This window comes from Lolium rigidum, chromosome 3 (assembly GCF_022539505.1).
Source record: "Lolium rigidum isolate FL_2022 chromosome 3, APGP_CSIRO_Lrig_0.1, whole genome shotgun sequence".
Classification (NCBI taxonomy): Eukaryota; Viridiplantae; Streptophyta; class Magnoliopsida; order Poales; family Poaceae; genus Lolium; species Lolium rigidum.
The window spans coordinates 42,067,291-42,130,312 of NC_061510.1; the positions used below are offsets into that span (position 1 = coordinate 42,067,291).

Genomic DNA, 63,022 nt, shown 5'->3' on the forward strand with positions numbered 1-63,022 from the left:
GAATTTAAAAAAAAAAGAATTACGAAAGTATCATGTACAACAACAGTTCAAGGATTAGCCGACGTTGAACCAGGGGCTGACTCGAGAGCGAGCTCGGCTTGTGCTTCAGCCATCAACTTCGAAGCCGGTTAGCGCAAGTTATTGCCGATCTCTTGAAAGGCTCAAGGTCGACTAGATGATTTTCATCGTCAACGAGCGCCGCTTTAGAGAACTCTTCCAATTCCGACCCCATCCCGTGGCCCATAAGCAACTGGAAAGTAAGAACTGCGCCAATTGAGCGGCTGCGACGTTTCAGTACGTCTATAGGTTCAGAGGGATCAACAAGGAAGGCTTCAGCCATCTCATCAAGAGTCTTGTCCAACTTCGCCTTAGGGAAGATCATCGAATATAACTTCGACAGCGCTCCCTTGGACTTCTGCAATAATCTGAGGATCTGGACATTCGACTCAGCAGCAAGTGACAAGGCGTCAGCCGTAGAATCTTCCCGAAGCTGGTGGCGTCGGCTGACAGTTAAGTTGGCGGCCTCTGAAAAAGAGAGTATTAGTAATCAATGGAGAAAGCATCAAGAAAGGGACGGAGCACCGCAAGGATTTCTACCCAATAAATCCTTGATGGATTCACGGAGGACACCCTCCTTCTCATCAATCGCAGCCGCCGCCGCACGCCTGGCATCTTGGTCATCCTTCATTTGACGCTTCAGCCGATTCACTTCTTCCTTCAACAAGGCATTCTCACTTTTGGCATCGGCAGCAAGCCGGTTGGCTTCGACCACCTCGATCAGCCGAAGATTTGACAGCCTTCCGAAGTTGGGAGTTTTCGGCTTCAAGGCGAGTAAATTGTTCCGCAAAGTCCGCTACAAAGCATCGACTCGTAGCATAAATTGGCTGCAACTGGGAAAAAGTCAAGAAGAGTCCGGTGATGGAAATTCAGCAAAGCTTGACAGATTAAAATACTTACGTGATCACGGCCAGCCGGCGGAGTGGGAGCATCATCGGAAGGAATAACTCTCGACACTGGGACCTTCTCTACACCCGTTCGGGATGGAGGTGTCGACTTGGCAGGAGAAGGGTTCGATTCCTTAGCCGATGCTACTCTTTCAGAGGCTAGTTTAGCCCTCTTTGCAAGAGGAACATCGTCATCGTCATCGTCATCGGCAGAGCTGTTCAAGTATGACGAGCAGTTAGTATACAAGGTGGCAAGAAATAAAAGTAACAAAGAGTATAAATGCTCACAGGTCCAGATCATCTTCGTCCACGAAGAAACTTGTTGAACCCTTCTTAGCAGGAGGAGGCGAAGCAGCTTCATCGGCATCATTATCTCCTTCCGAAGAACTTGATTCAGCCGAAGCAATAAGATCATCTTGTACCTGCTTGCGACGTTTGCTCCTGAAGAAGGCGTCATCTTCAGCAGTTTCCTCCTCTCGGACATCGCTGTCCTCAAGGGCATGCTGAGCATCCTCGGTTCCCTCGTAATCGTCATGATCGTCTTCTAATACCACTCCACTCTCGGGTGAGGGAGGATAACAATGGGCGACAGCTGGGACCTGCGGAAGAATAGAAAACATGAAAGGCATAAAAAAAGGAGGTAATGACGATAGAATGAAGAACGATAAGGTTACCTCGGACGGAAGATGCTTGAAATCATAAGGAGGGCGCGCCGATGTCGGGACAATGGTGTCCTTGGTGCCGAGGCATGTCGGGCGACGAACTTCGTTCGGGAGCTCACTTGCCGACAGGTCTGCGCAGAGTTGACCCTTGACTTGTCGTTTTTGCCAGTGAAAAGCCACAGCTGGTGAGGGCGAGACATCAGCGGCTGCACTCGACGTTGTAGGAAAACTGAAACTACTTCAGTACCACACATCGTCATGCCTCCTGAATTCTTCAAAGTGACAATTTGCTTGAAAAGTTCGTCGGCTATCGCCTTTTCTTCGGGAGAAAGGGCGTTGTTCCAAGACTTCTTCTTGTGAGCCACCAAGACATCGTCAAAAGGAGGGAGATTTGAACGCCGCCCAGAAACAACAGTGGTCCCGAAGGTAGAACCATTTGTTGCGCCAGCCCTGGACGGATTCCTTCATCGGATAGTCGAAGTAATCGACCTCCTTCCTGACAACAAAGCCGACGCCACCAACAACGGGGGGGCCATTGCTATCATTGTGACGCTTCACATAGAAAATCTTCCTCCAAAGGCCCCAGTGAGGCTCAATGCCGAGGAAAGCTTCACAAACAGTGACAAAAATGGAAAGGTGGAGGATGGAATTTGGGGTCAGCTGCCAGAGCTGAATCCCATAGAAGAAAAGAAGGGAGCGAAGGAACTCGTGCGTCTGGAAGAGAGAGGCCACGGAACGTAAAAGTGACGAACATGACAAGTGAAGCCCTTTGGGGGACTCGGGCGAGAAACCCGACTCGGGAGACGAACGTCATCCTCGGATGCGGAGATGAAGCCGAGGGCGCGGAGTTTGTTGATGTCACGGTTGGTAATGGCGTAAGCGCTCCGGCTTGCGGCTAACTTTGGCCGCCTCCGGTGTGCTGCCACTCTTCTTTTTGCCCATGGTGAACGAAGCTTTTGATGAGAAGGCGGAAGAGCAGGAGGCTTGAAGGAGAAGATGAGCAGTGAACGGGGTAAAAGGTAAAAAGAAAGGAGGCTCCCTATTTATCTCAAAAGAATTTGAGCACAGACGTGGCCATAACTCCACAAAGCATCGTGGGGAGAGGAGCAGATCTGACTGTACACGTGGCAAGAGTGGAACCGGCGGCCCATTATTCCCACGACGCGCGAAAAATGAGGAGACGCCTCGATCGCCGCGCGTGCACTAGTTAAGACCTAAAAACCGCCCGCGCGAACTAGGGTGGGCCCGTCGGGCCAAGTCCCATCAATTGGCCCACAACAGCTACACGTCAAGTCAAATCCCGTCGGCTGGCCCACAACTATGACGTCATAATTTGGAAGCATTCGAAGGAAAAATGAAAAGTTGTCGGATGAAGGACTTGAGTCTACGCCCGGCTGCAGACATCCGCACCTAGACTCGGGGGCTACTCCCATCGGGAGCGCTGACGCGCACCCGATAAGATGAAGACTCGACAGAATGAACAGTCGAAGGAAGACGGTTTGAGTCTGCATTCAGTTACAAGCACTTGCACCCAGACTCGGGGGCTACTCCCATCGGGAGTGCGGCGTGCACCCGATAGAAGTTTTTTGCACTCCAGGATCATGCCCGGGGACTTGATTCTGTGTAGGGTAACGTTGTTTTGCCATCGGCGATTAACCAAACAACAGCTTGGGCACGTTACTCATTATCCTTTGCATAAACAAAAATATATCGGATGACCTATGAAGACCTGTGGAAAACATCGGCAGAGGAGAATATTCGAGTGGTACAACTTGAGTCTACGCACGGACTGCGAGCATCCGTACCTAGACTCGGGGGCTACTCCCATCGGGAGCGCTGACGCGCACCCGATAAAATGAAAACAGAGCGGATTCAAGATGAACAAGGACAATAAAGGAGAAGAACATCAGGAGAAGACATGCTTTAGTCTCTACCCGAACTATCTTCGGCTAGACACTGGGGGCTACTGACGTGGGCACTACCCTTCGGGTAACCCACATTACCCTATCCTGTATTGACTAATTGGAGGCCCATGAAGACACCTAAAGGCGAGATGGGGCCACCAGGACGGCGCACCAGAAGGTTCCTTGACGGGCAAGACAAGGAAGCGATCGAACAAGGAAAGATCGGATCTAAAACTACTGTAAACCTAGTCGTACTCGGTGAGACCTGATACGTCTCCGACGTATCGATAATTTCTTATGTTCTATGCCATATTATTGATGATACCTACATGTTTTATGCACACTTTATGTCATATTCGTGCATTTTCTGGAACTAACCTATTAACAAGATGCCGAAGTGCCGCTTCTCGTTTTCTGCTGTTTTTGGTTTCGAAATCCTAGTAACGAAATATTCTCGGAATTGGACGAAACGAAAACCCAGGGGCCTATTTTTCCACGGAGCTTCCGGAAGACCGAAGAACACACGAAGTGGGGCCACGAGGTGGCGACACCACAAGGCGGCGCGGCCCGGGGGGCCCGCGCCGCCCTATGGTGTGGCCCCCTCGTCCGGCCCCCGACTCTGCCCTTCCGCCTACTTAAAGCCTCCGTCGCGAAACCCCGATGCGAAAAACCACGATACGGAAAACCTTACCGAGACGCCGCCGCCGCCGATCCCATCTCGGGGGATTCCGGGAGATCTCCTCCGGCACCCCGCCGGAGAGGGGATTCATCTCCCGGAGGACTCTACACCGCCATGGTCGCCTCCGGAGTGATGAGTGAGTAGTTCACCCCCGGACTATGGGTCCATAGAAGTAGCTAGATGGTTGTCTTCTCCTCATTGTGCTTCATTGTTGGATCTTGTGAGCTGCCTAACATGATCAAGATCATCTATCTCGTAATACTCTATGTTGTGTTTGTCGGGATCCGATGGATAGAGAATACCATGTCATGTTAATTATCAAGTTATTACATATGTGTTGTTTATGATCTTGCATGCTCTCCGTTTCTAGTAGAGGCTCGGCCAAGTTTTTACTTTTAACTCCAAGAGGGAGTATTTATGCTCGATAGTGGGTTCATGCCTGCATTGACACCTGGGACAGTGAGAGAAAGTTCTAAGGTTGTGTTGTGCTATTGCCACTAGGGATAAAACATTGGCGCTATGTCCGAGGATGTAGTTGTTGATTACATTACGCACCATACTTAATGCAATTGTCTGTTGCTTTGCAACTTAATACCGGAAGGGGTTCGGACGATAACCCGAAGGTGGACTTTTTAGGCATAGATGCAGTTGGATGGCGGTCTATGTACTTTGTCGTAATGCCCAATTAAATCTCACTATACTTATCATGTCATGTATGTGCATTGTTATGCCCTCTCTATTTGTCAATTGTCCGACCGTAATTTGTTCACCCAACATGCTTTTATCTTATGGGAGAGACACCTCTAGTGAACTGTGGACCCCGGTCCATTCTTTTAATACTGAAATACAAATCTGCTCGCAATACTTGTTTTACTCGTTTTCTCTGCAAACAATCATCTTCCACACAATACGGTTAATCCTTTGTTACAGCAAGCCGGTGAGATTGACAACCTCACTCGTTTCGTTGGGGCAAAGTACTTTGGTTGTGTTGTGCAGGTTCCACGTTGGCGCCGGAATCTCCGGTGTTGCGCCGCACTACATCCCGCCGCCATCAACCTTCAACGTGCTTCTTGACTCCTACCGGTTCGATTAAACCTTGGTTTCTAACCGAGGGAAACTTGCCGCTGTGCGCATCACACCTTCCTCTTGGGGTTCCCAACGGACGTGTCAACTACACGCATCAAGCAAATTTCTGGCGCCGTTGCCGGGGAGATCAAGACACGCTGCAAGGGGAGTCTCCACTTCTCAATCTCTTTACTTTGTTTTTGTCTTGCTTTATTTTATTACTACTTTGTTTGCTGCATTATATCAAAACACAAAAAAATTAGTTGCTAGCTTTACTTTATTTACTGTCTTGTTTGCTATATCAAAAACACAAAAAAATTAGTTTACTTGCATTTACTTTATCTAGTTTGCTTTATTTACTATTGCTAAAATGGCCAACCCTGAAAATACTAAGTTGTGTGACTTCACTAGCACAAATAATAATGATTTCTTATGCACACCTATTGCTCCACCTCGCTACTACAGCAGAATTCTTTGAAATTAAACCCGCTTTACTTAATCTTGTCATGAAAGAGCAATTTTCTGGTGTTAGTTCCGATGATGCTCGCTGCCCATCTCAATAATTTTGTTGAACTATGTGAAATGCAAAAATATAAAGATGTAGATGGTGACATTATAAAATTAAAATTGTTCCCTTTCTCATTAAGAGGAAGAGCTAAAGATTGGTTGCTATCTCTCGCCTAAGAATAGTATTGATTCATGGACTAAATGCAAGGATGCTTTTATTGGTAGATATTATCCCCCTGCTAAAATTATATCTTTGAGGAGTAGCATAATGAATTTTAAACAATTGGATAATGAACATGTTGCTCAAGCTTGGGAAAGAATGAAATCTCTGGTTAAAAATTGCCCAACCCATGGACTCGACTACTTGGATGATCATCCAAACCTTCTATGCAGGACTAAATTTTTCTTCGCGGAACTTATTGGATTCAGCTGCTGGAGGTACCTTTATGTCCATCACTCTTGGTGAAGCAACAAAGCTCCTTGATAATATGATGGTTAATTACTCTGAATGGCACACGGAAAGAGCTCCACAAGGTAAGAAGGTAAATTCCGTTGAAGAATCCTCTTCCTTGAATGATAAGGTTGATGCTATTATGTCTATGCTTGTGAATGATAGGACTAATGTTGATCCTAATAATGTTCCATTAGCTTCATTGGTTGCCCAAGAAGAACATGTTGATGTAAACTTCATTAAAAATAATAATTTCAACAACAATGCTTATCGGAACAATTCTAGTAATAACTATAGGCCATATCCTTATAATAATGGTAACGGTTATGCTAATTCTTATGGGAATTCTTACAACAATAATAGGAATACACCCCCTGGACTTGAAGCCATGCTTAAAGAATTTATTAGTACACAAACTGCCTTTAACAAATCTGTTGAGGAAAAGCTCAATAAAATTGATATTCTTGTTTCTAGAGTTGATAGTCTTGCCTCCGATGTTGATCTTTTGAAATCGAAAGTTATGCCTAATAGGGATATTGAAAATAAAATTGTTACTACAGCAAATGCCATCCAAGTTAGAATTAATGAGAATATAAGATTAATGGCTGAACTGCGTGCTAGGTGGGATAGAGAAGAAAATGAAAAACTAGCTAAAAAGGAAAATGTAGCTAAAGTTTGGACTATTACCACCACTAGCAATGCTAATGATTCATATGTTGCTGCACCTCCTACTATCAATGGTAAAATAATTGGTGTTGGCAATGCTTCTACTCCTAGTGCAAAGCGCGCAAAATTACTTGAAACTGCTAAAACTGCTGAAACTGCTCGTGATAAAACTGCTGAAATTTTTTCCAACCTTGGGGATGATAATCCCATTGCTTTAGATTGTAATGATTTAGATTTTGATGATTGCCACATCTCTGAAGTTATAAAGTTCTTGCAAAAACTTGCTAAAAGTCCCAATGCTAGTGCTATAAACTTGGCTTTCACAAAACATATTACAAATGTTCTCATAAAAGCTAGAGAAGAGAAACTAAAACTTGAAACTTCTATTCCTAGAAAGCTAGAGGATGGTTGGGAGCCCATCATTAAAATGAGAGTCAAAGACTTTGATTGTAATGCTTTATGTGATCTTGGTGCAAGTACTTCTGTTATGCCTAAAAAAGTCTATGATATGCTTGACTTGCCACCATTGAAAAATTGTTATTTGGATGTTAATCTCGCTGATAATGCTAAAAAGAAACCTTTGGGGAAAGTTGATAATGTTCATATTATGGTTAACAATAACCTTGTCCCCGTTGATTTTGTTGTCTTGGATATTGAATGCAATGCATCTTGCCCCATTATATTGGGAAGACCTTTTCTTCGAACCGTTGGTGCTACTATTGATATGAAGGAAGGTAACATTAAATATCAATTTCCTCTCAAGAAAGGTATGGAACACTTCCCTAGAAAGAGAATGAAGGTACCTTATGATTCTATTATTAGAACAAATTATGATGTTGATGCTTCATCTCTTGATGTTACTTGAGTTACACTTTCCGCGCCTAGCTGAAAGGCGTTAAAGAAAAGCGCTTATGGGAGACAACCCATGTTTTTACTCCAGTATTTTTGTTTTATATTTGTGTCTTGGAAGTTGTTTACTACTGTAGCAACCTCTCCTTATCTTAGTTTTGAGTTTTGTTGTGCCAAGTAAAGTCTTTGATAGAAAAGTAAGTACTAGATTTGGATTACTGCACAGTTCCAGATTTCTTTGCTGTCACGAATCTGGGTCTATCTCCCCGTAGGTAGCTCAGAAAATTACGCCAATTTACGAGCATGATCCTCAGATATGTACGCAACTTTCATTCAATTTGAGCATTTTCGTTTGAGCAAGTCTGGTGGCCTAATAAAATCCATCTTTACGGACTGTTCTGTTTTGACAGATTCGGTCTTTTATTTCGCATTGCCTCTTTTGCTATGTTGGATGAATTTCTTTGATCCATTAATGTCCAGTAGCTTTATGCAATGTACAGAAGTGTTAAGAATGATTGTGTCACCTCTGAACATGTGAATTTTTATTATGCACTAACCCTCTAATGAGTTGTTTCGAGTTTGGTGTGGAGGAAGTTTTCAAGGATCAATAGAGGAGTATGATGCAATATGATCAAGGAGAGTGAAAGCTCTAAGCTTGGGGATGCCCCGGTGGTTCACCCCTGCATATTATAAGAAGACTCAAGCGTCTAAGCTTGGGGATGCCCAAGGCATCCCCTTCTTCATCGACAACATTATCGGGTTCCTCCCCTGAAACTATATTTTTATTCCGTCACATCTTATGTACTTTGCTTGGAGCATCGGTTTGTTTTTGTTTTTTGTTTTGTTTGAATAAAATGGATCCTAGCATTCACTTTATGGGAGAGAGACACGCTCCGCTGTTGCATATGGACAAATATGTCCTTAGGCTCTACTCATAGTATTCATGGCGAAGTTTCTTCTTCGTTAAATTGTTATATGGTTGGAATTGGAAAATGATACATGTAGTAACTCTAAAATGTCTTGGATAATTTGATACTTGGCAATTGTTGTGCTCATGTTTAAGCTCTTGCATCATATACTTTGCACCCATTAATGAAGAAATACTTAGAGCTTGCTAATTTGGTTTGCATATTTGGTTTCTCTAGAGTCTAGATAACATCTAGTATTGAGTTTTGAACAACAAGGAAGACGGTATGGAGTCTTATAATGTTTACCATATGTATTTTATGTGAGTTTTGTTGTACCGTTCATCCTTGTGTTTGTTTCAAATAGCCTTGCTAGCCTAAACCTTGTATCGAGAGGGAATACTTCTCATGCATCCAAAATACTTGAGCCAACCACTATGCCATTTGTGTCCACCATACCTACCTACTACATGGTATTTACCCGCTATTCCAAAGTAAATTGCTTGAGTGCTACCTTTAAAATTCCATCATTCACCTTTGCAATATATAGCTCATGGGACAAATAGCTTAAAAACTATTGTGGTATTGAATATGTACTTATGCACTTTATCTCTTATTAAGTTGCTTGTTGAGCGATAACCATGTTTCGGGGACGCCATCAACTATTCTTTGTTGGATATCATGTGAGTTGCTATGCATGTCCGTCTTGTCCGAAGTAAGAGAGATCTACCACCTTCATGGTTGGAGCATGCATATTGTTAGAGAAGAACTTTGGGCCGCTAACTAAAGCCATGATTCATGGTGGAAGTTTCAGTTTGGACATATATCCTCAATCTCATATGAGAATAATAATTGTTGCCACATGCTTATGCATTAAAGAGGAGTCCATTATCTGTTGTCCATGTTGTCCCGGTATGGATGTCTAAGTTGAGAATAATCAAAAGCGAGAAATCCAAAATGCGAGCTTTCTCCTTAGACCTTTGTACAGGCGGCATGGAGGTACCCCATTGTGACACTTGGTCAAAACATGTGCATTGCAAAGATCCGGTAGTCCAAGCTAATTAGGACAAGGTGCGGGCACTATTAGTATACTATGCATGAGACTTGCAACTTGTAAGATATAACTTTCATAACTCATATGCTTTATTACTACCGTTGACAAAATTGTTTCATGTTTCCAAAATAAAAGCTCTAGCACAAATATAGAAATCGATGCTTTCCTCTTTGAAGGACCATTCTCTTTACTTTTATGTTGAGTCAGTTCACCTATCTCTCTCCACCTCAAGAAGCAAACACTTGTGTGAACTGTGCATTGATTCCTACATACTTGCATATTGTACTTGTTATATTACTCTATGTTGACTATTATCCATGAGATATACATGTTACAAGTTGAAAGCAACCGCTGAAACTTAATCTTCCTTTGTGTTGCTTCAATACCTTTACTTTGATTTATTGCTTTATGAGTTAACTCTTATGCAAGACTTATTAATACTTGTCTTGAAGTACTATTCATGAAAAGTCTTTGCTTTATGATTCACTTGTTTTCTCATGTCATTACCATTGTTTTGATCGCTGCATCCACTACATATGTTTACAAATAGTATGATCAAGGTTATGATGGCATATCACTTCAGAAATTATCTTTGTTATCGTTTTACTCGCTCGGGACGAGCAGAACTAAGCTTGGGGATGCTTGATACGTCTCCGACGTATCGATAATTTCTTATGTTCTATGCCATATTATTGATGATACCTACATGTTTTATGCACACTTTATGTCATATTCGTGCATTTTCCGGAACTAACCTATTAACAAGATGCCGAAGTGCCGGCTCCGTTTTCTCGCTGTTTTTGGTTTCGTAAATCCTAGTAACGAAATATTCTCGGAATTGGACGAAACGAAAACCCGGGGGCCTATTTTTCCACGGAGCTTCCGAAGACCGAAGAACACACGAAGTGGGGCCACGAGGTGGCGACACCACAAGGCGGCGCGGCCCGGGGGGCCCGCGCCGCCCTATGGTGTGGCCCCCTCGTCCGGCCCCCGACTCTGCCCTTCCGCCTACTTAAAGCCTCCGTCGCGAAACCCCGATGCGAAAAACCACGATACGGAAAACCCTACCGAGACGCCGCCGCCGCCGATCCCATCTCGGGGGATTCGGAGATCTCCTCCGGCACCCCGCCGGAGAGGGGATTCATCTCCCGGAGGACTCTACACCGCCATGGTCGCCTCCGGAGTGATGAGTGAGTAGTTCACCCCTGGACTATGGGTCCATAGCAGTAGCTAGATGGTTGTCTTCTCCTCATTGTGCTTCATTGTTGGATCTTGTGAGCTGCCTAACATGATCAAGATCATCTATCCGTAATACTCTATGTTGTGTTTGTCGGGATCCGATGGATAGAGAATACCATGTCATGTTAATTATCAAGTTATTACATATGTGTTGTTTATGATCTTGCATGCTCTCCGTTTCTAGTAGAGGCTCGGCCAAGTTTTTACTTTTAACTCCAAGAGGGAGTATTTATGCTCGATAGTGGGTTCATGCCTCGCATTGACACCTGGGACGATGGACAGAAAGTTCTAAGGTTGTGTTGTGATGTTGCCACTAGGGATAAAACATTGGCGCTATGTCCGAGGATGTAGTTGTTGATTACATTACGCACCATACTTAATGCAATTGTCTCGTTGCTTTGCAACTTAATACTGGAAGGGGTTCGGACGATAACCTGAAGGTGGACTTTTTAGGCATAGATGCGGTTGGATGGCGGTCTATGTACTTTGTCGTAATGCCCAATTAAATCTCACTATACTTATCATGTCATGTATGTGCATTGTTATGCCCTCTCTATTTGTCAATTGCCCGACCGTAATTTGTTCACCCAACATGCTTTTATCTTATGGGAGAGACACCTCTAGTGAACCGTGGACCCCGGTCCATTCTTTTAATACCGAAATACAAATCTGCTGCAATACTTGTTTTACTCGTTTTCTCTCGCAAACAATCATCTTCCACACAATACGGTTAATCCTTTGTTACAAAGCAAGCTCGGTGAGATTGACAACCTCACTGTTTCGTTGGGGCAAAGTACTTTGGTTGTGTTGTGCAGGTTCCACGTTGGCGCCGGAATCTCCGGTGTTGCGCCGCACTACATCCCGCCGCCATCAACCTTCAACGTGCTTCTTGACTCCTACTGGTTCGATTAAACCTTGGTTTCTAACTGAGGGAAACTTGCCGCTGTGCGCATCACACCTTCCTCTTGGGGTTCCCAACGGACGTGTCAACTACACGCATCAAGACCTCTTGAGACCTAGCCTCCTATATAAAGGCCAGGAGAGGGGCTGCCGAGGGACAGAATCAATCTTAGTCATCTTAGCCAGAGAAAGCTTAGAGCTAGGGCATCTTAGCAACAGCCATCTCGACGAGATCTCAGCCGAACTATTCGGCACCCCATTGTAACCCATTATCATCATAATCAAGAACAGACAGGCAGGACGTAAGGGTTTTACCTCATCGAGGGCCCCGAACCTGGGTAAATCGCTCTCCCCGCTTGTCTGTGAACCGATGTCTCGTGTCAGCTTACAGGATTCCGTCAACCCTAAGCCCCTATCGGAGGGCATTGGCGAGGAGTACCCTCGACTACTGTGACTGTTTTATTTTAAAGCGCGAAAATTCCCCAGATTTTCTATGCATGAATGCAATGCACACATCTGTTTCCTCTATTTTGGTAACCCCAATACCTGGGATATTACACGAGCTGCTCCAGGACGACGAGATGGAGGCCACCATGCTCCTCCTCTCCGTCAAGGACCTGGAGGACCGCGTGAAGCTGCTGAATCGGAGGCGCGGCTCCGTGTTCGGCCGGAACCACATCCAGCGGAATCCCTCCTTGGCCACGAGCAGCTGATGGAGGACTACTTCGCCGAGGTACCTACCTATCCTCCCCATCTGTTCCGTAGGAGGTATCGCATGCGGCGTAGCTTGTTCGTCCGAATCGTCAATGCCTGCGAATTGCATTCGAATTACTTCAAGCAACATAGGAATGTCGCCGGGGTGGTGGGTTTCAGCGCTTTCCAAAAGATCTCTGCTGCGATGAGGGTCATTGCGTATGGCATCCCTGCGGATTACAGCGACGAGTATCTTCGAATTAGCGAAGATACTACACGGAGTCAGTCCGCAGGTTTGCTCGCATGATTATCAAGTTGCATGGGCCTACGTATCTCCGAGCTCCCAACGAGGATGACACCAAACGGTTGATGGAGATAAATGAGAAAAGAGGTTGTCCTAGCATGCTTGGTAGTATTGATTGTATGTATTGGACATGGAAGAATTGTCCAAAGGCATGACATGGACAGTATTGTGGCAAGAGCAAATATGCAACCATTGTACTTGAGGCCATTGCATCACAAGATTTGGCACTGTTTTTTTGGTTTGCCGGGGACAGTCAATGACATCAACGTCCCGCAGAGGTCTCCTTTGTTTGCCAAATTAGCAAATGGGGAAGCACCCAATTGCAACTACAAGGTCATGAACAATGAGTACACAATGGGATATTACCTAGCCGATGGCATCTATCCGGATTGGGCAACTTTTGTTAAGTCTGTCAAGGATCCCCAAAATAGAATAGAAGCTGAATTTGCCAAGGCTCAAGAAGCAGCTCGCAAGGACATTGAGAGAGCTTTTGGTGTTTTGCAAGCAAGGTTTGCTATTGTTCGTGGCCCAGCCCGATTTTGGGACAAGAAAACCCTTGTCAACATAATGACATGTTGTGTGATTCTGCACAACATGATCATCGAGGATGAAAGAGACTTGAGCTTGCCCTGCTTATGTTAGCACCCGAGTAGAACCCCAACGCAATCCGGATCGCACTGAAGCTTTCCTTGAAACACATCGGCAGATTGAGAATGTCAATACCCATGCCCAGCCCGTCTATGATCTGAAGATGCACCACTGGCAGCGACATGGCCGTCGCCTTTGATCCTACCATTCCATTTATTTGTTTGTCACATGTATCATTGTTGAGACATATGTGCATTTGTCCAATTTTCTCGAAGTTGTTGCAATTTAGTTGAGACATTTTACATTTGTCCAATTTTCCCAAAACTATTGTAATAATTTGGTTCAGACAATTATTTATGTGTTGTAATAATTTGGATGATTATTTGATTAATTATGATAGATTGTTCTATGTGTTGCATATGAATTGTATGAAAAACCCTGCCTTTACGGGTTCGGAACCCGCATGCGCAGAACAGAGACCGTAAATCGAAACTGAAAAACAGAATATTCTGTTTTTCAGTTTTCTATACGGGCTCTGTTCTGCGCCTGCCATTTTCCGGCCCGTAAACACGAATTCGGTGCACTGAACTCGTGTCTTTGGTTCGCGTTTTTACGGGCTCTGCTAGAGATGCTCTTAGCCCAGCGGACGCGTTCGATATGTGCTCCAGATTTGAGCCATGGCCGGGCCCAGCTGCTGCTTGTGCATGGAAAAACCAACCACGACACAGATCTGAGCCACCATCGCTTGTTGGCGACGACTTGGCGACGACTTGCCTAGAGGTCATTTTCACATGTTCTTTTACTTTTACCCGACGCGTCATTCGTTATATAACTTCCCACACATTGAAGCTGTATTTTCCGTGTCGTACAAGTTACAAATTATCGGGCCGCATTGGGCCTTACCCTTTATTGATCCAAATTTCCTATAATAACTCTAGCTTCCTAATCCGATGATCTCCAATCTTCTGGGCCTCCAAAGCTTCGAGTCCATGGGCTTCCTGCTTTCCTGTGGACCAAGAGTACTTATGCGACATGCCCTGTAGGCATACCTATGTCACTAACCAAAGATAATCTTGTGAAACATAATTGGCTTGGGAGTACTCAGTGTATATTCTGTCATCAGAATGAGACGATTAAACATGTGTTCTTCCTATGCCGCTTTGCCAGATCTATATGGTCATGCATCCAAGTAGCTTCTAATCAATATTTCCCGACTAGTGTAGCCAATATCTTTGGTAATTGGCTTCTTGGTATTGATCCTAGTTTTAGAAACGCTTATTAGGGTGGGAGCGCTTGCCATTATATGGTCGCTATGGCTATGCAGAAATGATAAAGTTTTTAACGATAAGAATTATTCTCTTTTGCGGGTTATATACAAATGTACCGCTTTTCTCCATTCATGGTCTACGCTGCAAAGAATGGAGAACCGTGACCTCTTTACGGAGGTCTGTACGGTTGGAGAATACGGCGAGGGATACTTTTTCCCTACATTGGTGGCAGCATAATCTACGGATTGGGTCACCACTTTCATCTTAGGCGTTCTACAATTGCTCACGATTGATATGTTAATTCGGCTTTTTAGTTTTTACTTTGAGATTTTTGAGATTTCATGCCAGATGTAATTGCTTGTTTAAATAATAAAGCACCCATCATCGAAGAAAAAAATCTAATTATCACAAAAGTTGTCTAAAATACATCACAAAAGAATGGCAAGGAATACCCAACGGAATGCCTTTTTTTCTCAAGGACTTTGACTTGGTGCGAAGGGTAGATGGGGCATCGTGATAATTTATTACTGTAGCTTCCGTGAAGGTTGGGTTTTGCCTTTGACCTGCATTCAAACGTTGCATCTGCAAAAGCTGGTTACCCAGCGGACGCGTTCAATATGAAGTTTCAGGCTTTTGGCCTTTTTCTATTGAAAAGGTATAGATGTACAGTACAGGGCCATTGTTTTCTACTATATGTTTTTAACAGACCCGAGTTTCCGTGTTGCTTTCGTGTCGGCGGCATGAGAGCAAGAACAATAGAAGAGTCAGCAGTTGGCTATATGTTTTTGCCATGTTATCTATAGCTTACTTGTAGTTAGCTCATACAATAGTTAGATACAAGTATGGACTACTTTATATGCATATGGCCCACCTTGCAGTCTCACAAAGTGCCTAGGAGCACGTGCTGCAGCTGGCTATTATCTTGTAGCCTGCTTCTCTTCTCTCTCCTCTTCTCTCTCATCCAACTCAGCAAAACTATACTATTTTAAGTCTTATAGTCTGCTGATTGTACGGAAATTCAATTCGGCTCCCGGGTGCGTATGCTCCCTCTACCAACAAAATATATTTCGAAGTGTGGAAAAATTTTGATAAAAAATTCTACATGTACATCTCCATAATATATGTGTATGCGTCAAGTTTCACGAAAAAATAATATTTTTTATGGCCTATGTAAAAAAAAAGAAAACTTATTGTGTGAAAAGCATTGTTTTCAGCACTGAATTTTGTCTTTTTTATACACGTCACATGATAAGTTTATTTTTTATGAAACGACTTTATGAGCGTGTAGCACGTGAAGATGTACGTGCGGATTTTTTGTTTCAATTTTTTTAAACTTTAAAATATATGTAATATGCATTTCAAAATATAGGGAGCATATGCTCCCATGTTCCAAAACACCACTCCCGCTGATTGTATCTTATTATACTTGCTCTGACCCGGCCCAGCTGCTGAATGTGCATGGAAAACCAACGACGACATAGATCTGAGCCCTTCGTCGATTATGAGGCCTGCTCCTTCTTGGAACAAACAACAGAAAAGACACGTTCAGACGCAAGCAAGCGGAAGCGGGAAATTTTCATTTTTCAAGTCGAGCTGACTTGGCGACGACTTGCCCAGAGCTATGCACGCACGAAAGGTCGCTACATTTTCACATGATATTTTGCTTTTGCCCGACGCGTCATTCGTTGTATAACTTCCCATGCACTGAAGCTGTATGTTCCATAGTTCAGTTGGCACTTGCACCCTCACACACCCAACACACGTACAGGTTCTAAGGATGTGTTTGGTATGTCGGCTCACTACAGATTGTCTTTCTCAGCTAAGACATGCTCACCTCATATAAATTGGATCCAGAATTTTTCATGTGTTTGGTGGGTCGGGTGCCTTCAACCATGCTATGACAAGAACCTATTTGGTGGTCAGTGATGCGTTCAACCAGGCTGAGATCCTAGTTTTACAGAAAGGCCCATGAAAAGAAAACGAAAAAAGCAATCGAGTCCCTGTACATAAAAAAACAAAAGCAATCGGGTCCCTAGCTTGACGTGGCGGCGCTGGCCTGTGTCCATGGCGTCGGGAAGGCGGCGGCGCTGGCCCGTGTCCATGGCGTCGGGAAGGTGGCGGTGCAGGCCGGAGTCGTGGAGGTAACGGCGCAGGCCGAAGTCGTGAAGGCGGCGGCGCCGGACTAGTCGGGGAGGTCGCGGCGCTGGCCTGTGTCTCTGGTCGTGGCGGTGATGTCCCGTGTCCATGGCGTCGCGGAGCTCGTCCATGGCATGGCGGCGCAGGCCGGCGACGGGGAGGCCGCAACGCAGACTGGAGTCGGGGAGGCGGCGGCGCAGGACGAAGTCGGGGAAGCGACGACGAGGCCTGGAGTCGAGGTCGCTGGGCAGCGATTGAGAGCGTTTCGGGGGGGAAATGAGGGCTCAAGCGGGTGACCCCTGTTGGTTTCGGCCCAGGAGCGAGACGCGCGGGCGGTTTCCGGACGAGGTCAGCCCTGCCCATGTGTGAAGCTCGATTTTAGCTTCTCTACCGGGCAGGGCTGAGAGCTCTTTTTCGCATGAGGTGGGCACTGCCCAGTTGGCCCGAGCCGACCCACCAAACAACAAAAACTGTAAAAAGCTAGGTTGAGATGAGAATCTCTGAGGCGACCCAGTCTACCAAACACACCCTAAGCTTCGCTGCGCGTGGTGGTGACCGGCTCGATCGATGAATCTTCACTCAATCCTGCTCAGTACTGGTCTTGGCTCGGCTGCCACCACACAGCCGAGCGATGATGGGATGATGAGCTCCAAGCTCTACCTTGCTATGTTTTTTCGATAAAGGGAATATATTAATATCGCGGAGATACCAATTACACCCAGCCTCTGCAACAACATCATGCTCTAATGGCATAAAGGATGCACACAGCCAAAACAAAAAGAGAAAAAAATTACAAAAAAGAAAGATCCCGCTACAGAGTTCCATAACTTGAAACAGCAACACTGACACCACCAAGACAACACCAAAAGCTCAGATTCTCCATAAACGACGCCTCCAAGAAGGAAACAGTGCTCAAACGCCGTCGTCGTTCGATCGTAGATCTTAGGTTTCCACCCTGAAGAAAGTCATCTCTCTCAAAACAATGCCTTCAACAAAAACATTGCCAGGCACAACGAATTAAGGCCAGACCTTGGATTTTCACCCTGAAAGATAAGACTCTGAACTTCTCCTGTGCAGTCGCCCCCACATACCAGTCGTTGTTTCAAATCATGAATCACCAAGCCAAATCCACCTCACCACCAAGATCCAACCATCAAAGCTATTCCACCGATCTCGGCTTGATGACCTTCTCCGCTAGCACCATGAAAAGAAAATGAGCTTCATGATATTAACAGCCAGCAGAGCTTCGAAGCGCTCCTTCGGAAACCAAACGGCCAGATAAAAACATGGGTGCGCACGACCGAAACCACCCAATCCAGCAATCTTCAGGCATTATTCGCACAATGAATTTCGCCGGCAGGGTCTTCCGAAACTCGACAATCCACCCAGACTGGTGGGAACAATCATCCGATAGATCTTCAAACTTGGTGCGAGAAGAATTCTAGAACCGCCGCCTTTATTCTTCGACGCGGATGAACAGACCCGCACGACACCATCCCCCGCCCGACGACGACGAAGGAGAAAATCGTCAACTCCTAAGTCGTCTCCCTGGCCGCGTGCACGAGCATGGATCAATAGCGCATCAGGCTCCAGACCCGCATGCACTCATGCTTGGACTCACGCGAGGCCAAAGACGTGGAGATAAAAGTCTCGGGCGACGCTGCTGATCTGAGTGGTGGAGTGCAGATAGGCAGGTCGGGAGCCAGCACCTAACTGACAGATCGGGTCACCGGCAACCCGTGCTGTTGCGGCCAGATCGGAAAGCAGGCCTGGGAAGATGGCGGCCAGATCAGGAGGACCACCGAGGCGGAAGAACAAGAAAAAACGGGTGGAGACACCCCGCCACCGCCGTCCGCCGGTCAACGGCCTCCTCCGGTGGCGGCGAGGTGAACGATGCGGCAAGGGGGGAGGGCCTCCTACGACGGCTGTGGCGGCGCCTCCGGAGTCGCCTGAAGCGACCCGGGAGGCTAAGGCGTTTCTGTTTTAGTTCTACCTTGCTGTGTTAGAGGACAGAAAGGAGGAAGCCATGGCGCTGCTTTCACACAGTGTAGCGCCGCTGCTGCTCATCCCGGTAATGGTTAACTTATTTTGCATTTTAGTTTTTGTTTCTATCTTAGTAAGTGAGGAGAAAACTAGTTAACTTAATTTACATTTGCTACTCTTGAGCAACTGAGATATTTCATGTATCTAAATCGATCAAGGTGCGTACTGTGAAACATAGGGATCGAGTTGTGCAAAAAAATCGTGGGCAATTTCAGCAACAGAAATGTGGCTGCTGTGCTTACTGGGATTTTTAATTTTGTCTGAAATCTGTATATGTTTGATTTCTTTCAGCTATACAAAAGGTCAGCCCGGAGAGAAACAATGTTCTTCATCTAGCAGCCGGCCAAGGGCACCACGAGCTGATCCAAGAGCTCTACGCCAGCTTCGGGGACAAGAGCTTGCTCTCTGCCCAGAATTCGGCTCTGGACACGCCGCTGCACTGCGCGGCGAGAGCCGGGCATGAGAGAGCCGTGTCTCTCCTCGTCCAGCTCGCGTGGGGCACCGGTGATCATGCGAACATCTTGGGGTGCAAGAATGAGGCTGGGGACACAGCGTTGCATCTGGCGGCGAGGCTCGGCCATACCGCAGCGGTTGAGGTTATAGTATTTGTGGCGCCGGAGCTGGCATCAGAGGTTAACAATGCCGGCGTATCACCGTTGTACTTGGCGGTGATGAGCAGGTCGGTACCCGCTGTCAGAGCTATAACCAGGTGCAGGGACGCGTCGTCTGCCGGCCCGAGTTCACAAAATGCTCTGCACCCTGCCGTCTTCGAGGGTTCAGGTCAGCCTCCTCGATCCGTGGACTCTGAAAGTGCATGCAGATTTGCCAATACATGACTGACATTACCATCTGAACATTGCTAGAAATGGTTAGCCTGCTACTGGACTGGAATCCATCCCTGGCCAGCGAAGCAGATGCCAGTGGCAGCACTCCGCTCCATTTTGCTTCGTCCGACGGCGACCACTCCGTCGTAAATGCAATCCGGCGCGCTGCACCGTGCGCGGTGCGCATGCGGGACTCGGGTGGCCTCTCCGCTCTCCACGTCGCGGCAAGGATGGGCCACGCACGCCTCGTCGAGGCGCTGATAGAGGCGTGTCCCAACGCAGCTGAGCTCCGAGACAACCTTGGCAGAACCTTCCTGCACGCCGCGGCCAGGGGAGGCCACTCCAATGTCATGTCGATTGCCATCAAGAAACCAGCGCTGCGCGGCCTCCTGAACGCGCAGGACGTGAACGGCAACACGCCACTCCATCTCGCGGTGGTCGCAACTTCTGCCAACGTCGCGGGGGCCCTGCTGTGCCACAACGAATTGCGAGCCGACGTCATGAACAACGAGGGACACACTCCTCTTGATCTCGCCGTGAGATCTACCTGTTTCTTCTCAATGGTAAGTATAACACTGTTAACACACAACACACTGCGGTTCCAGTGTATATTCGACAATACCCAGTATTAATTATTTCGATTGCTCCTATGAACAATTGAACATTGTACTAAAGTTAGTTTGACTACCTTGCAGGTGCGTCTGGTGGTGACATTGGCTGTATTCGAGCAGCGATCTCACCCTCAGAGGCGGGACCAAGTGAAGAAATGGAGCAATGACGACCTAGGAAAAGTGGTGGAGAAGACGTCGGACAGCCTCGCGGTAGTCGCTGTCCTCATCGCCACCGTCGCCTTCGCTGCGGCCAACAATGTGCCCGGGTCATACGAGCAAGGGGACAACTTGGCATCCGTAGCCAAGGGAAAGATGGTCTTTAAAGGGATGGCCATTCTACAGGATAATGACCTCTTCATATTCTTCCTGTTACTTGACAGCTTTGCCCTGATGACATCCATGATCGCGGCGGTCTTGCTCGTCTTTGGGAAGCCGTCACGCTCCGCCGGGTCATGTGCGAGCTTCGTGGTGGCGCTGCAGTGCCTATGGGCGTCGCTGATGAGCATGCTAGTGGCCTTCTATGCAGCTATATCTGCAGTGACTACCACGAGCGAAACCATCGAAGCCTACTGCTACATGATCATAGGCTATGGCTTCGCGATACTTTCCTCGACTGTATATCTGATCCTGCCTAGAGTGCCGCCGCGCATAGCTTTTATGGTTATATGGCGTACTGCCCAAAATGGGTGGAACCTTGTCTTCAGAAGGCGTCCTATCAAGCGGAAGTATCCTGTCGCAAAAGCTTACGCACTCAACCTGCTAATTTTCAGTTCAATAGGCTACCTAGCGGTTGCCGGTATTATCGTCATCCTGATGAAGAGCGCAGTAATGAAAAGCGAGTTGGGGAATTCTGGGGCACCTGCACCTTCTCCTGCCGTCTCTTAGCCTGCAAATTGGTTGTGGGCGCCATCAGCAGGTACCTTTTCTATGTAGGCACCGTGTATAAAAAGTGTAATAATAGTAATAATTCAGAGTGCTGACAACTCAAAAAAAAAAATACAGAGTGCTGAGGTCAGCGATGAGCTAGAAAAAGGGCTCAGAGAGGGATTCCTTGTCAGGGACTCAAATAGGTTCCATCTCTCCAAAAACGGGAGTTGTTCTTCCGGAGACCATTGGTATTTTTTTTTACTTTGATACTTGGACCTACTATCCATTTTTTCATGGCTAAAGCCGATGTGCAGCACACCTACTGATTTATCATCTGGTGTACACCAGAGGTGATTTAAACATCAGGCTTCAAGAGATTGCCTATCTAAAGCTGTCATTAATTATTAGAGAAATGGCCTCCCTACTGGGATATTCACTTTGGCTCATAGGAGCATTTGCTCCCGTTATGTGAATCTACATTTCAAAGTGTCAAAAAATTCTAAAATAAAATTTTCCGTACATCTACATATTTTATGTTCGTACAGAAGTTTACAAAAAAAACTAAAATATTATGTGGCTCCTGTAAAAAAGACAAATTTTGATGCTATAACACGATTACGTACAGAACAATTTTTTATCTTTTTTGTACGTGCCACATAAGATGTTGTTTCTCCATGAAAACTTGTGCACTAACATAGAATGTCACGATGTACACCAAAATAATTATTTCAGAATTTTTTAACATTTTTAAAATTGTTTTTTAATTATTTTGTATAATGGGAGCATTTGCTCCTATGAGCCAAAACGCCGCCTCCCTACTTCTTGCACAAATGAAAAATGTATCTGACCCCGTTCAAAGATTAAATTGTAACGTTTGCTTTCTTCTTGTAACATATTTTTTTTAAAAAAATGGTAAATTAACAATAAACTCGTTTATTAAAATAAACTAGTTAAATGCCCGTGCGTTGCTACGGTGTATATTTAAATGAAGTCAAATGTAATGCCATGGTTTTGTTTCGCTAGAATGGGTCGGTTCCACTCTTCCATTTGGTTGGGACAAAAATATGATTTGTAGTGATTTCATTATGTGTTTGGTTATAGGGCTGGAATAGGTTCATCTCACCTTTTTCTAAGGAAGGTTGAGGTCACATCTCACGTAGAAAATATGTACTTTGATATATACACCCTCTGTCTGTAAAAACTTTACTCGAATTCGTCTAGTCACTACAGGAATTTGCAGAGGCGCCGACGGCCGCGAGCCCTCGGTGTAGCCGTGAGAGGCCGTCGGCATAGCCTACGCGGAGGGCTGCCATTGGCGTAGCCCCTCGGCAAAGGTCTGCCTCGACAGAGACACGTCGGCCCTCGGCATAGGAGTGGCCCTCAGGGTAGACGCCTAATGCCCACGACCGTTTCTGCCCCTCGGCACATGGGCCCTCAGCGTAGGCTTGCGGGGCGGCGCTGTCCATTAGCGGACGTTGTCTGTACGCCGACGGCCTGCCCCTCGGCGTAGGCTTCCGGGGCGGCGCCGTCTGTTAACATATCGTGTGAATATGAGTATTTTTACAGCTGTTAGTTTGCAAAAAATGATAAAACAACAACAATGAAAAAATTATACTTTATAATGTTGGAAAATTTACTCTTTGTATAACTCTGGTGGTACCCATTTCATACAAAACCCAGTCACAAAATTATCAAAAAGAATGCCTAAAATACATCACCATAAGAGTAGAAAAGAAAAGGGCGCGGCTGGTGATCAGGCGACTGAGATTTAATAAATCTCAGTCACCTGATGTCATGGCAGTGTGCTGATTTTCAGCGTTTGGTACTTGGATTAGTTTCAGTACTAATGGATTGGCTTAACATATATATGGTTCTTTTCTTTTCTTATTACTATGTAGCGTGCCAGCTTGCAACATACGGGATTCTTTTTCTTCGTCTCGACGTGCCTTTCTCGCTGCTGGTAACAAGGGAGCGTCTGAAAAATATCCATTCTCGTTAACAGTTGCAACCCATGTATCCACGTGTAACAAGAAAAAATGCAAACCTACATAGAACGAAAAAATATCAATTGCGATCTACCTACAACTAAAAAAAATCGTAGTTCCGATCCACATGTAACTGAAAATCTCAGTTGCGACCTACGCGTAACTGGGAAAATCTCACTTGCGACCCAAATGCAACTAGAAAAATCGCAGTTGCGACATAGATGCAATTGGTTAAAATCTAAGTTGCAACTCACATGCAGCTGGAAAAAATCTTAGTTTCGACCCACATACAGCTGGGAAAATCTCAGTTGCGACCCAAACGCAACTAAGAAAAATCTTAGTTTCGACTCACATGCAATTTGGAAAATCTCAGTTGCGATCCACGTGCAATTGGGAATATCTCAGTTGTAACCCACATGCAAATGAGAAAATCACAGTTGCAACCCAAATGCAACTAAAAGGATCTTAGTTTCGACCCACATGCAACTGGAAAAGCTCAGTTGCAACCCACAGGCAAACTGGAAAAATCTCAGTTGCGATCCAAATGCAACTAGAAAAATCTTAGTCCGGACCCAAATGCAACTTGAAAAATCTCAGTTGCAACCTCCATGCAACTAGAAAAAATTAAGGTGGGAAAAATCCAGTTGTGACCCACATGCAATTAGAGAAACTCTAAGTTGCGACCCACATATAACTAGGATAAATCTCAGTTGCGATCCACCTTCAACTCGAAAAATCTCAAAAAATCTCAATTACGACCAGTATGTAACTTCCTAAATTAGCACGAATCGGGACGTAATCAAATGGACCGGGACATTTTTCTCAGTTGCATCACATGTGTCGCTATTGTTTTTTCTTACAAAGAACAAGCAAAGCACAAAAAACGTCAAACCTCAAAAAAATGCTAAACGCCATGCTACATGCACGCATAAGCAAAGCAGCCATGACAAAACAACAAGTGACAGCCTGCGGGAAAAAAAAAGGTGAAGCGCCTGTGGAGAAAATGACGTCAACACAAAACAACAAGAATGCACAAATCTTAATACACTTAATTTAATGATTGATTAGGTGACTGAGATTTAATAAGTCTAAGGCGCCTGATTTCCAGCAATTCCGAAAAGAAAATCGCATTGCAAGCCTTTTTTTCTTGACGACCTGCTGGGAAGTATACCCGAGGCATCATGATATGTCTTGCAGTTTAGTATATACAATGCACTGCTTCCATGGATATAGATGATGAAATTACAAGAATCGACTCCACAGTTGCTATAACCATTACACATTTTTATACCTGTATCTCATTGCACAACCAATGTAAGCTAGCAAATTCAGAAAACTGATCCCTAAGATGGCCTTCGTTCATGTTATCTGGGATCCATCCAGGATCTCCTCCTCGAGTTGTAAGGTATGACACAAAGGTCAATATGATTGAGCTTAAATAGCTCCCTGCTGAGACCGTGACCAGTGCAAATGCAGCACATAAACTCCTCATGGCATCTGGGCCTGATCATAGAAGAACTCAAGTTGACCAATATTAGTGAAAACCTCAGTAGCGCCAACAAAGAAATATTGTGGTATCTGCCAAAGAATGCTCTGTTAACTTGGCAAAACAATCTGCCCCGTTAGGGGGATTGGTTACATGTTATATAGGATGGAAAAGCCCCATCAATGGCATGTACATGGAAGGTGCCAATCATGGTGGTGTACTACACCATACACGTTGGACACAAGAAAGGAAAGTACAACGGTAATGTCTAGCCTGCTAAGACAGGTCTAACGGTATTGTCTAACACCCCCCTTAATCTAAGCCTTGGAAGCTATGGAAAGGTTGAGATTACGTTGGAATTCTTCAAGGAGCTTGACCGGCAATGTCTTGGTAAAACCATCAGCAATTTGATCTTTGCTTGACACGAACCGAATAGCAAGTATTTTTCTGGCGACCCTTTCTCGAACAAAGTGAAAATCAATCTCAATATGCTTTGTGCGGGCATGAAATACTGGATTTGCGGATAAATATGTGGCGCCAAGATTGTCACACCACAAACAAGGTTTTTGTTTCAGGGAAACACCAAGTTCTTTTAGCAAGGCCTCAACCCATATTAATTCAGCTGTAGCATCTGCAAGTGCTTTGTATTCCGCTTCAGTGCTAGAGCGTGAGACAGTGGCTTGTTTGCGGGCACTCCATGAAATGAGGTTAGGACCGAAGAATATAGCAAATCCGCCAGTGGAGCGCCTATCATCAAGACATCCCGCCCAGTCTGCATCTGAAAAACCACTAAGAAGAGTAGATGAGGACTTCTGAAAAGTTAGGCCGACCTTTAGTGTACCATGAACATATCGGAGGATGCGCTTAGCTGCTGTCCAGTGAGCTGTAGTTGGGGCATGAAGGAATTGACAATTTTTGTTAACTGAAAAAGCTAGATCAGGACGAGTCAGGGTTAGATATTGTAATGCACCAACAATACTCCGATAGTGTGTACTATCTTCAGAGCCAAGAGGTGTCCCATCATGCAATGCCAGTTTCTCAGAGCTGGATAGTGGTGTGGGGGTGGATGTGCATTTGAGCATGCCAACACGAGCAAGGAGGTCTTGTGCATATTTTTCTTGAGTTAACAATAGTCCATCCGATGTCTTCTTGACTTCAATGCCTAGGAAGAAATGCAAGTCTCCAAGGTCCTTGAGAGCAAAATTTTCACCCAAGTCACGAAGCAGCGCCGAAGTAGCCTGTGTAGATGAGCTTGCAACAATAATATCATCAACATAAATTAATAAAAACATAGTGATACCTGACTTATGATAGATGAAGAGGGATGTGTCGGCTTTGGATGTTTTAAATCCGAGAGCAAGGAGCTTGGAGCTTAATTTGGAGTACCATGCACGGGGAGCCTGCTTGAGACCGTAGAGGGCTTTATCCAGTTTGCAGATATAATGCGGAGCGTTTGGATTTTCAAACCCAGGTGGTTGTTTCATGTAAACTTCCTCTTCCAGAACGCCATGAATAAACGCGTTCTTAACGTCCAACTGTCGGAGGCTCCATCCCCTGGAGACTGAAAGTGCTAGAACAAGTCTAATAGTAGCTGCTTTCACAACTGGACTAAAAGTATCCTCATAATCAATACCATATCTTTGTTTGAAACCTTTTGCGACTAACCTTGCTTTATACCTGTCGATGGTGCCATCAGCATTTTTCTTGATGCGGTAGACCCACTTGCAGTCAATTAAATTTTTGTTCGGAGTAGGAGGAACAAGGTGCCATGTTTTGTTTTGAAGTAAGGCATCATATTCTTCTTGCATAGCATGACGCCACTTGTCATCATGAAGTGCCTCGGAGGTAGTGCGGGGTTCTCCTGTAGAGGTAAGCATGCCATAGCGAACTGTACCATCAGTGTAAATTTTTGGATTGCGGATACCTTTTTGTAGTCGTGTGCAAGGTTCAGCCGCAGGAGGTTGTACAAGATCCGAGTCCGCAGAGGATCCAGAGGAACCAGTGCTGCTGGGTGTGGATCCCGGTGCAGCAGGAGAATCCGGTGCAGATGATCCGGGGTCGCTGTGTGTGGCCGTTGGCGTTGAGGGAGGCGATGCAGAAGATCCCGGGGAGCTGACCGCGCTGGATCCCGCACCAATCACAGGTTGCTGCGGGGGGCCGCCATGGGACCGTTGCGGAGACGTGGTCCGCGCGGACGCGGAGGGCGCGGTCGACGCACGCGTCTCGGCGGGAGACGTGGCCCCTTCCTGGCCACGCAGCGAGGCTTGCGCAGATACAGGCGGAGACTCGGCGGTCGTGCGGCCTGCAGATCCTGGCGACGCGGATTTTGAGGGCGCCTGATCCGAGGATGATTGGCTGCCAGGAGAATCATTTCCGGGATCAGTGCTGTTGTTGGTACTTTCTTCCGAGACGGGATGTCCTCCATTTTGAGCATTTTCTTCACTGGTGTCGCTGATTTCTTCTCTGGAAGTACTAGTACTGCTTTGTGGTGTAGCAGCGCCACTGTTTTCAAGTACCTGCAAATGGTCAATGAGAGGTACAGCATGCATGTGATCATGATTAGGCATTCCCTCAAAGCTAGGTGGGATTGTTGATAGTTCTTTTGGGAGAAGAAGGATTTCTTCACGAAGTCGGGAACCTGCGTTGGGATGAAGTGAAGCAAAAGGAAAAATATTTTCATCGAACACCATATCACGGGAGATATAGACACGTCCGGTGGATGTGTCAAGACATTTTACGCCTTTGTGGAGAGGGCTATAGCCAAGAAAAACACATCGTTTGGAGCGAAAAGATAGCTTCCGTTTGTTATAGGGACGGAGATTTGGCCAACAAGCGCATCCAAAAATGCGAAGAGAGTCATAAATTGGTTTGATATTGAGAAGTTTTTCGGTTGGTGTTTGAAAATTGAGAACTTTGGTAAGAAGTAAATTGATAAGAAATGTAGCTGTTAAGAAGGCCTCATCCCAAAATTTGAGAGGCATAGAGGCGTTGGCTAGTAAGGAGAGACCAACTTCAACGATGTGACGATGTTTGCGTTCCGCGGAACCATTTTGTTGGTGAGCATGTGGGCATGAGACATGGTGTGTGATACCAACTTTTTGAAAAAACGAATGGAGTTTTTCATATTCACCTCCCCAATCAGTTTGCATAGTGATTATTTTGCGACCGAATTTGCGTTCAACTAACTGTTGGAAATTAAGGAAGACTTGATAAACATCGGATCGCTTTTTGAGCAAATATATCCAAGTAAATTTGCTAAAATCATCAATAAAGCTTACATAATACGAATGTTTTCCAACAGAAGGAGGTGCCGGACCCCATACATCACTAAACACTTGTTCCAAAGGAAATGTGGAAACACTAGTGGAGATTGGATATGGTAATTGATGACTTTTTGCTTGTTGACATGGATCACACACATATGAATTTATTTCATGCGAGTATGGAAGATTATTTTTCCTAAGAATTTGTTGAACAACAAACGAAGATGGGTGTCCTAGTCGACGATGCCATGTGGACGAAGATGGCTTGTGAGTGACGAAAGCATGCTTGCCAGTTCCCGTGGAGGTTGGTACTAGAGGATATAGACCATCATGACATGGCCCTTTAAACAGGATGTGCTTCGTGGCTTGGTCCTTAATCAAAAAGAAGAATGGGTGAATTTCGACAAAGGCATTGTTGTCTAAGGCAATTTTATGAGCAGATAATAAGTTTTTGGTGGCACTAGGAACATGTAGAATATTTCGAAGATGAAGAGAGCTATGAGGGGTATGCAAAATCGAATGACCAACATGTTTAATTGCCATACCTTGACCACTAGCATTGTGGACTTGATCATGCCCCTTGTATTGTTCACGGGTGGAGAGCTTGTTCAATTCGCCGGTGATGTGATCCGTGGCACCGGTATCCATATACCAGTTTGTGTCAACACCATAGGACATCATGTGCGCACTTTTGTCCTTGGTGTGGGAGTCATCATCATCATCACCATCAGCGTAGCGCCACCAGCAATCCCTTGCGGTGTGGCCAGGTTTCTTGCATATTTGGCACGGAAGATCTTGGTGTGGTGATGGCGCACGCCCACGGCCACGACCGCGGCCCCCCATGGGCGGCGGACGGCGACCATAGTTGTTGCCATCGTGTCGACGTGGAGGGCGCCCACGGAAATGGTGGTTGTAGCCACCGGCGTGATGTTGATTGTAGCCGCCCCCTTGGTGATGGTTGTTGTAGCCACCCCGACGAGGGCCGCCACCGCGAGAGGCGGTGTTTGCTGATGACGTGAAGGTGCCCGCCCCCTGCCCTGATTCGGACAGCATTTGCTGCCGGTAATCATAGGCAGAGAGCTGGTTGCAGACGTCCGTGAAGGAGGTGGCGGGGTTGGCGTTGGCGGCGGCGACAATGGGATTGTATTCGCCATCAAGACCAGCGAGAAGATACTCCTTGAGTTCCTCATCGCTGATCACACGACATGCAGCAGCAAGTTCAGATGCATACCCTTTCATTTTGGAGATAAACGCGGTGGCGGTCATGTCGAGCTTTTTGGTGTTGACGAGGGCTGCCCGCAGCATCCCTATACGCGCCCGAGATTGTTCCTTGAACAGCGCGTGGATGGTGCGCCATACGTCCGCGGCGTGCTCGAGGCCGAGGACATGGGCGAGGATGTCTTGCGAGAAGCCTTTGAGCAAAAAGCTCATGACTTGCTGATCTCGGGCGATCCAAACCCCGTATGATGGGTTCGGGATCTTGGTCTTGTTCTTTTCTTCATCCTCAACCTCCAAGGTTTTCGCGGGTGCGGGATCGGAGCCATCGAGTAGCTCCATGACATGCGCACCTCGCAACGCCGGGAGAACTTGTGCTTGCCAAAACAAGAAATTCTCACGGGTTAATTTTTCTGGCGGAGGAGCCCCTAGGGCCGCCGCCAATGAAGTTCCTGCGGAGGACGCCATGGGAGGGAGGGAGCAGCGATTCTTTTTCTTGGTGTTCTTCTGGTTGGTGGAGAGGGGATCAGTTGGACGTAGGTGGAAGAGTGGCTCTTGATACCATGTTAACATGGCAAAACAATCTGCCCCGTTAGGGGGATTGGTTACATGTTATATAGGATGGAAAAGCCCCATCAATGGCATGTACATGGAAGGTGCCAATCATGGTGGTGTACTACACCATACACGTTGGACACAAGAAAGGAAAGTACAACGGTAATGTCTAGCCTGCTAAGGCAGGTCTAACGGTATTGTCTAACATGCTCATTGGAACTGCAACCTTCTCATGGGTAAGACCTTCAGACATGGCAATGTCTAGGCGCTTCATCTTAACAAGGGCTGCAGATACCATTGCAACAATGGACAGGACTAATCCAATGCCAATCCGCTGTAGCTCAGAGAAACCCTTCTCCCTTCCAGTGAACTTTCCAGTGAATTGGAATGGGTGTATGAAGTGTGTTTTTTTGTGGTGAATAGGAAACCGTCGAACATCTGTTCATTGAGTGTCCCTTAGCTAAACTTCGTTCACGCACGGTTAATTTCACTTTCGATCTTCCGCCTTCAACTAATATTACAAATATGTTTGGTAATTGGTTAAATGGAGTAGATAGACAATCTAAAGTTTTCATCTGAATTGGGGTTTCTGCTTTATGTTGGTCTATTTGGAGGGCAAGAAATGATATTATTTTTAACAAAAAATAATCTTTTCATTACTTGCAGGTTATCCATATGATGACACACTGGGTTCAGCTATAGGCTCTCCTTTCGCCAAGGGACAGCGGGATGCCATGGTTTCTGGATGCACACTGCTCCAGACGATCGCTCAGGATATCTTGTGTCAGGCTGGCTGACGGCATACTAGGAGGCTAAAGTGATGTGTAGTGCTACTATGTTATATTTGTTCCGCTGGTTGATTCTTGTATCAACTGTAGGCGATGATTGCGTTGTGAGAGTTGTAATACTAAATATTACCGTTTTTAATAAAAGACCGTGTGCATCATCATGATGCAGAAGCCGGGGTTACGCTCCCCATTTCGAAAAAAGGTTTGACAACATGATCATATAGTGGAACCCATATGATGAGACTGATCACATCAAACGTCGAGAGGGATGCTGGAGGAACCTTGAAAGACCCAACCTGCTTGTCAAGAACCATTCTCTGCTCTATGAACATGGAAGAGCTCTGAGCATACACCGCATTGAATATGATTGTAGTTGCAAATAACGGGAACATTCTTACTAGGATCTTTAGTTCTTCCACCTGGGTGACTGCATAGCCTCCATGGGTTAGTAAAAAGATCACTCTTGGCATTAGCAGATGAGATGATGGCAGCCTTGTCAAGGAATCTGCAGGAAATGAGGTACATTAAATGTTGTAATAGTCATAACTACTATATTAAAATGTAACAAACATCTTTTTTCTCCTAATTTTGGATTTACTTTTTGTGTGCCTCTTCTGCTGACACGTATAATCATGTGTTCTGTTGTTATTTAGTGTACATTTCTGGGGTTAGCTTGGAATTCGAATTTTAATCTGACTTCTCACGTGTGAAAGGGGTTCATGTGGTAGGTCTGGGTGCGTGTAGCCTATTTTTTCTTCCACACCGTTGTTCTTTTTGTCCCACATGGTAGGCCCCAGCTGTATGGTAGAGCGGTGCGGTGGCCTCTCTAGATGGCTCCCCAACTGGTTTTGGTTGCCGGCCTCCTCCGCCTGACCGTCTGAGCTCCTCCCCGCCTCATTCCCCCGACCAAGGCCTTATTGCGCCGCTGTCCTAGCTCCCCTCGCCGTGGCCGGATGGTCATCTCGGGGATCAAGGATTGGCGGTCGCCGGGTGGTCGGCCCGAAATCTTCCCCTCCCGATCGCTCCCCCCTGTCCTGGGCTCCCTCTGGCTGGCGGTCGTGACGTGGGTGTCTGGCTCACCAGGCACAGCCCTGGCCTCCAGTGGCGGACGCAGGAAAGAATTGGAGGGGGGGTACACCTTAATTTTTTTTTGCGCACCCCCCAAATTGTGAAAAACCTTTGCATAATGAAGAACAAACATAGTAGTATCTCGCTTGACTATCTTAACCAGAGAACAATGGTCGACTGCCCATGGTTTCAGTTGCTCCTACGTAGTAGTATCACTGCAGTAGTTTTGAATTTGCAGCCTACACTACATTGGTACTATAGGTGTAGTGAAGATGGCACAATCATGCATTCTGTAGGCAGAGCATGAAAATATTGACTTGAACATAGTTTAGGTGAACATAAGTACTGGCACAATTCAAGAAAGTTATCCTTTTTCTCTGAGGGCTTACAAAAAGAAAGAAGCTTTTTCAAATGGAGCAACAGATTTACATATGGTTACTACAAGAAACTCGATCGTCATGTTCTTAGCAGCAGAGGAAGCCAAAACGAGGAACGAGATAGGTATTTAGGTATGAACCTCTTCAGAATCTCAGATGATCTGCGCTCCACAATGTCACCATGCGTCCATGCCTGAAAAAACTTAATCCTCAAACTTATTCATCTCCAGGGCGGGGTGGGTCCATACATTATTCATCTGCAACGGTACAAGTTGATTGCATCACCTCTTTGTAGGGGTCATCACAGCTCACATGCAAATGGCTGCATCACCCACTTGGTCGGCAACGCAGCAGCGAGGGCGGACGCAGCTGGGGCAGGCCGCGGGCGAGCGCCGGACTGGGCGGGGCTGATGGGCAGCAGCGGCGGCGGTGCTGGGGCGGCGGGCGGCGGCGGAGCCGGGGCCGGGGCGGCGGGTGGCGGCTGCGGTCGGAGGACGGCGGCTGCGGTCGAAGGACGGGTGCGCGTGGAGTGGGGAATCGAAGTCTGGGGCGTGCGCGTGGCGTGGGGCTCGACTCCTCCAGGATGGCCGGATGGGCCAGCGAATTTTGGGTGGGCCTTGGCCCCCCCGGCCCCCCCGCTGCGTCCGCCAATGCTTGGCCGAGGGTCGCCATATGCCTCGCGCTGGGAGCCGCCTTCTCCGGTCCGTCGCGCGCCGCCGTCTAATGCGGCCCTATAGCGGGGAGTCCGCGCCGCCGGGATCCACGGCTTTGCTGAGGGCCGCCGTGCGGCTCGCGCTGGGAGCCGCCTCCGCCGGTTTCTGGGGTCGCGGCGCCTTCTCCTTGGGCTGAAGTGGCCGGGCCACAAGAAGCGAACCAAGGCAGCGGCGGGCGCTACCACCGTTCCTGGAAAGGAGACCAAGGACGGTGTAGGGAATGGTTTTCACTGAGGGTGCTGTGGAGGGCTTGGGCGGAACCGGCGTTCATGCTTCGTGCTACAACCCATGCTCCAGATTAGCAGATTGCCGGCTCCTGTCACGATTAAGAAACGCGAGTGTGCCACGAAGCAGTCAATGTGGTAAGATTAGCAGATTGCCTGCCTGCTGATCTTCTTGGCTCCACTTTCTCTTCTTTTCATTGTGTGTATGACCTGTTTGCTTTCAGCAGAGAAAACTACATCTTCGTGTCACCCGTGGCTCCACAGCAGCCAGTCACATGAGCTTCGTGGCGGCTCCACGATCATGTGGAGCACGACATCGACATGACAACCAGCCCGATGACCACTGGTGCGGGAACTCCGGTGTTGGAGTGAGCTAATTCGTCTTCTCGAGCTCGCAGATGGCTGCCTTTGAAAGCTGCAGGTCCGTTCTTCTCCAGTCTGGTCTGCGAGTCCGTTCCTCCGGCATGACTGTTTTCTAGGCTTTCCTTAATTTTGCAGATGCTTCACAACTCAGTATTTGAAGAGCTTGATAATTGCAAGCATTTTCTCTCGCATATTGCAAAGTATTAGTGATGTTCTACATAGAGGGCTGCAGAGTATGATTGGGATTGCTGTTGGAAATCACAAATATCAGTTAACTATCTCTTGCTACAAGTTCATGATATTGATAAAGGCTTCAGGCTTTTGACATTTTAATTCTTCTGTTGCATTGTGATATCCCTTCAAAGAAACAATTTAGGAGATTTTTTTGGTTTCGTAACATTATATTCTTTGGCACTACTTTTATGTGATCTGGTGGTCTTCCTAAATCTAATAAAGAATTAGAAGTTGATAACCTAGCAAATTGGGTCCTGTATGTTCAATGCATCTTTTTTCCCCACTATCTCCCTTTTGTACTATTCATTTGTTTTCTTGCTTTTATGTTGACAGGTGAATTGACCTATTCGAATCAGTAATTGTGTATTGCGAAATAATATGATGCCTACTTTATTCAGATTCCCCCCCTGAATCATTCATACATCCACCATTATTTACTGAATACCCCCATATACGTGCAGATTGCAGTAGATTATGCACCTTCACCATCCTCTGCTTTGTTGTTTTCTCTATTTTAGTTCCTTTTTCTCTACATTTTCCACTAGAAATTGAATCCTTTTGGGAATTTTGTCGTTCTTTTTAGTCCTTGGTATGCCACTCAAAACTACACTGGATATTTTCAATCACATGTAGGACAGAAGAAAGACATGAAACTTTTGCTGGTCAAAGACGCATCGCCTCGATCTTATTAACGAAAGGTCCTTGTGCATGTTTCATATATCTGGTAATGCAGAGATCAGCAAACACACAACAAAACATATATGAGCTAGATTTCATCGTTGTAGACCATGAGGTATTTATTAATAAACATGAGCATTACATCTATTTTCCCCATTTACTTATTATTATGTATACAACACTGCTTCTACTTACACGTGGTAATAAACAAATGAAAACTTTGATAGGGTAGTTTCACTTTGTCTGATGAGTCTATTTTACTTATGATTTCCCATGGGAGGAGGAATGGGTGATACTTTTTTCTTTAGGGTATGCAAATATGTATAGATTGCAGGTGTTTAGTTGAAATGCATTTTTCTGGAGCACCATATCCCATTTATATGCAACACTCAGCTCATTAGAGTTACCACTTCTCTTAGTGCCATACTGATTTGCTGTTCTTCTTATCTCTTTTCCTGCCTTTTGTTGTTTTATTTAATTAATTATCATTTTGTAGAGAAAAAGACTGACTACTGAGTAAATGACAACAAGCTGCGAAAATAAAGGGATGTATGAGATAAATTCTTTGCTGAATGAAATGACCCAAGTGCGCGCTATTTAAGAACAGGGCATTCCATTATGGGATAATTGGAAGAGATACTGTTCATTGCATAGATCAGATGATGTAGGGAGTGGCAACAAGATTGTTATGTTTGGAAACATATTTTTGGGATTAACAATTTTCCTTACAATAGAAAGGGACGCTTCTCCAAAGTGTCTACATATAAGTGATTTATTGCAAGCATGATTATTATATACTTGCGTCAAACTGCAGGTTTAATAAGAGATTGGAGGAAAGTTAGCCAAATCAAAGATCAGGGAATGTTTATGATGATGTGCATATATTGGTCCATTTTTTTTCTTATGTCTCAGACTGGGAGGTAGGAAATATGTATTTTATCAATATAATATTGATGTTCAGTATGCTCGCATGTTTAGTGACCTAGGACTTTCCATTTCATACATTAATTGTTGTTTTACATAAAACTGACATTTTATCATGAAATGTGATTTTGTCCATAGAAACTTTGCTGACTTGCACTTCATATTTCAGTCTTTATATTGAAGCAATTGAAATACTTGCGTACCCTCTCAAAAAAAAAGAAATACTTGCGTACATTGTTTTAGTCAAAGAATTTCCTTTTACGCATGTTGGACTGGAGTATATATGTTTTACTATGGTGGTGGATTTAGTGCATTTCGGTTTGCTAATTAAAAGCCACGTATTCGTTTTACCTCTCTGTATCCTTGCTTGCATTATTCCTGTTTTAACATCTGAGTCAATGCTTAATGGGCAGACCTATGCTTGTGATTGCATTTTACTTGAGAGCTTCGATTTCCAGATCAAAATATAGATTTTACTGTACCATCTAGGGTTTTTGTTCCTTCCCCATGTAAAGATAGATCCTTGCAAAGACTTGGGCATCAGGTACTACCTCCATTGCTATTTTGAATTTTTGATAAAATAATCATGGATGCTAATATAGTTGTCCTCAACATAAGGCTTGCATTACTGGTCTATTTGTAAATTTCATGTTTTTTACTTTATTGAGACACTGGTTCAATTTGTTATTTCGTGATAGCAATGGATAATCTGAAGTTTCGTGATTTTTTATTAATTTCCTCTTCCAAATGCATTTCTGCAAACAACATCACAGGATAGTTGCCCTCATCTTTTTGTAGGTTGAGAAATATGAAAGGTTTGTAAGTCTTTTTCACGTTTGATTAGTCTGTTTATTTTTGTAGTGATATGTCTTGATTTTGATGAATGGATAATTTTGGGGCCTCCACTTATGTGCGTCATGCACGTGTTAATATGATACAATCAGCTAGGTGTGAATAGCAAGTGCATATGTTTTGCTGTCAAGTTTGTTCTACTCTGTCATTATAGTTATGCATTATGTCAGGTGTTTTCCCTCGGGTTCTGAACCTGTCAAACTAATGGAATCATGTTCTACAACCAACATTTTTTTGAACATCAAGAGGAAGGAGAGTTAATTGAGCTTCTCGCTTATAGTTTGAAGAGATCAATGCTCGGACTTCAGGAGGGAGAGTAAGGGGCCTGCTTGCATTGTTGGGGCCTCCTATCAATGTTGGAGATCTACATTCTTTTCCCTAAGTTACATTGAGTTGAAAACGGGAGGATATTTCTGAATCGATACTACGTAAACATGAGCCATATATGCCTGTAAAGAAGACATGGTAGGGAGTATTTGCATCTCGAAGCAGTATTTTGTTTTCTTGCTCAAACTTGCAATGAGATCTTCTTAGGAATTTGATTTTTCGGTCATGGGTAATACTATTTACATTAAATGCAGAAAAAGAGTTATAAAATTAGAAGCATGCCCGATATATATACTTATCTTTCTAGACCAAACCATGCGTAGGCGAAAGCTGCAAAACCCTGACGAGCATGCATAAATTCCTTGGAAAATAAGCCATATATGTTCGAACGTTGGTTTTGATCAGTATTTCCTTGGACACCAAATCATGCGTCAATTCCATAACAGTGCTCTGCTTTTGTGTTGAGCATAGCTAATAATATATTCTCAGGACATGCTAAGCATATGTATACATATTGTCACTATTTTTGTATGCAGTTCTTTGCTAGGAAGAAAATCATGTAGTGCAGGTGGATAATTTTTGTTGCTGTATGAATTTTCATGATGCCTTTTCTGAACTTCATTTCAAATGGATATACTCATAACAGTATTTGGATTGTCTATTTGGTATGACAGATGAGCTGCATCAAGTCATCGCCATGTTCACCAGAGCTGTTTCACAGGCTGTTGTAAAGACTCCATGCAAGTAAATGAAACTACTTTATCACACACTCAATCCGTTAAGACTCGCTCCCACCTTCGTTTTTGATCAGACATACGCCAATATTAGTCCACAGCTAAATGACAATCTGGACAGACTCACATCTAAGCAAATAAAACTACCAGCCGAGTATTTATTAATCATACAAAAGCAAGACAACACAACGACTGAGTTCTTAAAAAAATCGAAGCAAACGCAACTCTACAAAGATAAAAACATTAACTTCATTATTCAGACACATTGGAAGTTCAGGAACATTTACCACCATTTACCATCGTCAAATTTTTTCATTAGTCAGCCACCATATGGCGCGGCGTGCCGCCGCGCCAATACAACAAAGGAGTTGAGAGGAAAGCTAGCTGCAGAAAACACTGGGAAGAATTTGAGTATCATATAAAAAGTGTCAGTCCAACCCTATCCCGAAATTACAGTTTTTTAATAAAAGGTCGTGTGCATTATCATGATGCAAAAACCGGGGTTACACTCCCCATTTCGAAAAAAGGTATGACAACACGATCATATAGTGGAACCCATATGATGAGACTGATCACATCAAACGTCGAGAGGGATGCAGGAGGAACCTTGAAAGATCCAACCTGCTTGTCAAGAACCATTCTCTGCTCTATGAACATGGAAGAGTTCTGAGCATACACCGCATTGAATATGATTGTAGTTGCAAATAACGGGAACATTCTTACTAGGATCTTTAGTTCTTCCACCTGGGTGACTGCATAGCCTCCATGGACCATGGGTTAGTAAAAAGATCACTCTTGGCATCAGCAGATGAGATGATGGCAGCCTTGTCAAGGAATCTGCAGGAAATGAGGTACATTAAATGTTGTAATAGTCATACAACAAAGGAGTTGAGAGGAAAGCTAGCTGCAGAAAAAAAAACACTGGGAAGAATTTGAGTATCATATAAAAAGTGTCAGTCTGTTATGACCGGTATTGGTTATGTTAGGAGAGGGCCCAACCATGGGCCCAACTAGGGGCTTAGCCCATTATCAGTTTAGGGTTTAGCTCTTTATATACTGGATGTAACGATGCAAACATGAAGCGATAATCATATTCATTATTGCCGACTCCCTGAGGAGTCGGTCTCCTAAACCTAGCCGCCGCCCTCCTCTTCTCAGCCGCGCACGACGGCGCCCTGCCGCCGGCGTCCGCCGCCTCGTTCGCACACCACTCCCTCCTTCCCCTACAAACTACGCCCTAGGTCCGGTAGAGCTGTTGGTTCTACCACAGTCCAACCCTATCCCGAAATTATAATTATATTACATTTACATATTTACACTTGCAACTCATAAAGTCTGAGAAAGACTCATCAAGTTGTGTTGAGATATATTTAATTTGCAGATATCAGATCGATCACTATCGATACCAGTAGCCATAACTGCATTCCTGTTATATTGCGCACCCAGTACCCACTGCGAATTAACGCTATGCATATAGCATGTTGTACGTGCTCTACCGGTTCTACTTTTGTTGGTAGATAGGTATTTATTTTCCGCCAATCTCAAGTTCAAACCATACTGAAGGTTGTGTCACAATTAAATTTCTTCATTAGTAGTGCAAATACAACCACATATCATACAAAAAGTAAGCCAATGATGTAGCATAAGGAAGATAATTACTCAAGTTCGCTTGTGTGTTCCAACTTCCGACTCCCCTCTATTGCTGAATGTTGACCATCAACTTCATATAGAAGAGAAGCACCATGTGGCGCTTCAGCATGCAACTCACGGAATGCTGCAACTACAACCTGGCACACTCTTGTAAGTGGGCTCCCACCAGGTTTCTGAAATCTATACATATTTGAGGCTGAAAAGAAGCTTGCAATAGCCAATGCCATAAATACAGTAGGAATGACAAACCCTATTCCCCAACCTGAGTTATCTTGTATCCAAACAATAACAGTGCCTGGTATGAATGAACCGATATTTATGGAGAAATAGAACCAATTGAAGAAGGAACCCTGCTTAACTCTCTCTGTTGGATCACTGTCATCAAATTGATCAGCTCCAAAGGATGATACTGGTAGGGGCTAGGGTTCTACCGGGTCTAGGGCAGAGGTTGTAAGGGTGGAAATGAGGGCGGAGAGGCTGGAGGGCTCGGCGCCGGCGGCTGGGCGCCGTCGCGGAGGAAGGAGGCGGCGGCTAGGGTTGGGTGCGGCTGGACGCAGGGGGTCTCCCGTCTCCCTTCAGGAGACGAGACAGTATGATATTGAATATTTGTCTGATTAATCACGAAGGGGTACATGTGTTTATATAGGAGGACGGCCTCCTTTAAACCCTAATTTACTTGGGCTAAGCCCCTAATTTACTTTGGCTAAGCCCACAACTAGCCACTAGTGGGCTTCTTGCGTGTATAGGTCAGACCGACCAAAACATCTCTCCCCGCCTTCTCAAATAACTCGTCCTCCAGCTGAACTTCTGGAAACTGCTGGCGGAGATCTTCAAGCTTCTCCCAAGTCGCCTCGTCCTCTGGCATGCCTGTCCAATGCACCAAGACGTGCCAAACACCACGTCGCTGCTGGGCCTTCATCACGCGAGCCACACTCGCCGGGGCAGGCTCGAGACGCCCATCCGAAGTAGGTGGAAGAGCTGGTGGTGCAGACGGAGGGTCGCCACGGTAGGCCTTCAGGAGGCCGACGTTGAAGACGTCGTGGAGGCGCGAGCCCGCGGGCAGCTCAAGACGGTAGGCGAGCGTGCCGATGCGCTCCAGCACACGGAAGGGACCAGCGTAACGAGGTCCCAACTTGCGCCTGGAGTGCGGGTCCAAGGACTGGGTCGTCCGGTGAAGAAGGCGTAGCCAGACCCAGTCGCCCACCGCAAACTCCGCCTCGCGATGGTGTGCATCATAGTACCTCCTGGCCAGCTACTGAGCCCGAAGAAGTCGCTGGCGCGCCTCAGCCAGTATCTCGTCGCGGGTACGCAGCAGGTCATCCGCCGTCTCAGTACGTGCCGTGCCAGGCGCATAGGGAAGCATCGCCGGCGGTGGCCTCCCGTAGACCACCTCAAAGGGAGTGGCGTGCAGCGCGGAGTGGTAGGACGTGTTGTAGCAGTACTCGGCCCACGCCAGCCAGTCCACCCAAGCTCGTGGACGATCCCCGGTGATGCAGCGCAGGTACATGGCGATGATCTTGTTGACGACCTCGGACTGGCCGTCCGTGTGAGGATGAAACGCCGTGCTCATGTGGAGCTTCATACCCGCCAACCCAAAGAGGTCCCTCCAGACGTGACCCGTGAACACAGGATCACGATCACTGACGATGGAGGACGGAAACCCGTGGAGGCGAATGATGTCGTCGAAGAAGGCGCGTGCCACGGACGCCGCCGTATAGGGATGGCCGAGGGCGATGAAGTGCGCGTACTTGGAGAAGCGGTCGACCACCGTGAGGATGACGGACTTGCCGCCAACCTTCGGCAGCCCCTCGATGAAGTCCATGGAGATGTCCGCCCACACCGGGACGACACGTCCGGCCGGCTGCGGCAAGCCCGCCGGACGGAGCGTCTCCGTCTTGTTCCGCCGGCATGTGACACACGCCCGCACCCGGTCTCGCACCAGGGCGCCATCCCCCGGAATGTAAAAATCAGCGCGGAGACGGTGCGGGGTCTTCCGGACGCCCTCGTGACTGCGGCGAATGCGCCAAGGACAAGGCCCGGTGGCGCAGGTCTCCATGATCCGGCACGAAGATGCGGCGCCCATGGAGGAGTAGTCCCTCGTCCGGGCGCCATGGCGCGGCCAACTCGCCGTCGGCCGGGCGGCGGCGCAGCCTGCTGCGCATCCGCAGCCTCGGCAGTAGCGCGGCGAACCTCGTCGATGAAGGCGAAAGATGGCCCGGAGTGGATGCAGAGGGCTGCACCGACCGTGGGCGCGTCTGCAGCGTCGTCAACGTCGCGGCGGGACAGGGCATAGACGACTGTGTTGAGGCGGCCGGGGCGGTACTCGACGGTGAAGTCGAAGCCGAAGAGCTTGTTGATCCACTGATGCTGCGGCACTGTGGAGAGGCGCTGATCCAGCAAGAACTTCGAGGCCGTAGTGGTCCGTGCGCACACGGAACGTTCGGCCCCAAAGATACGCCCGCCGGTGGCGCACCGCCTGGACCAGCCCGATCAGCTCGCGCTCATATGCGGCGAGCTTGTGGTGGCGCGCGCCGAAGGGGCGACTGAAGAAAGCGAGTGGCCCCTCGCCCCGGTGAAGGACGGCGCCGAAGCCGATGCCGGAGGCGTCGCAGTCCACCACGAACGGCTCGTCGAAGTCCGGCATCTGAAGAACGGGGCCCGACGTGAGTGCCCGCTGCAGGGCGGCGAAGGCCGTGGCCGCCTCCTCGTCCCAGGAGAAGGCGTCGCGGCGAAGCAGGCGCGTGAGAGGCGCGGCGATGAGGCCAGTCCTGGATGTACCGCCGGTAGTATCCTGCGAGGCCCAAAAATCCGCGAAGAGCTCGCGGCGACTGGGGCGTCGGCCAGGCGGCGACGGCGGCGACCTTGTCCGCGTCCATCGCGACACCGTCGGCGGAGATGACGTGGCCCAAGTACGCGACGGAGGTCGTGCCAAACGAGCACTTCGACGCTTGAGATGAAGACGATGCGCTCGAAGCTCGTTGAAGATGATGGCCACGTGCTGCAGGTGCTCCGCCCAGGATGCGATGTAGATCAAAATACCATCAAAGAAAACAAGCACAAAGCGGCGTAAGTAGGGGCTGAGCACGTCGTTCATCAGGGCCTGGAAGGTCGCCGGTGCGTTGGAGAGGCCGAACGGCATCACCAAAAACTCGTAGTGGCCATGGTGAGTGCGGAACGCCGTCTTGGCGATGTCGTCCGGGTGCATGCGCACCTGATGATAGCCCGAGCGCAAGTCGAGCTTGGTGAAGAAGCGCGCGCCATGCAGCTCGTCCAGGAGCTCATCCACGACGGGGATGGGGAACTTGTCCTTGGACGTGACGGTGTTGAGGGCGCGGAAGTCGATGCGGAAGCGCCACGTGCCGTCGGCCTTGCGCACAAGGAGCACGGGGCGCGAACGGCGACGTCGAAATCCGAATGATGACCTGTGCTAGCATGACCGCCACCTGGCGCTCGAGCTCGTCCTTCTGCAGCTGGGGGTACCGGTACGGCCGCACAGCTACGGGTGCCGTGTTCGGCAGCAGGTGTATGCGGTGGTACAGGGTCGCGAGGGAGGGAGGCCCTGCGGCTCGTCGAAGAGGTCATCGTGCTGCTGCAGTAAGTCGGCTAGGAGTGGATGCGCCTCGTCAAGCGCGACGGCCATCAGGTGGAGCTGCGGGGATGTGCCAGTGCTGCCCACGCCCGTCCAGTGAACACGGCGTCCGCCCTCGCGCCAGAAGATGAGGGACAGCACGTCGAGGTCCCACAGGATGGGGCCTAAGGTGCTCAGGAAGTCGAGGCCGAGGATGAAGTCGTACCAGCCCAAGTCGATGCCGACGCAGTCGATGGAGAACGGCTCGTCGCCTACGAGCACGGGAACCTGTCGCGCCACGCCCTAGCACGTAAGACGGTCCCCGTTGGCGACGGTGACGCTGTACTTCTCCGATCCCGCCGGCTGGAAAGCGAGGCGGCGCATGGCGGTGTTGGACAGGAAGTTGTGCGTGGAGCCCGTGTCCACCAGCGCAGTGAGACGCTCCCCATTGATCGTCACCGGGAGCAGCATCGTCTTTGCCGTCTTGATGCCTGCCATAGCATGAAGAGAGACGACGAAGGCGGACGCGTCGACCGGTGCGTAGGTCGTGACACCGGCCTCAGTGACGGTGGCGGCCGCGAGCTCGGCGGTGAGGGCCTCAACGTCGGCGTCGTCGACGGTCTCCAGGTAGAAGAGGCGGGCGCACGTGTGGCCCGGCGCGTACTTCTCGTCGCAGTTGAAGCACAGCCCCTGGCGGCGCCGCTCGAGCTGCTCTGCAGCCGTCAGCCGCTTGAAGGGGCGAGTCGGCGCAAGAGGGCCCGCGGGCGCAGCGGCCGGCGCGGGGCGCGGCGGGGCGGTGGGCGTCGGGGCGGGACGAGCGCTGCCACGTTGCGCGTAGACCTGCTGCATGGCGATGGTGCGCTGCTCGTAGGCCCGTGCGTAGTACATGGCCGTCTGCAGGTCCGTAGGCTCGCGCATCTCGACGTCGACGCGGATGTAGTCGGGGAGGCCGCCGACGAAGAGATCGGCGCGCTGCCGCGCCGAGACGCCCGGGGCATGGCACGCGAGCGCCTGAAAGCGGTCGGCGAAGTCCTGGACCGTGGTGGTGAAGGCGAGGCGTCCCAGCTCGGCGAGGCGGCTGCCGCGGCTGCCGCGGAGGGTCGGCCCAAACCGCTGGAGGCACAGGTCGCGGAAGCGCTCCCAGGGCGGCATCCCGCCCTCGTCCTGCTCGAGGGCGTAGTACCAAGTCTGCGCGGTGCCCCGTAGGTGATAGGAGGCGATCCACGTGCGGTCGACGCTGAGCGTCCGCTGCCCCCGAAGAAACTGCTCACACTGGTTCAGCCAGTTCAGGGGGTCGGTGGCGCCGTCGTAGGTGGCGAACTCTAGCTTGGTGAAGCGGGGCGGCTGCTGCGCCAGAGGCGTGACCCCGGAGGCGCCCTCCTGGCGGCCCGGGGTGAAGGACGTGCTCTCGGCGAAGGGGCAGACAAACCCGCCGGGACCGCCAAAGGTGTGGGCGGGTCGCCGAACCGTCGTCCGCGCCGCAGCTCCGAGTGTAGACGGGCGACGCGTCGGTCCATGTAGGGATTGGCGAGGGCGATGGCGGCCACCACGCGGGCGGCCCTTGCCGGCGACGGAGGCGGGCGGTGTCGGGGTGGCGGACGAGGCCGGGACGGCGGCCGGTGGGGGCGGCGGGTGTCGGCCGGCTTTGATCTCCACGAGCTGGAAGCGGATGGCGCGGAGACTGTCGGCGAGGTCCGCCAGTGTAGCGGGCAGGAGGTCGAGGCCCGTGGGGGCGGCGGCGGCGGCCTGGATGGCAGCGGCGGCAGCGCCCCCTGGTCTCCGTCGGCGGCGGCGGCGGGCCCCTGCAGCGCGTGGGCGCCTGTCATGGCGGCGGAGGTGGCGGGGGTGGTGTTGGTGGCGGCGGCGGACGTGGCGGTGATGGGTTCGACGGGAGGGCTGTTGGAGCCCATGAGACCTAGGCAATCTGATACCAAAGTGGTAGGGGCTAGGGTTCTACCGGGTCTAGGGCGAAGGTTGTAAGGGTGGAAGTGAGGGCGGAGAGGGTCGGAGGGCTCGGCGGCCGGCGGGCCGGGCGCCGTCGGCGGAGGAAGGAGGCGGCGGCTAGGGTTGGGTGCGGCGGGCGCGAGGGTCTACCGTCTCCCTTCGGAGACGAGACAAGTATGATACCGAATATTTGTCTGATTAATCACGAAGGGGTACATGTGTTTATATAGGAGGACGGCCTCCTCTAAACCCTAATTTACTTGGGCTAAGCCCCTAATTTACTTGGGCTAAGCCCACAACTAGCCACTAGTGGGCTTCTTGCGTGTATAGGTCAGACCGACCATAACAAATACACATGGTTTAATTCCTCCAGTCCTTAGGGCAATCATATATAAACCTAGGAAAAATGTGCCATTCTGTAGTAAGCTTGCTTCTGGACAAACAGATCCTAAACATGAAGGTGGTTGAAGTGCTGGAAGTGATGCTGAAAGCATCAAAACGACCAGACCCTTCAGTAAAAAGTAATACACGATTAAAATGGTTGACTGAAGACATTAAGATGAATGAATCGATAGTTCATCCAAATCAAACTGAATATAAAAGATCAACATGTTAAGTATATTAAGTTAAAAGTAAAGATCTTTTGGATTCTTATGTTCAACTACTTAGAAATTACTAAGTAGAATGTAAAACGACATTGTTTTGTATGCCAGGATGAAGCATTATGGAACAACGGAGATAGCGAAAATTCTGTTGACTTTATATTGTACTTACAATAAAATAAATTGATGAGAAAACAGCAATAGTCCAGTACTTTCCCCAATAAGAATCCGCTAAGATGGCTCCAATGAGGGGAGTCAGATAGCATGTCGTCCCTTGCCAAGTGGTGACATTTCTTGCAGCTTCAAGATTTCCTTGATGAAGCTTTGATTTAAGATACGTGACTAGATTTTTTGCAATTCCATAGTAGGCCAGACGCTCACAACACTCGGTACCTGTCAGCAGATTAGCATCACTGGAGCTTGCCAAACATCAAACAGAAAATATGCATTGCCAAAATATTTTGTACCATATGTCCAATAGTCTTTACTCTTTAGGTTAGTTATATACTAGTTTCGTTCCAGATACCTCTAAATAGAAGATCTTACTATTGTAAGTGTAAATTCAAGAAGCTGGCATACTATTAGTCTATTATGAAGGACCCATTAGGTTAAATGCTGTTAGTGAAAAATGCACTGAGGGATGTGCTTACTAAGGAAAATAGCTAGCTACAACAATAATTATCTGTTATATAGGAGAAAACAAGGAGTTTCTTCAGTAAACACTTCGCCAAACTTTGGTGCGCCGTTCAACATGGGATTTACCTAACCTTGTAAAATGGGGACAGAGAAGCAATTTGGTATAGAAATTTCTTAAGAACTTGTGCAGACATACAACTATGGTCAGTGCCAGCCGGATTGGAACAAACCACCCAAAACATGTATGAACACCCCTATATGTTACCTAGGATGAAGAAGCATGCTCTCCAATTGCCTGTGGTGCGCCTTGTTACAGGACGCCATTTGATGTCAACGGATCCATCACCGGTGTAGAGACTTGCATCCTGCTAAGAATAAGCAGCATCAGACTGAGCCTTATTTAACCAGATAAGGACATACTGAAAATGCGGTAGAGTTGCAACCCTGGACAGAGAGAAGGACCATGCATGTAGCAATACGGTACAAAATTTCCCTGAGAATTCTGAACCCAAAATCAGGCCTAAAGATTACTACTGCGCATTAGAAAAAAGTGTTGCGTGGCAGTCAAATTTTTAACATCACTGAGGCAAGAATTGAGGAGATAGCATCCATTCCTCATCTAGTTGTCTGTCTGTCTGTCTCAAGTTACAGTTTGGAATTTGGACCCAAGAGGCCAAGAAGATGAAAGATTTATCAGTTTACTACTACCATCTTTCAAGAAAAAATTAAGAGGATGATCAGCTAGATAGAATAAACGTTAAACTCTACAGGCCACAACTACCTAGGATGTGCAATGGAAATCGGAAGAATTAAAAAACCACAAGTTAACTGTACCAGAGAAGGAAGAAGGAGCGGCTGATGATCTCCATCCTCTTGGACCAGTAATCCCCTCTCTTGCGCTGCGTCCATGAAGCGTCTCAACCACGGAGACCGGACCAGCAAGAGATAATCAAGGCACTGTATTGGGCTGGGTTTCACCGCTGAGTCGTCGCTGATTCTGAATGCCTGAATGTGGTCTTTTTGCGGTCAGCCCCGCAACTTTTCTCTTATTAACTTATACCGGATCTGTACGCCTCAGCGAGTCAGCCGCAGGTGGCGGCCGTGGAGAAGGTCAGTCCAGCAACGCGTAGTCGCCTACTCCGGCGCCGGTGATCTCGCGGGAGGCTGTGTCGGAATCGGAGAAGCGGGTGAGATCCATCACCTCGACACATCATTCGCTGGATCCGGTGGCCATGGGCCATGGAGCGAAGTTGGTGGTGAGTGATGGAGGACTGGAGTGCGCGGTGGTAGCCCTCCTGGAGCTTGCACGAGTAGGACGGCATGGCGGCGAGAGTTTGGGGGTGCTCGGGGCAGGCGTTGAGGACACAGACCTCGACGGCAGGACTAAAGCGACGGCCATGGCGACAGTAGGGGATTTCTTCCACCACAGTGGATGGATTTCCCTTTTTCGTTTCGACTTTGGAATTTCAGTGCGATGGGAGATTTTTTTTTAGAACTACTGTGATGGGCCACGTACCATACGTTCCAGCAAACCTCCCATTTGTCTTCAGCAGTCTGGGTATTGGCTTTTTTTTCCCGCTTAATTTCACCTCACTATTTTGCAATTTTGCAATTAGTTTAAAAATTATGAATCAGGTATTATCTGAGCTTTTCAAGTTTCAGCATTGCCAGTGTACACTTGAAATGCTTATGCCATTCAGCCGAACCTCACCATTTGATTACTCTCCTCTCTCTCTCTCTATAAACTTATCAAAAAGGGGTTCAAAAAGTTTAAGACCTTTATCCCAAAACACCAACAAAAAATTATGGCATGCCATCCCATAAACAACATTTGAAAATAGAGTAAGTTTTTGTAGATGCCTATATGAATATGTGAACTGTATCATGTAGTGACCAACTTGTTAAACGTTTAGACATGGCATAACTAAAATTATCAGTCATCATATAGTCACATACTTAATCATTACGACCAAGCTTGGCCTCATTGCCCAAAAAAGACATAAAGGGCTCATTTGATTCAAAGGAATTCTATAGGAAGTTTTTAGGATTTACATTTTTAGGAATTTTTCCTATGTACGCCATTTGATTCGTAGGATTGAATCCTTAGAAATGCATAGGATTTTTTTCTTATAGGATTGCATTGCACTATGTTTTGGAGGAAAATTTTCATCCACTCAAACCTCATGTTACAATTCCTTTGATTTTCCTATGAATCAAACGTTGCATGAAAAAAAAAATGTAGGTTCCAAATCCTATAGTATTCCACTCGACATGACATTCTAATCCTGCAGTTTTAAGAATCCTACAAATCAAACAGGCCCTAAAATGTTCTTGTGATTCAGGAAAACTTTTAACCTTATCATCATCTTGAAATTGCCGAGATATGCAACATTGAGATCTCATGTATGCACAACAAACTGAAACAGAAGGCATTCATGTTATTGCAGCAGTCTAAAGCAGGATAACTCTAAGATAGTGGTTCATACTCAGTACTCGGTAGCCATGTAATGCAGTGAAATGTGCTGACATAACATACTAGTATCTATTAGAAGATACAGCCTCACATGATGTGGCACAAGTTCGGGACAACAAAATATAGAAAGAAGCCACATTGTTCAAACAGCTCCGATACTCTTGACATATCCTGGACCCAGAATGTTGAAACCCATGCATAATAACGGCAAGTCCACATGCCAAACCTGTAGGCTGAAACACACACAAGCACGATCAGATGCTAAAGGTATATCATCACTTGACCCATTAATCAAATAGGGACTCCCGTTGAAGAGCACGCTCAAAGTTTAAAGGCATATAATCATCGTCATCAGAAGAATAGTTAGGAAACCAGAGCTTTTGAGCGGAAGTCGGGCCTTTTCGTTGAGCACATGATCTGCAGAGTATATCAGCATCGTCATCAGAACAACTAGGAAACAGGGTGATTGGAGCGGAAGTCAAGCCCTTTCCTTGAGCACAGGATCTGCTGACACTTGAAGCTTCATGAATGATGATTCTGAGCATTACAACATTTCGATCACTAGAAACCTTTCCCTCAGGCAGAATCAAGTCATAGTCCTTCGGTAGCCCATCAGAGAGTGTAGAGCTTTTTATCTGGCAACTTGAACTTTCACAGTAGCCTGTCACGGAGCAGTCGTAATTCATACTACATGTGAACTTGGGTTCGGTGACTTTAGGTTGGATGCAAACGACTGAGATAGCATGTCCAAAAGGTTCCAAGTACATGTTGAGCAGGAAAAAATAGTTGGTGCTCCTGCTGCTGGGTGACAGAACATGTATGCCCGGTTGCAAGCGGACAGACGCCTCCCCAGAATCTGGGAGGTCTGTACATGGAGACATGTGATAGATGGTGAGATGGTCCAGGAGCTCAGGTACTGGCCCCGCAAAGCTGCAGTCGGGCGCTGGGCAGAAGCATGGGGCATACGGGCACACTTGCTCATGTCGTTCTTTCTGACAGTAGGCGTGACCCTCTCTGCATCCATACTTGGCATTGGAGCAAGGAAATGCGACTGATTGGACAACATGTTCCATCCCAAAGCAGCGCTTGAAGGAAGTTTTGATAGAGCATGTGGGGCACTTCTTGTCCAGTATCTTGTCGCGGCAAGACGAGCATATGAAATGCCCCACAGAACACTGTGGAAACGAGAGGTTAATTGGGTCCCCATGATAACATAAATAAGAAAAAAAAATAGAATACTACGCAACAAGAAGATAGGTTAGAACAACAACAAAAACATGAAAGCCTTTTTCCCAAGCAAGTTGGGGTAGAGGCTAGATATGAAACCCAACAGAAATAAAAGGAAACAAGAAGAAGAGAGGTTAGCGCTACACATTTCAGCTAGCATATGTATTATGTTACTACCTACACACGAAACACTTTCTCGCCAAGCAGAACTACATCCAATCCCATCAAAGCTCTTATCTTATCTTGAGCTTTATAAGAAGTGAAATAAAAGCTTGGGTTCAAAGACTAGTGAATATGATTAGTGCATTTATTTACCTGATAAATCTCGGCCCCGAAGTGGTCGAAGCAGACAGGGCAGTCAAGGGTCTCCTTCAATATTCTGACATCCACCCAAGGGTCTCCCTCTCGTGGTGCTTCGACTGTTCTCTTGCTGGAGTTGCTGCGGTCCATCGGCAACAAAACTCAAGGGAACCAGAGCCAACTTGCTTGGTGTGTAGTGCTAATGCCGCAGAACTAAATTGCTTGCACCTGTTCTCCTGTTACACAAGATAGGCTGATAAAAGTCATGGAAGTGGCGGAGCCACATTTTTGAGGTAGGCATAATAAGTTACTTCCGCTGTCCTAAAATATAAGACCACTTACTTGGGTAATAGAAAGGCAATTGTTCTGGGCAAGATAGCAAAGAAAAGCAACAAAACAAGCACAATTTACACACAAGCTGATTAACCGAGAGGTGGGTGGATGGAGTACTGCGAGTATGCATCTGCTATCTCTTTTGTTTCGCGACGGATCTTTATGGAACTGATTTGCATTATTATGGGGGTAATAATAAAAATGACTATGCGAGGTCTGACAGATAAGCAATGAAAAGAAGGGAATTTATTCCTGTTCAAAATTGGGCATCGGCATTAACAATGTGGCTCCGACGACGGAGGGAAGGTCCATAATCGGGAGGGATGCAGCCGTACCTGAACTGCTACTGGTCGCCGTCCGGGTCTATCGTCTGCAAGACCTAGTCGCCATGGCGGACATCGAGGTCGCCGTCTCCTGATGGCGGCGCCGTCGAAGATGAGACCGCTGCCTGAAGGCTGATGCTCCCTTGCCGGTGAGTTCTCCAACGTGCCAGCGCGCTCGTTGAACCGTTGATTCGACGTCGACGGGAGCGGGGGAGGAGGAGGAGGAGGCAAGAGTGCGGCGGCGAGAGGGTGTGAGTGTGACCAGCTTGACTGCTGGAGAGGCCCTGTTCGACTTCGACAAGCATCCCAAATCAGGGCCCAATCCGTGTGCTGGGCCTGGGCCTGGGCCTTTTTATTCTCGGCACGTTGCCTCTTCCTCGCTGCGCTGCTGTAACCTTTTTTTCCCGGTTTTCTGTAAGGAATTACTTACTTTATGTCCAATTGTTTCTTAATCAAGTTTCTTCCTTGTTAATTTTTTATTTTCTATTTTAAAATTTATATTAATTTTATTTTATGCTTTGATTTTTCCGTGTTCTCTATTTTGTCTTTCCTTTATATTTCTTGTGTTCTTTTTAAAAAAATTGTTCATGCCAAAAAAAAGTTCAGATATTTAGAAAATATACATATCATGTATTTTTTTTAAAAAAAATCAAAACATTTGAAAAGTTCACGGGGTTTAGAGAAAAATTTCACGATGTTCGATGAAAATATTAGTATGTTTAAAAAATATTCACGGGTTCGATTTTCTGTTTTCTGTTTACTTTTACATTTTTTCTTTATTTTTTTATTTATTTCATGATTTCAAAAAATTGACCGTATTTCTGAACTTTGTGAACTTTTGTTTTCAAAATCTCTTAACACTCAACATCGTGTTCAAAAAATCATGGGTTTGAAAAAACTATTCAATGACAAATAAAAAGTTAAAAAGAAGATATGAACAAGCACGACCCCATGGGCTTGGACATAGGTAATTTAAAAAAAAGAATATTGGGTTCCATACCCCTCGTCAATGGCACCGCCAGTCTACTCCGCCTCTAGTGGACGTCAGGGACTTCGAAGTGTGGCGGACCAGCGCCCTTCCCCCAAAAGAGGGTTCTTGTTCTCTGTTTAGGCATTTTATGTTTCTTTTTTCTGAAAGATTTTGAGGCTAGGGAAGAGATTGGGAAGGATTGCACACCTCATACGGGTCGCTTCATCTCCATATATATATGCCAAAGATTTAAAACGTACAAGGAAGGTTAGGTAGGATATTACCTTGATTAGCAAGGCACCTAAACCGGTTATAGAATCAATCTAAACAAGGTACGTATCTAAACTATCCAAAGTCTATCATCCTCCCTCAATCTCAACCGGCTCAATGAGGCTGAGATTGCGCTTACAGTGCTGATACAAAGGTAAAAGCAAAGGCTTGTGAAGATGTCAGCCAACTGATCCTTCGAGGGGATGAAGCGAATCTGAAGTTGCTTCCGAGACACACATTCGCGAACAAAATGAAAATCCACTTCGATGTGCTTGGTCCTTGCATGAAAGACTGGATTCGACGAGAGATATGTTGCGCCAATGTTGTCACACCACAAAATCGGAGACTGATCTTGTGACACACGGAGTTCCCGTAACAGGGACTAAATCCAGATGATCTCAGCTGTCGCATTAGCAAGAGCTTTGTACTCAGACTCCGTACTCGAGCGAGAAACTGTGGCTTGCTTGCGAGCACTCCAGGCGATCAGATTACCCCCATAGAATATAGCATGTCCCCCGGTTGATCGCCGATCTTCCACACTGCCAGCCCAGTTAGCAATCAGAGAAGGCAGAAAGTAACGTGGAGGGAGAAGCCTGAAGCCGAATACCACCATCAATAGTTTGACGCACATAACGGAGGATCTGTTTCACCGCGGACCAATGAGAACTGCGAGGCTCATGCAGGAACTGGCACACCTTATTGACAACAAAAGAGAGATCAAGACGTGTAAGGGTGAGGTACTGAAGACCACCAACAAAACTGCGATATCTGGTAGCCTCATCCGGAGAGAGAACATCACCATCAGTACTGCAGAGACGCTCAGAAGCTGCCATGGGAGTATGAGTTGGACTACACTTGAGCATACCGGCACAAGCAAGAAGATCAAAAGCATACTTGCGCTGCCGAAGGAGGAGAGTCCCAGAAGTGCGAGAGTCAACCTCAATGCCCAGAAAGTAGTGTAGAAGACCAAGATCTTTAACAAAGAACTCAGACCGTACCTCACCAATCAACCTCGGGATAGCAGCCGCGGACGAACTGATGACTATGATATCATCTACATAGACCAGCAGGTAGACTGTAATATCCGGCCGATGCAGAATGAACAAGGAAGTATCAGTCGTCAACGGAGAGAAGCCAAGTGTCCCAAGAACAGAGCTAAGACATGCATGCCAAGCACGAGGCGCCTGTTTGAGGCCATAGAGAGACTTGACCAGTCGACAGTAATGCGAAGGACGAGCGGAATCCGTGAAACCAGGTGGCTGCTTCATATAGACCTCTTCATCAAGAACCCCATTAAGAAATGCATTCTCGATGTCGAGCTGTTGAAGATGCCAACCACGAGCAAGAGCCAATGACAGGAGCAGACGAATGGTGGCTGGCTTGACCACAGGGTTGAATGTCTCATCAAAGTCGAGACCATGCCGCTGCTTAAAACCCTTGGTGACGAGACGGGCTTTGTAGCGCTCCACTGTACCATCTAAATGCATCTTGACTTTGAATACCCAGCGAGAGTTAATCAGATTTACACCAGGAACAGGGGGACTAACTACAAAGTACCGTTGCGCAACAGGGCAGAATACTCTTCCTCCATGGCTGCTCTCCAATGAGGAACATGAAATGCTGCATGGTGATCACGTGGGACAGCAGTAGCAGCAGATGCCAAACAGACGGCGCTCCAGGAAATTGTTCCATCCGTCCGCTACTTCGGCTAAGAAGCCGCGTGACTGGGCCAGCGGGAGCAGCTGACTCGCCCGCAGGCGGCCCAGCAGTAGGAGACGTGGAGGAGCCGGTGAGGTGGGCCGACTCGGAGGAGCCTGGCGTGGGGTCGTGGCTCGGATAGCCTGGCTCGGGCCAGGCCGATGCGGAGCCGGGAGACGCAGAGCCCGAGGCGGAGCCGGGAGTCGCTGCATGGCCCATGCGCGCGACGTGAGGACTCCCGTGATCGTCGTGATCGCGGCCAGTGTCCTGTTCGAGAGTTAGAATCTCCAACCGAGCAGCACGCCCATGACCTGTACCATGATTAGCCAACAAAGGAGGAGCATATGCAATATCCATAAATTGGTTAGCGGAAAGTAAAGATGATTCTGTGGGTATGTGAGATGATGTGGTGGGCATGTTGGCAAATGGAAAGGATGACTCATCAAAGACAACATCACGCGAGATGTAGACCCTATTAGATGGAACATGGAGACACTTTTAACCCTTGTGTAACAAACTATAACCCAAGAAGACACATTTTTTGGATCAAAATTCAAGCTTATGATTGTTGTAGGGACGGAGATGGGGCCAATGGGCGCAACCAAAGACCTTAAAGAAGGTATAGTCTGGAGTTTCATGCAACATAAATTCTATAGGTGGCTGCATATTAGTGATGCGACTAGAGAGTCTATTGATGAGAAAACATGCAGTCGAGAAAGCATCACTCCAAAAGTGTAGAGGCAAGGATGCATGAGCAAGTAAAGTAAGCCCGGTTTCAACAATGTGTCTATGTTTGCGCTCAGCGACACCGTTTTGTTGGTGTGTGGGGGGGCAAGAGACTCGATGTGATATGCCAAGTCCCTGAAAGAAAGGGTGGAGTTTCTCATACTCGCCGCCCCAATTTGTTTGTACATGCACAATTTTCCGATCAAGAAGACGCTCAACATGCTTTTGAAACTGAATAAACACATTGTAGACATCAGATTTATGTTTGAGTAGATAAAGCCAAGTAAAGCGACTGTAGGCATCAATAAAACTCACATAAAATTTATGACCACTAATAGAGGTTCGGGCAGGGGCCCACACATCCGAGAAAATAAGCTCTAAAGGAGATGTGGTTACACGGTTTGATAAAGGAAATGGCAATTGGTGACTTTTGCCTTGCTGAAAAGCATCACAAATGGTTTTATTTGAACTTGACTCTAATGGTAACTCATGCTGATGGAGAACATGCTTGACGACGGGGATGCAGGGTGGCCTAGGCGAGCATGCCACTGATCATGGGAGACGCAAATGCTGCTGAGCGCTTGCTTGATGATAGGAGCATGAATTTGGTAGAGACCACCACGACACTGACCTCTAAGCAGAATTTCCCTCGTGGCCCGGTCCTTAACAAAAAGATCATATGGGTGAAGTTCAACGAAAACAGGATTATCATGTGTAAGTCTACTCATAGAAATAAGATTACGACTAACATGAGGAACATGAAGAATGCTATTGAGTTTAAGTGGTTGTGATGATGGAGTAGGAAGCAATGTGTGACCAATATTATGGATATTCATACCTTTGCCGTTGGCGGCATGAACTTGGTCTTGGCCACGGTAAGGTTCCTTGGTGGTCAGCTTCTCCAACTCGTGCATGAGATGGTGGGTGGCGCCTGAATCAGCGTACCATGTTGGATCCACCGGGTACGATGTGGTGGCACCTCTTCCACCTCCATTGCCGGTTTCCGCCATGGCCATGGCGAGCTGTTTCTCGATGTCACGGCCGTCATTGCCCATGCCGAGGAAATCGCGGTTGAACCTCTTGTATCAGCGTGCACTACAAGAAAAGTTCTGATAGACAACGTCCCAAAATCGTCCGCTAAGGGGTATTTTTCGTCGCCTATGGGCCTAACCCGACGATATGGGTTCTGTTGTCGAAACTGCGTCAGGCAAAGTCCTACGACGATTTTTTCGGTCCGTCGCGCTTGGTCGCCCTTCCGCCACGGAAAATCGGACCGTTGCAGAAATGTTTTCGGGGGCCCGTTGACTGCTGACGTCATGCAAACTGACACATGGCAGACGCCGTTAACTGGCAGTTAACGACGTTAACCGGCTGAAACCCCGTGGTAGATGGTAGGCCCACACGAGGCCTGCCACGTCTTAAGCGGGCCGGCCCATTAAGTTTGCGGGCCGGCCAGCCGACTTAGTTTGACCGGTCAGCTATATAGCTGGGATGGTCCATTAGTTACGTGGGCCGGGCCTAACCTCTAAGGTTGACTGGTCAAAACTAAAATGGGCCGGCCCACTAAGCATGTGGGCCGGGCCAAAAGCACTCGTTTGACCGGTCAACAGGGAAAAGGGTCGGCCCACAAGACATGCGGGACCCACTTTCCTGTTATCGGGCCGGCCCATTTACCAAGTGGGGTCCACCTTAAAGCAAGTGGGCCGGCCCAAAAAATTATTGGGCCGGCCCAATTAGCACGTGGGTCCCACTTTCCTGCTATCGGGCCGACCCATTTTATACGTGGGGTCCACAATAGATCAAATGGGCTTGCCCAACAACCCAGTGGGCTGGGCCAAAAACACAAGTGGGTCCCACATTCCTGTTAAAGGGCCGGCCCATTTAGTATGTGGGGTCCACCATATAGCAAGTGGGCCGGCCCAACAAGATAGTGGGCCGGGCCAAAAATGCAAGTGGGTCCCACTTTCCTGTTAAAGGGCCGGCCCATTTAGTATGTGGGGTCCACCATATAGCAAGTGGGTTGGCCCAACAAGAAAGTGGGCCGGGCCAAAAACACAGGTGGGTCTCACTTTCCTGTTAAAGGGCCGGCCCATTTAGTATGTGGGGTCCACCATATAGCAAGTGGGCTGGCCCAACAAGATAGTGGGCCGGGCCAAAACACAGGTGGGTCCCACTTGCCTGTTAAAGTACAAGCCCGCTTAGTATGTGGGGTCCACCATATAGCAAGTGGGCTGGCCCAACAAGATAGTGGGCCGGCCCAATAAGTAGGTGGGCCCACTATCGTGTTAACGGGCCGACCCAATAAGTAAGTGAGCCGGCCCAAAATGCAAGTGGGTCCCACACTACTGTTAATGGGCCGGCCCAATCTGTTATAGGGCCTTGGTTTTTGACTAGTCAACTTGCATTAAATTTCATGAGCCTAAAATCTGATATCAATGATACACACAATTACATACACAAATAAAATAACTAGGAAAATTACAAGGTAACTAATGTGCCCAAATAAAAAAATTACATAGAATCATTGAGGACTTCTATTAGCATCATCAATAACACGTTGACATTTGGCAATCGTCTTGATTGAATCTTGTGTACTCTTGGTCAACATATCAGCTACAGACCTTAAAGCAACAATACCATGTCTTTTATGAAGTACAGCCTTGAGATGTTTACTGTTTGATGAAAGGAATGGTCTAGGTTGACGGCTATGAGAGGATGTATCAGAAGAAAGATCAGAACTTTTTGTGGGCCTCTCTTCTAATGAAGATTGCTTCATCGAACCGCATTCGATAATAATGCAAAAAGAGTTAAACGATGAACTATGCAAACATGTATTAAACATTGTCGATATGAGATAGTCACAAGTACTAAGCGCGTGACTTACATTATATCGTTGCATAGGCTCACCCCGAACCTTTTTTGCGCTCTATCTTCTACTAAGGACTTCTTCATTACAACTCGCATTCTAGTAATATTGCAAACATAGTTACAACGGTGAACTATTCAAACATTTATTATGCAATGTAGATATAAGCTAATAACAAGTTGCATAAATAAGACAATGTATGGAACTTGTACTAAGCGCACTTGCATCATAATGTTGCACAGTGGTCGCTTTGGCGACTATCTTCTAATGATGACTCGCTTCACTAAAAATGCATTCTCGGTAATATTGCAAAAATAGTTACAACAATTAACTATTCAAACATGTATTACGCAATGTAGAGATCGGATAACAAAGATGTAGCGTAACATACCGGCTCGCCTGCAGTCCTTCTCTTGCGTGCACTAGTCGTGGTCGACATGCCCGTCATTTTAGGTTCAGCCATCAAGTGAAATGCTAATCCTCCTCGCTCCATTGTCCTTAATCCGTGTTTAGATATCACATTTAAGACCAAGTCACTCGGTTTCAAATAACAAAAAACTTGAGCCGCCAAATGAATAAGCCAATATTTACCGTGATATCGATTAAAACCAACTAGATGTTGCTTTGCATGAGATACGAATTTCGGACATTCAAATTTAGAGTAGGGTAATGCCAAGGTTTTCCACATAAAGTAAACCGGCATTAAGAATGACCAAATGTCGTGTTCAAATCACTTTCGCAGCTTGCTCCGAGACAAGCATATCAAATAGGCGTAAACATAGTAAAGCATGGATGGCATTGCTATGGCAGTGGTTCCAAGTGTTAATCTCTTGCATAAGGAACAATGCATATAGGTTATAGATAATAACGGAAGTAAACCGCCAAAGTTACCAACCAAGAACTCGGATTCCAACCTTCCCTAGCGTCCCCGCTGTTAATGTTGGATATTCTAATAAGTGGTTCGCATGATCAATCCCTAGGAAAAATAACATTGACAAGTTAGTCTACGATAATACAAAGACCAGACATGCATGCAGCAATAACTATACAAGCTGTGCGACAGGAGCATTCATGGAAAAAAATAGCTATAAGCTAAAGACGAGGTATAAGAGCAAGCAGATTGGAAATGCACATAGCATGATTATAAAAGTAGTGTGAGAATAGCAGACACGAGAAAACAGCTAGCGGCTAGCGGTGAGCTAATGACGTGGTATAAGAACAACCAGATTGAAAATGCCCATAGCATGACTATAAAAGGAATAGCATGCAGTACAAAAACAGTTGGCAGCAAATGAATGGGTATAAGGCTATAAATATGTGGATGCACACAGGTGTCGATAGAATGAACAGGATGGTAGCGACCGGATAATGCTTTGGTACCGTACAATATTTAAAACGAACTTCATGCGAAGTAACACATCAAGAAATTTAATGGCATATGAGATCCGCAAATAACTACACAAAACATGGCTAAAGAAACACCGCGATCTAACGGGCCAGCGTACTAACCAAGCTGCGGCGGGGTGGACGGGGGCGGCAACTTGCATTCCAGCGGCGGCGAACGCGGAGACGATGAGTCGACCCCGTTTCGCAGAAGCGGGCGTTAGTGAGCGGATCCGGTTGGCCGGCAAGGGATTCGGTGAAGTTGATACAGGCCGCCGCGCCGAGGTAGTCGGTGGAATAGATCGGCTTCGTGGAGGGGGGCCGCGGTGAAGTAGACACGGTTCCATTGGAGAGGATCCGGTGCGTCGACAGAAATGCGTTGATTGCTACGCCGTGGATGAGGTCGGCGGTGAAGCGGATCCGTCTGCGTGGCGAGGTCGGCGGTGGAAGCAGATCCGTCGGTAGCGAGGTCGGCGGTGAAGCGGATCCGTCGGTGGCGAGGGCGGCGGGGAGCGGATCGGTGGGTGGACAGCCAACACGATCAAGGCTACGTTGCGGAGGAGTATGCCGGCGGCGGCTGCATCTAGTACCGTAGAGAGTCGCAGCTTTGGCGTGTGAGAGTATTTTTGAGCTAATGGGGCGAATGGTTGGTGGGTGGGTGTGGGCCTCGTGGGGAGGGTTCGGGATCTAGGCAAGATATTTAATTGTTACCGAATGAGCCCTCCATGGTCGGCGGGTTGTAGCTTCCGGCACTGTGGTTAAAAGGGTAAAACTGGTCACGGGATTTTCGAATGGATGTGGCGGGATGATTTGGCGCGCGGCCGAAATTTTCGGCTTCAAGCTACGAGCGTAACGACAAAAATAATGTTCTTCCCCGGGGAGCTCTCATTTCTTCCTCTTCTCTTTCTCTCTCGAGTCTCTCCCACTCCCCGGCTCCTCTCCCCTTCTCTCCGGCGAGCCTCGCCGGCCGGAGACGAGACCGACTTCTCTCCGTATATCGTACACCCTCCGAACTAAATTAATTGATTCAACTTTCCTTAGACGTGTATGTATCTCGAGTAAAAACATGTGTGGATACATCCATATTTAGATAAGCAAAGTTGAGTCGGTTAATTTGGATCCGAGGGAGTTCATGTTGTTGTAAGCTTAGATCCAAGTGTTTCCCATGAGCAGTAATGGCGCAATGGAGTCGGGGATCTCGTCATCGGCTTCGCATCCGACCTATGGTGAATCCGGCGGATCGGATCTGGCGGATCTTGCCTGACAAACCCCGATCCGGTGCCATCAAGGTGATGGCGCTAACGGTGAGGCTTGCTTTGGTCAGTGCTTCAGATCTGGCCAATGGGGAAGTCAAGCTTCTAACGTTCACAAGCTCGGGGCATACGACGGCGTCATCCGTCTTGCCCGTGAACATCTTGGCCTTTCGATGGCCCTTCTCGCAGCCAATATGCCGTTGCCGAGGCCCTTCTTCTCCTTCGTCCCGGCGACTACCGGCGACACCGTCCCAAGTGGTGCGTCCCCGGCGACGGAGTTGCCGGAAAGGATGCGGAGCGGAGATCTCGATGTGCGGTCCAGAAGGACTCGATTGATTTTCTTCTATATGTTTTGGGGTCCTTTTTGTAAAGTTGCAGGTCCTATTAGTTATTGTCTAGTTCTGTTGGACCTCTATGTACTTTTTTGGACTAGTTTCCGTTTGCACCGATAAACTTGAATTTTGACAAGTTCACGGGAAAAAAAATTTCCTTTGCACATATGGCCTATCATGTATGAACATTCTTGAGTTTTAAACTATATGTAATGGACAACACTTGCGCAAGGGGCTCGTCTAGTGCGCACTAGTTTCCATTAGCACCGATAAATTTGAATCTTGACAAGTTTTGGAAGAAAAAATTGATTCACATATAGCCTATCATATATGAACATTATTGGGATTCAAACTATACATAGATGGCCAACACGTGTGCAAGGGGGTCCTCTAATGTGCACTAGTTTCCATTAGTACTGATAAATTTGAATCTTTACAAGTTCTCGAAAAAAATTTGCTTCACACATATGCCCTATCATGTATGAACATTATTGGGATTTATATTATATATAGATGGCCAACATTTGTGCAAGGGGGTCCTCTAATTCTTGGGGATTTCAATCTATCTCTCTCTCTCTCTCTCTCTCTCTCTCTCTCTCTCTCTCTCGATCTATCATTGGTGGCCAGAACAACACACATATGCATGCACTTTATGCGCAAAGGCGCGGGTGCCTCTAATAATTCATGTGTGTGCGTATATTTGAACATATTCTTGGGGATTTCAATCTCTATCTCTAGATCTATATATCGTTGGTGGCCAAGAAACACACTTATATATATACGCATGCACTTTATGCGCAAAGGCGCGGGTACCTCTAATAATGTGTGTGCGCACTCGATCGATGATCCCTAAACCTTAAACCATAAAACCCTAAAACCCTAATCCTAATCCTAAACACCCTAAACACTAAACCCTAAACCATAAACACTAAACCCTAAACACTAAACCCTAAAACCTAAAACATAAACACTAAACCCTAAACCCTAAACACTAAACCCTAAACCCTAGACCCTATACCCTAATTAACACTAACCCTAACCCTAACCCTAATTAAACCCTACATATATAGGCCAACGACACTTAATTGCGCATCAAGCAGTGCGACCAACTAATTAGCGCTCGATAAATTAATTAACTTGAATTTTGACAAGTTCTCAATCTCGAATGAAAACACATTTGATTAAGTTGTCTCATAATATATATATAATTAGTGTGCATGCGCGCATGGCATACCTTGCATATCATTCGTGCGTTTATTTCAATATATATTTGAACATATTCTTGGGGATATATATATATATATATATATATTTAAATCTCTCTCCCTCGATCTATATATCGTTGATGGCCAAGAAACACACTTATATATATACGCATGCACTTTATGCGCAAAGGCGCGGGTGCCTCTATATAATAATGTGTGTGTGCACTCGATCGATGATCCCTAAACCTTAAACCCTAAAACCCTAATCCCTAATCCCTAATTATACCCTAAACATACACCCTAAACACCCTAAACACTAAACCCTAGACCCTAAACCCTAAACACTACTCCCTAAACCCTAAACCCTAAACACTAGACCCTAAACCCTAAACCCCAACCCTTGACCCTAAACCCTAAACCCTAAACCATAAACCCTAAATATATTTCAATCTCTCTCTAGATCTATATATCGTTGGTGGCCAAGAAACACACTTATATATACGCATGCACTTTATGCGCAAAGGCGTGGGTGCCTGATGACGCGTAAAGCACACGCCCGTTGGGAACCCCAAGTGGAAGGTGTGATGCGTACAACAGCAAGTTTCCCTCAGTAAGAAACCAAGGTTTATCGAACCAGTAGGAGTCAAGAAGCACGTCGAAGGTTGATGGCGGCGGATGTAGTGCGGCGCAACACCAGTGGATTCCGGCGCCAACGTGGAACCCGCACAACACAACCAAAGTACTTTGCCCCAACGAAACAGATGAGGTTGTCAATCTCACCGGCTTGCTGTAACAAAGGATTAGATGTATAGTGTGGATGATGATTGTTTGCAGTAAAACAAGAGAACAAGTATTGTAGTAGATTGTATTCGATGTAAAAGGATGGACCGGGGTCCACAGCTCACTAGAGGTGTCTCTCCCATAAGATAAATAGCATGTTGGGTGAACAAATTACAGTTGGGCAATTGACAAATAGAGAGGGCATGACCATGCACATACATGATATGATGAGTATTGTGAGATTTAATTGGGCATTACGACAAAGTACATAGACCGTTATCCAGCATGCATCTATGCCTAAAAAGTCCACCTTCAGATTATCATCCGAACCCCTTCCAAGCATTAAGTTGCAAACAACGTACAATTGCATTAAGTATGGTGCGTAATGTAATCAATAACTACATCCTCGGACATAGCATCAATGTTTTATCCCTAGTGGCAACATCACATCGACAACCTTAGAACTTTCTCGTCATTGTCCCGCATTTAATGGAGGCATGAACCCACTATCGAGCATAAATACTCCCTCTTGGAGTTAAGAGTAAAAACTTGGCCGAGCCTCTACTAATAACGGAGAGCATGCAAGATCATAAACAACACATAGGTAATAGATTGATAATCAACATAACATAGTATTCTCTATCCATCGGATCCCAACAAACACAACATATAGCATTACAGATAGATGATCTTGATCATGTTAGGCAGCCCACAAGATCCGACAATGAAGCACATAAGGAGAAGACGACCATCTAGCTACTGCTATGGACCCATAGTCCAGGGGTGAACTACTCACTCATCACTCCGGAGGCGACCATGGCGGTGAAGAGTCCTCCGGGAGATGATTCCCCTCTCCGGCAGGTGCCGGAGGCGATCTCCCGAATCCCCCGAGATGGGATTGGCGGCGGCGGCGTCTCTCGGAAGGTTTTCCGTATCGTGGCTCTCTGCATCGGGGGTTTCGCGACAAAGACTATATGTAGGCGGAAGGGCAGTGTAAAGGGGCGTCACGAGGGGCCCACACACCAGGCCGGCGCGGCCAGTGGCTTGGGCCACGCCGCCTCGGTGTCCGGCCACCTCGTGGCCCCACTTCGTAAGTCCTCCTGGTCTTCCGGAAGCTTCGTGCAAAAATAGGCCCCCGGGCGTTGATTTCGTCCAATTCCGAGAATATTTCCTTACTAGGATTTCTGAAACCAAAAACAGCAGTAAAACAAGAATCGGCTCTTCGGCATCTCGTTAATAGGTTAGTGCCGGAAAATGCATAAATATGACATAAAGTATGCATAAAACATGTAGATATCATCAATAATGTGGCATGGAACATCAGAAATTATCGATACGTCGGAGACGTATCAGCATCCCCAAGCTTAGTTCCTGCTCGTCCCGAAAGGTGTAAACGATAACAAAGATAATTTCGGAGTGACATGCCATCATAACCTTGATCATACTATTGTAAGCATATGTAATGAATGCAGCGATTAAAACAATGGTAAATGACATGAGTAAACAAATGAATCATATAGAAAAGACTTTTCATGAAT

General features: G+C 46.9%; 2 protein-coding genes, 2 long non-coding RNA genes and 1 pseudogene across 7 annotated transcripts; 2 read left to right on the forward strand and 3 right to left on the reverse strand.

Annotated features, from left to right (window-relative positions):
• Positions 1-18,591: 18,591 nt before the first annotated feature.
• Positions 18,592-21,177, forward strand: LOC124694737 (protein ACCELERATED CELL DEATH 6-like). The gene is made up of 5 exons (XM_047227687.1): positions 18,592-18,700; positions 18,821-18,885; positions 19,142-19,637; positions 19,721-20,244; positions 20,377-21,177. Exons 1-5 carry the CDS (start codon positions 18,592-18,594, stop codon positions 21,175-21,177), a joined length of 1,995 nt encoding a protein of 664 aa, XP_047083643.1.
• Positions 21,178-24,419: 3,242 nt separating this feature from the next.
• LOC124701502 lies at positions 24,420-46,290 on the reverse strand (annotated as a pseudogene).
• Positions 30,811-32,229, reverse strand: LOC124701504. The gene is made up of 3 exons (XR_007002085.1): positions 32,182-32,229; positions 32,037-32,089; positions 30,811-30,956 (listed from the first exon to the last, which is right to left on the reverse strand). It is a non-coding gene; the product is annotated as an uncharacterized LOC124701504 (long non-coding RNA).
• LOC124701503 lies at positions 32,726-34,437 on the forward strand. Of its 3 annotated transcripts, XR_007002084.1 has the most exons (3): positions 32,726-32,971; positions 33,061-33,254; positions 34,064-34,437. It is a non-coding gene; the product is annotated as an uncharacterized LOC124701503 (long non-coding RNA). The 3 variants fall into 3 exon arrangements; XR_007002083.1 differs by lacking the exon at positions 34,064-34,437 and having other exon boundaries at positions 33,058-33,523; XR_007002082.1 differs by lacking the exon at positions 34,064-34,437 and having other exon boundaries at positions 33,061-33,523.
• A 1,575-nt stretch (positions 46,291-47,865) lies between the features above and the next one.
• LOC124695820 (E3 ubiquitin-protein ligase SINA-like 7) lies at positions 47,866-50,122 on the reverse strand. Of its 2 annotated transcripts, XM_047228634.1 has the most exons (3): positions 50,014-50,122; positions 49,361-49,581; positions 47,866-48,993 (listed from the first exon to the last, which is right to left on the reverse strand). In XM_047228634.1, exons 2-3 carry the CDS (start codon positions 49,493-49,495, stop codon positions 48,106-48,108), a joined length of 1,023 nt encoding a protein of 340 aa, XP_047084590.1. In that variant the 5' UTR covers positions 49,496-49,581; positions 50,014-50,122; the 3' UTR covers positions 47,866-48,105. The 2 variants fall into 2 exon arrangements, with proteins under 2 accessions (XP_047084590.1, XP_047084589.1); XM_047228633.1 differs by lacking the exon at positions 50,014-50,122 and having other exon boundaries at positions 49,361-49,810.
• Between the last annotated feature and the right edge of the window lie 12,900 nt (positions 50,123-63,022).

Coding starts and splice junctions, on each gene's coding strand:
- LOC124694737 (XM_047227687.1), top strand. CDS start 18,592: ATGGCGGCCAGATCAGGAGGACCACCGAGGCGGAAGAACAAGAAAAAA. Junction 18,886..19,141: donor CGCCGCTGCTGCTCATCCCG/GTAATGGTTAAC, acceptor TATGTTTGATTT/CTTTCAGCTATACAAAAGGT. Junction 19,638..19,720: donor TGCCGTCTTCGAGGGTTCAG/GTCAGCCTCCTC, acceptor GAACATTGCTAG/AAATGGTTAGCCTGCTACTG.
- LOC124695820 (XM_047228634.1), bottom strand. CDS start 49,495: ATGGACCGCAGCAACTCCAGCAAGAGAACAGTCGAAGCACCACGAGAG. Junction 48,994..49,360: donor TCGGGGCCGAGATTTATCAG/GTAAATAAATGC, acceptor TCGTTTCCACAG/TGTTCTGTGGGGCATTTCAT.